Here is a 72,089-nt window from a genome sequence, read left to right as displayed (position 1 = left end):
CAATTGCTCGCCACCCTCTGACCAATGGCCAGCACGTCCCCAAGCAGTGATCAGCCCCTCTTGGACAGCTCCCCCAGTTTATATACTGGGCATGAGTTCTATGGTATGGAATATCCCTTTGGCTGGTTCGGGTCAGCTGTCCTGGCTGTGCTCCCTCCCAGCTTCTTGTGCCCCTTCTCGCTGGCAGAGCACGGGAAGCTGAAAAGTCCTTGACTTAGAGTAAGCACTGCTTAGCAACAACTAAAACATCAGTGTGTTTTCAACGTTTTTCTCACACTAAATCCAAAACACAGCCCTGCACCAGCTACCAGGACTTAGCAACAACTAAAACATCAGTGTGTTTTCAACGTTTTTCTCACACTAAATCCAAAACACAGCCCTGCACCAGCTACCAGGAAGAAAATTGACTCTATCCCAGCTGAAACCAGGACAGTCACCTTCGCTCAGGAGCATTGTGGGATGAATGTGATTACTCAAGTACTTAAAATTGTTGAAATTCAAACTGGATGACAGAAATCAGTTTATTATGGTAAATACTGTTATCTGTAGTGTTAGTGTGTTGTTGAGTGTCAATATATTTTGCCTTTCAGCTTTCAAAACTCAGAAATAAGACAAGGTAAAACTCTGGGAAAATTTTTCTTGAAGTCTTTAAAAGTAGTATCTTTCTGTAGGTATCCTGAGACTTAAGGAGAAGTTCTGGGCTAGCTATAGAAATCACATCAGTCCTGTGATATGCAGGAAGTTCATGTGTGCTCATAAGTAGTCTTGCTTGCAGAATTGGAGCTTTTTGTTTTCAGCAACTGTAACTCTTCTTCCAATAAGCATAATGTTTTTAATGGAAGTGAGTGTATAGTGACGTACATTTGAAACTAAGATGAAGTTATGTATGTATAGACAAGCAGGAAATAGTGACATAAATTTAAAATTCCATTTATCCTTTTCCTGAATGCCTGTGGTATTCTTTTCCTCGCACATGAAAATCTAATGTGATAAGAGTACATCTTCTAGACATACAAGGCATTTTAAATAAAGAATGTATATTTGTAATTGTTACAAATACCCAATATTAAGTGTGCTAATTTTGAAAACAGTCATTGAGAAAAATTATGTAAACAGTCTCTCAGTTCTGTGTATGGTCTGAAAGGTCAAAAATCTTATCTGCAGAAGGTGGAATTGGTTAAGTATTGGAAAAAAAGAAATGGAGCTCTATGTTGCCATTTCAGTTGCTGGAGCGAGGGTTTCCAGATTGCCATATTTGAATGCTATCTTAGTAACCAAACACCATCTCTGACAGCAAAGCTGGAGAAGTAGCTGACAGTGGCAGTTAAGTGTGTGGGATATTTGAAAGCCCCGAACTACAACTTAGCAAGTAGCATTTTTGAAGGTAAATCATTCTACTCTTACTCATTTCCACAAGGAATATCATTCCTTTCTCTTCACTGTAAGTTTTCTGTCTTGCTGACGAGCATTTTTTTTCAGATCTCCACTTTGCAGTGGCATGGTGTGACAATGGATTGAATTATCTTTTGAAGTTTTTGCTGTCATCTCCATGACTGACTTAACTTGTTTATGTATTTCTGTTTTTAAGTGAAAGCAGTTCTTAAAAAAAGAGAGTATGGACCAAAATACACACAGAATAACTTCATCACTGGAGTCAGAGCAATAAATGAGTTTTGTCTTAAATCCAGGTATGATGGGTTTGCGTTGAAATTTAATTTGCGAATGTTTGTTCGTGTGTGCCTCAAAAGTAATTGTGATTGTAGAGTGATTTTGCACAGCAACTCTTTCTAAATGCTTTTGTGGTATACATAATAAGTGGCTGAAGTTAGTTCTTGTTACGTAGTGTTACAGTGGATTAGGAACTTGCACTTAGTCTGCGTGTTTCCATAGTTACTTCTTAAACTAATTTATTTGTACTTACATGACCATAAATCTATTTGGGGGGAGTCCACCTCTAGAGCAGCTAGTTATAGGCAGGAATCACAAATAGCTCTTGTTTCAGTGTTTTTGGGTCACAGTGGTTTGAGGTGAAGATCTCTAAAAGATCACTGGAAACTTCATGTTATGTGAGGTCTGTAATTTGGAATAAAATATAATCTGGCTAATTGTAACCTAACTGGTTACTTGATTCATATTTACTGCCTTTTACTATGTGCTATGCCTGCCAGCAGGTCTTACTGAGTATCGCTATAGTTGAGGTGTCTGTCAGATTTCATGCATGTTATGTGAGTGAACCATATTAAATCTAAAGGCTTAGCAGCTTTGTTTATAACTTTTTATGCTGTCAGTGTTCCTCCACAGTTTTTACATATAGTGCATGTCACCAGACTTGGTCTTTGCTGAAAATCCAGTGACAAATTATGCTTAGTCCTCTGCTGTGTTTTTATCATAACTGGCTTGTTGTGCAGAGAAATAACTAGCTAAAGTTTTGCTGGGTTGACCAAAATGGAGTAGAAAAAAAAAAAAAAAAAAAAAAAAAAGAAAAAAGGACTAGATAATTGGTTGGGCTAAAAAAAAAAAAAGACAACAAAACAACACAGAACAAAACAGTCCATGATGCTTCTCAATGTGGATGCCCTAATGTGTAGCTCAGCACAAGAAATTTATCTGTTCCCCCAAGTGGCTTTGTTATCTCCAACCTTTTGCAGCTTGTGCTGGGTGTGTAGGCTTTGAGGTTAAATTTCTTAACTTTTCATGTCATGTGACTTCTGATTTCCATTTAGAGATGTTAAGCCATGAACTCTGTTGTTAGTACTTGTGCATGTTAACAATTACATGCTAATCATTCACTGGATGTTTTATTATTCAATGTTTTATTACTTTGTCTTCCATGTATAGTATTTCATAGTGTGAGGACATGATTTGGACTTCTGAGTGTGGAAAACACAGTGATTTTCAATAGCGTCCTAGAGATCACTTGCTTCATGTTGCGTATCTGTTCTATTTGGCCCAAGTAAACAAATTCATTTTTTTTGTACTGCAAATTAATAATATCAAAATTGTGGAAGATCATCCAGACATAAATGTAAAATTAGAATAATATGAACTTTCTCTTGCACTAAACTGTTTGTCTGCTTTCTTTAGTGATTTAGACCAGCTGAGGAAAATTAAACGACGAAGCCCCCATGATGACACTGAGACTTTCACTGTGTACCTGAGATCAGATGTAGAGGCAAAGTAAGAACATTTTTATGAAGGAAGATGTTTGGATCACTTAAAATGGATTATAAAAGAGAGAGAGAAAAAAAAAACTTTTAGAAGTCAGGTTTACAATGTGAAAGGGCAATAATGTTTTCCATTTTCTATCTGAATACATTTTATATCCTCATTATTGTAATAATTACATGGTATATATAAAAGTGGAGGGTATGTTTCATGTGTCCAAAGATTAAGTGCTTGTCCTCAGCCCCCTCTTGCCCAGCTTTTTATTCTGTAAGGTAGTCTGCATGGCTTCTTATCAGAAAGAAAGATGTGATGTTCTGCTTTTAGGAAAGGCATTTGTAATGTAGTCAGACTGAGAAGAAGTTGCATAAATAGAACCATTGTTAAGTTACTTTTACTCTATGCAGGTCTCTTGAAGTTTGGGGTAGTCCAGAGGCTCTTGCTAGAGAAAGAAAACGACGTAAAGAGGCAGAGATCAAGTACAGAGAAAGTGAGTATAGTGTTTTCAAATACCTTCAAATGAAAGCAACAAAGTATGATTGTTAGAAATCCACTAGATGGTGTGTTATTTCAGTGAGAACATACAAATTTGGAATTGACAATTGCCGATAACGTTTTATAGTAATGTGTTACTCTAACACTGCTACCTATGCAGATATAGTCTGTTACTATCTTACAGTTTATCATCTATGTGATATAACAAGAATATATGTTCCATTGAGATCTATAGTCATACTTTGTTTTTTGAGGGGCTTTCAATTTTTAGATTATAACTAACACCTTCAATGATTTGGGATTTTTTTATTGAGAATTTTGAAAAGACTTAAAACCAATCCAGGTCTTTATACCATGCCATTAGTCACTTATTTTTCCTCTGAAATGAATGCAACTTACCTTTTGTACTTCAGAAGGGAGGGAACCACTCCCAAATCATCTTGTTGCTTAAAATTATTGTAGTCATCCTTGCTGGTATTATCAATAACAGATACAGTCCAGTAAGTAGTTTGTAATGGATTTTGATCTGTCTGGTCAGTTAAAATGTCAGGAGAGGCAATATTACTTTGAGGTACTTGTTCCAAGTATGTGCCTTAAAGTGGGAGGTATTTTCACTTTTTTTTTTTTGAAACAGTTGTGCCACTGGAAGACCCTCCTAGTAAAAAGGCTAGAGCTGCAGGCACTTGCTAAGATGCCTATAAGTGTTTGTACTGAGATCGCTGTCAGTAGCTTCAAAATTCTTAGTGACCAGCAGAATAATTCTTGGACATAATCATAAAAATGAGATTTAAAAAAATACTACTCAGTCATAATAGCATACTGAAACATTGTATACTTTAAGTGGTAACTCACCTTTTTTTTTTTTTACAGACTATCCTTGTACTCCACTGACTGTTTTAATCTATTTAAATTATTGTGTACAATGTATTTTGTATAACTTTGTAGGGGAGACTCTAGCAGTAGAGCTTCTAAATACTGTAGAATACCAATGTTTATTTTGAAGTTACTGAACATCATTAGTGGATAGAAAAATACTGATGTTAAGAGACTTGCTTTGAAACATCCTTCCGCCTCTCTTTTGTGGTTAAGGGGCGAGAGACAGGCAGTAGAACGCCTGGATTTAGTGCAGTGTATTTTGAATTTTTCCCTCTGTGTATCATCCTTTGTTGGTAGAAATGGCAACGATGTATAGGATCATAACAGATTGTATTTGGCATTTTGCATGAGTGGTATAACAATGTGTGTTTCTAATTAACAATACAAGGAGAGGAGATTTTCACAAAGAAAGGTAGACCATATAGCTCTCACTAGAAGTTGTCTGCTGCATAAAAAAGTAGACTTCAATTCCTGAAACTACTGGTTACTAGTATCTATTCATGATAACACTTTTGTATTGCAGATCTGTTTAGAAACCAAAGGCTGTTGAGGGAATACAGGGAGTTCTTTGGAAATACTAAGGTAAGAGATGTTTTAAAGTTTTGGGCTAGAAAAATGCCACGAGATGTACTATGACACCTTTTGAAGGAAGAAATTGTGAAACGGTTGCATAAGCTTAACTATCTGAATATTATTGGAAGAGTTATTTGCACTGTGTTATACCAAGTCTCTCTCTGGTTGTAACATAGTAGTAAATGTTATGATGCCAGTTTAAATGGGTTCCTACATGGCAGTGTAATCCACAAGTAAGACTTTTTTTTTAAAATCAATTACTGCCTTATTAACAAAATTGCAGCTGTATTTGTGATTTCATGTGTAACCTATAAACAAGTATAGTAAATATATTGTTAATTTAAAAACAATGAAACAGGTTTTTTAGGTGGGAAACCCCCCCCCCAAACTAACATTGCTCTGTGCCCTAGTGGCCCATCCTCTTTGTTTAAGCAGACCCATTCCCTGGATCCAGGTGCTCTGCTATGGTAGAGTGATTTTTCTTAATCTTCTTCTGCACAGCTGGCTCCTGTCTTTATAGTTGCAGTGGCACCTGCTGGAGGCTTTGTTGGTGGTTTGTCATTTTTATAGCCAGCCATGTAGAAATGTGTAGGACCCAACTGCAGTTTGGGTGAGCATTCAGTAGTAGATTAGTAGACTTCGAGGACTGTAAGTTCACTTTTGCAACACAGGGCAATGCAAAGTTTTTATTTAATAGTTTGTGTGGTAGATCCTTCATGAGATCAAGATTTGGTTATTTTATTTTAATAATCTCTTATTTCTTTATGTAGCCACGCTCCAGTGCAGCAGCTATGTTTTTCAAGGGACCAGGAAAGGTGGTAATGGTAGCTATTTGCATGTAAGTTTAAAAAAATAAATGTTTTGTTGATGCAAGTATAAAACAATTTATTTTTATTATCCTGAAGATAAGAACAGTCTGTGTGTTCAAGCTAAAGATACCGGTGTCTTGGTAACTGAATTTAATAGATTTGTTTATTCATTGTTGATTGGAGAGAGTTTAGGTAAATACATTCATCAATATATAGAGATCAGGGGTAGAATATATCTCTGATCATGGAAAAGCAAATTTTTTGAAGTCGATCAGACTAAACAGCTTATTAAAGTAAAAACTAAAATTTTGAAGGATGTGGAGAGGCAGGCATTTAAAGTTTTCCTTTTTCTTTGCTCATTCTTGAGAGGAAGATTTTCCTATGTTTTAAACAATCTTCCGTATAACCACTTTTAAAGCAAATGAACACAGGGACTATCTGGCATGAAATACACAGAAGTGTGTTAGGTTTCTCTCAGGAAATGGTAGCTAAAATTTACTTGCTGTAAAACCTGTGAATTTTTAAAATAAATTTGATTTTATGAAATGTATTTATTTGCTAAGACAATATTGATAGTGTGGATAGAATTGCTAGTATGGATGTTTCTAATGGAATTAAAAAAAAAAAAAAAAAAGAAAAAGAAGGGGGGGAGATGTATGGTCACTTCCACCTCCTTCACTTTCTTACAATGATCTAGAGAAAAGAAACCTTTCCTCCTGCTTTGTAAACAGGGCATTACTATAAACATTGCACTCTCTTCATGTCATAAGTGCCTTTTGGATGATTAAGTACTTTTATAGATGAAGGCTTGGCAGCCAGGCCAGCAGAAGTTTGTAGGCCTGGTTGTATTGCTCAGTCATCTTTTTGTGGAGCTTTTTTAGAAGTTAAAGGATCTCGTAGCCCTCAAATACCTGATGACTTTTCAGAGACTTAATTCAAGGCCACTGTCAGTGCTCCTTTGTTTGTGGCCCTGATCTTCTTGACATCAGCATGATTTTTAATGGCTGCTGGTTTTGGGTCAAGAAAGGCCAATCTGTCTTAACTTCTCCAGTTGGAATGATTTGGTAGGCTTTTCACAAGCTTCAGGCTTCCCCAGTGAAGATGAAATGTGATTCAATCAAAAGCAGAGTTCTTCTTTACGGATCCACATGTGAGGGTATAGACCAGCTGCACTGGCACACTGTGTTGTTAATAGAATTCTGTGTGTGAGGAAAAACTTTGAAGCTCTGTTAGAGAAATAAAGAAAGGTAATGTGCTTTTTATCAAAAAGGGAATGATCTATTATTAGTAAAACATTCTTCAGAGTCTGGCATTGTTGAAGTGATTTCATTGTCATACTAATGCTTTAGCTTCTGAACAACACAAAGTTTGCACCGTATATAATATTTTTAAAAAAATACTAATGGCCAAGGACGCTAGTAATGTTACTCCTTCTTTGGAAACAGATATGATGAAATGTGTTTAGTTCTCAAATCTAGAGCCTAAATAGAAGACTTCTTCTGTAGATTCATAATGGATCTGAAATTTTTTATCAAATCTAGTCAGACAGGAAACACCAAATAGCCTTAATGGCTCTGTAGACTTACTATTTTTTTTTGTAATTATTTCCCATGTAGCACTCTTCGTCTTTCTATCCTATGTCTCCAACTTACTGGACATGATTAGCAGATTGATTTTGCTAGGCCTGACATTCGAAAATCTTAGTGTGGCTTGTTTTTAGATTTCTAGCATGTCAAATCCCCCCACAAATTCGGAATTTGTAGGAATGAAATAAAATACCAGCTGAGTACCTTTCATGTCATCAGAACAGGTGGGGGCCCCACAACTGAATTATACCTTCAGATAAGCTGTCAACTCCATTAATACAACGTTGAGAAGAGCAATACAAAAGACAAGAGACTGTGCTCATGAATCCCACTGTAATTTGTTTCATTTTCTTTCTGTGCTAAGGATGCACTATGCTGTGAGTTGGAAGAATTTGTAATTAACACAGGGAGTTGAAATTATGGTTTAGTGTTACAATTAGCCTTCCTTTCTTCTTGGGTTATCCACTAACGTATGCTTTTTTTTTTTTACTTCCCACCTATAAATTATGGTGATGCTTCACCATCTCATGAGGTAATGAGACTAAATTAAAAATTGTAAAGCGCGTTCAGGTCCTTAAACATAAGGACGTATAGAAAACAGTGCTACCTCTTCCTTGGAGAAGTGAATGTACTGTCACAGAAATTCTTTAAGCATGACCTTGGAAATGAATGTTGTTTAATCAACTATATAATTTAGTGTATGGCAAAGGGCTGGGCTTGTGCTTCCTCTAGCTTAAATATAGTTTCTTGACATGTGGTTGTTCAAAAATGCAGCCACCAGATATTGTTATTACTTACTTATAACATTTAATTTCATTTAAAAATTGCCAATAAGCTAAACTCAAATACATTAAAAAAGATAGAGGAGAATGTAATAATCCTCCAGTCTGATTTTCTTTGCAATATGATTGTAACAATTAACCAACTGACTCTAATGGGTGTTTGAAGTGAGAATGTAGACTTGGATTTTAGTGCTGATAGTTAGCTTTCCCTATACAACATAACAGAATGCTTACTCCAGTGAGCTCGTAACGTAAAAAGACTTGACTAGTCACACTGGACATCTTCATGGAAAAGTTTCATAAATAATTTTTACAGCATAATCTAATGACAGCCTTGTCTTCCTGTCTGTTGTCTTATGTTCATATCCTACTGGGAATTGCCCAAGCTGAGACTGAAGTGGGAAACCTTGCACTCCAGCATTAGGAGGGGATGTATAGGAGGCTAAGGATTGAAGAAAGATAGAAGGAAAGCGTTAAGGCTTATATTCTCCCACTGGTAGGCAATTACTTGTCCTGAGTAGTGAATGTGATGGTGGTTTTCAGGAAGTGTAACTTGTTCAGGACTGCTTAGAAGTTAACCATTTTTGAAAAATAAACTGTATATCTTTACATATCAAGTTTAGCTGAAAGGGCTTTTTAACAGTAATCATGCAGAAAATCTGTATGCCTTATCTGCCTGTACAGGTCTCTAGTGTTTAAACTGGTATTTGGTTTCACCACTTGCTGGCAGGTATGCATGATTATACAGCACTTGTGGTTTTGCTGGAAATACGAAGACCGAATATTCTGATGTTCTTTAGCTTATTTCTTCTCTTTGTTTTCAGAAATGGGTTGAATTTTTTCTTTAAGCTACTTGCTTGGGTTTACACGGGTTCTGCAAGTATGTTTTCAGAAGCCATACATTCTTTAGCAGACACATGTAACCAGGTGAGTAGTTTTTCCATTCTGCTTGAGTTAGCACTTGTAATAATTTTTCAGGAATAAAGGCAGATACTTACAGTAGTTGTATTACACTTGAAAGCAATAATTCAGTCTACTAGTGTTTGCCTATACTATCTAAATAGTAAACACCAGAGAAATGAAAACAGTATTTTATTTAGGAGGACTGGAGTGCATAGCAAAATTATTTGGTTTTATTTACAAAGTTTGCTCATAGATAACATCAGTATTGTAGAGAAACCTAGAAATTCCAAGTTTATTAGCCAAAACTCTTATTAAAAATGACTCTCAGATTCTGCTGTGGTCTATGTTTACAGTGCTCTTCCTGTTCAATACCTGTGATGGTTTTTGTACTGTTTTGTATGGTTTACATGCTTCCTAGAATTAATAGTAATATATTCTAGGAGGAAAAAAGCTAGTACTTAATCTATTGACTATTTAAATAATTTTGAGGCAGAACAGTCTTAAAGGTGTTTTTTAAATAAAGTTTCATCTGGGAGAGGGTGTTTTTGTGTTTTACTTTATTATTAAATAGTTTTTGGTTTCAGTCATTGAGATTACAATACCTGCCCAGAGTGTGACAAGTTCTGTGTGCATGCAGTGGGAGCAAGATGTACTCTTTTCTCTTTGTGTGTGTAGTATACATGTATATTTTTTAGCTTCCTAGAGACAAAAGTGAATCTCACTTGCAAAGTAGTATTATTGTTATATACAGATTTTTATCAACTGTAGGTGGATGAATTTCTGACAAAATATGCCTTCACATTACTTCAGAAATACTGTTGAAGCCAGAGCTTTCTGCTGTTCCTCAATCTGTGTGCAAAGCTGTTGTTACTCTCTTGCAAATTTACTTGCCGAAACTAGTGGTTTCTAGAGGTTTATCTAGCTGCTCTTTTTTTTTATACTGATGCCAGTAATTTGGTGGAGGGTTTGTAAGCTAACAGTAAGTTAACTGACCTAGTCTAGAAGCTTTAAATGCAGAAGGAATCTAGAGTCACGTGTAATTAGAAATAAAATCTATTTGAATAGTGTTTGGACTGATATTTGTGCTAATACTATTTGTAGTACATCCACATTATTTCAAACCGCCTGCCCCAATTACTTCTGTTCTTCTTTTCTAAACTATTGTTTTTTCATGTAATTGATTGTTCCGTACTTCGGTTGCAATTTATTTGCCCTATAACTGTCAAGTTGAAAGTGCACCAAAAAAGGTTAAACAGGTTATAATAGTAGTCAAATATACAAACATTAGGAAATAGGTCCCAGGACAGGCTTAATTTTGTGTATATCACAACGCATGTGCATAATGTCACCAGGCTTATCTTTACGAAGCAGTGTCAGAACAAAAACTCAGTCATTTGGGTTATGTGTTCGTTCCTCTCTGCATTGCTCCCTGCCCCTCCTGGACAAGAGTGATGTATCGGTCATCTTAAAGTAATATTGAGTGCCTGTCCAGATAGTAAAAAAATTAAAATCGAGTGGTTTTAAATTTGTATTAATGTAAGAATGAGACAAGTCAGAATGTAGATTCTGTAGTTTTTTTAGAAATTAGTTGAAAGAATGGAGTTGTAAGCAGAACTATACTCAGCTACTTCATGGATCATAAGCAGGACTTGAAACTAAGGGGATGTACAAAGTATATCTCTTTATTTTGGTTAAATGTTAACTTGAAATACTTCTGTCAGTTATTGTAATAGAATGACAGACCTTGTTGCTTAGTCGTCTCTTGGTAGAATTACGATGAGAATTTGAGCGTCTCGATTTCTTTTTCTATTCCTAGACTGCCTTAGCAGCCTCACAGCACGGGCAGCCACGTAACCTGGCACATCTACTTTGATAGGTGGCGTGGCAGACTCTGAGCTGGGCGTGTAATATTAGTGTGCAGGGATAAAATTAATCTGTGGATTTTTTTCCCCCACTATTTTCTTTAGTATGCTTCAGGCATACCTTACGAGACCTTGAAATTTCCTTTTCTCCCAGTGTAGAGAGAATCTTTCTTGTTGCAGTTTTGATATAGCAGGGCGTTGGAAACAAAGTATTTAAAGATGAGATGCTGAAACGCTCCTGCAGCTCAAGCAAGAGGAGTCCTTGCAAAGCTTGTGACTCATGTAAAATGCAACAGTCTTGTGCTCCTCCAAATGTGAGGAACGTATGGAACCTTAGAGAATATTTAATATTTTAAGGATTTAAACATAATTTTGGCTACCTTTTTGCTTCAGTTGTACCTAGAATACTTCTCTGTCCAGAAAGACTGAGTTGAGGATTCACATTTTGTTTGCTATTTTTTTGTAAATGGTTTTATGCAACCTTTCAGCTGTTCCAGCTGTAAAGTGAGGATAGGGGTGCTACTAACTCAGGTGGTAATACTTAAAGAAATTTATTGAGAGGCAGCCTTAAAGTGTGTGATTTTCATTTGACCAAGTCTGTCAATTTTATAGGTGAACCAAGTTTCACAGTGATATTAACTACCACTTATATGTGGAAGAGCTATTCTGGTTTTTAAATGTGAAAGTTAAATGTTCCACTGGAAATGCATTTTTTTTTTTTTCTCAAATATTTGAGTATGTGGTTTTGGGAAAAACACAGGAGAAACCTTGCTGTCTCAAAGCAGCTTGCTGCTGCGAAGACTGAAGTGTCTAAATTTTAATACTTGTTATTACGTTGCAGTAATTCATAATCTTAAAACAAAACACATGCTTTGCAAAATTGAGGTCTAGATTTATAACTTACTGCATCAGTAGTTTATTACATGCCTAATTAAATATATTCCAAATAGACCATTGAGATAGCAAGAGGTTTTTATTTCTTCCTTCAAAATAATTTTTTTCTTTTGTTTGGAGAATACGAAGTTCACTACTGAAAGAAACCGCAGTGTAAAATTACTGCTTTAAATGTAGTATGCCATCACCAAAATATCTGTATAATTTCTCAAGAGGAATTTATTTAAATAGCTTTGTTCCCTGAACAACTTCGTTCCTTCACGTTGAAGCAGATCAACAATGCTTGTGTTTGCATGTAATGTTCGCTTTTGGTTGTAACCCTAAAATTATAACAGTGTTTATATATATATACACACACACACTATAGAATTACCTCTATATTATATATAGAGGTATAATAGGTTTTGGGGGGTGGTAGATTTAGATGACAGATTTTGAGGATTATATTCCAGCTCTAATAAAATATCAGCAACAAAACATATGTGCAGATCAGCAAATTGCATCTGCCTTTATCTTTCAAGTTCAGCTGATAGAGAATGTTTCTGATTTCTGCCCCCCTGCCCCACCTTTCTTTTTTAACAAAGATTTTTTCCTTTTGTCCTAAATAGGCATTGCTAGCTTTGGGCATCAGTCAGTCTGCAAGGACACCTGACCCTAGTCATCCGTAAGCTTTTTGAGTAAATAATGATTTTGGTAATTACATATAGGAGTAAGATCAGTTCTTGTTTGTGCACCACCTTGTTATTTTTAATCTGCTGTTCATATAATTTCTGAAATGCATTGTTTCTGATTTTACAATAGATAAAATAAGAGATTTCTTCCACACTGCAGGAGTTGTAGCTTCAGTGGCTTCATGCATGTTATATTTCATGATTTTTTTTTTTTGTGGTATGCTTTTTGATGTGTATTATTTTAATTAACGTTATTTCTTCAAGTTATTCTGAGCTCTTCTACTTCTTCCAATGGATAGATTTACTTTGTCTTTAAACACTGTTCATGTGAATAACAAGGTTTTTTTAAAAATATCCTATTTTCAACAAAATGCTTTTCTGCAAGGCAGCTGCTTTAAGCTACTCTCTGTTTTTATCTGAGTAATAGGGGTATTACTGTTAAGTTCTTACAGCTTCACGGAAGTTAGAAGCTGTCTTCTCCATGATATTTTCTTGGTGTTAACCTGCTTTACACTTGACGTATTTGGGCAAGTCATTCACACTGTAAGCAGTAGTTCAAAATATGTCTAATTTACAGAATTAGTTAAGCTTTTCTTCATTAAGAGCATCAGGTAATTTGAAAAATATTTTAATCTTAAATTTGTCTTTGTTGTATCTCCTTCCCCCTCTCACTTTTTTCCCTTCTTCCTCGATACAGTCTTTTGAACGATTGGTTTTTAAATGTTGCTAAAGAAATGTAGTGTTTGTAGTAACAGTTAATACCAAAAAAAGGAATAAAGGTACATGTTTAGTATTGCTGTTCCCAATGCTCTTAAAAACTGCAAGCATTGAGTGTCTGCACTTAGCTGAACTACTTAAAGATGTCACAAATTTTATTCCATTTAAATTAGCATTATAAAATATGTAGACTGGCTGCCTGTAAGGCTAGAGTTTTTGTTTAGAAGTAGCATTTCAATAAAATGTAAAAGTGACATGAATGTTGGTTTTTTTTTTTTACTGTAGTAAAATCCTCAGTTTGCACAAGAGCTAATACAGCTATGTAAATAGCTCATTTAAAAATGATTTAGAAAAATATCTATGCTTGATGTCCTTGCATGTGCTAGATACTGTTTTCCAGGCGGCTTTTTTTTTTTTCCTTGCGTTACATTGGATTTAGCAACTGTGTCTTAAATAGATGCCTAGTCATATGATGATAATTTAAGACATGTAAAAATTAATGGAAAAAACTTGTAGATATGTTTGCAGAGATTTAGAATCTTATTTTCCTAAATCACTTTTTTTGTTTTCATCCAGGTATGGTTTCACAAACATGCGCTATATTGCCTCTCTCATTAGTGGAGTGGGCATTTTCATGATGGGTGCGGGACTTTCTTGGTATCATGGGATCATAGGTTTACTGCATCCTCATCCTATAGAATCTCTTCTCTGGGTAAGCTAATCTTGTTTGATGTTGTATCTTACACTGGTGACTTAGTAGAAAGTAATGGCACAGTCTGAAATTCACTTCCTGAGTCAGTTTAAATCCCAACATGATTAACTAAAACCATCCTTAATGAGAATGTGTTTTAAGGAAAAAACGTGTTTAACTATAGCTGATCTTAGAGCAAAAAGGAACTGTTCTTTAAACGTTGCATCTTCCCTTCATACCTCCCAAGAGATCCTCCTGTCCTATTTTGTAATGTGTTGCATAATTCAAATATTGTTGGTTGCCTTCTGTTTAGGGACAGCGACAGGGCACAGTGGGTAATGAGGTTCTGGAATGCTGCAATCTGTGGTGAAGTGATCTGTACAAATATGCTTATAACTTAATAATTGAGACTTTTTTTTCATACAGGCATACTGCATTTTAGCAGGGTCATTGGTATCTGAAGGAGGTATGCAGTTTTGAAAACTATTTCTATTTAAGTAATTGTAATCTCTAAGAGTAGAATGTGAGTAATTACAGTAATAATTGTCCTTGCTTTACACAGTAAAGTTTTGAGCTCTGTTGCAAATACTTGTGTTGTAAACAAACAAAAAAAAGAAGTGGGAAATTTTTTTTTTCTTATCTGTGTATATAATGAGAAGTTGAAGAACACATTTGGAAAGTTTACATAGTTTATTACCAAAAAGGCATTCTATCAGGGAATATAACTGTTCTGACTAGTATGGGAGAGACATGTGGAAAAGAAAGTAACTTTATGTTTTGTCATTATTCAAAGTATCAATAATCAGAGCTTTCTTGATGATCTGTTGCTATGATATAAAGTTCCCTCTTTTTCAAAATGGAAACAAGTCTTTTTACCTCTAACTATTTTCAGCAACTACTTTGGTGTTGTTTCAGCTACCCTTCTTGTTGCTATAAATGAAATTCGCAGGAGTGCTCGAGCCAAGGGGCTGTCATTTTATCAATATGGTATGTGTTGTTATAGCAATAAGGTATGTGGTTATTTAAAACAATCTATTTTACCAGTATTTGCATAATGATAGAAACAATTTTGTCTGTTTTCCCTTTCTCCTTGCTTTATTGATCTGTTTTCTATTTTATAACAAATACATTTTACAAATCAGGTGAAAACCTGTTGATTTAAGTGACACTACTTAGATACTTTTACTAAACTACTTGCATTTTTCAGGATAAATGCCCCTTTAAATTTTTCAGACTTTTTGGAGAAGGTTCCATAATTAGCACAGGGCTTGTTCTGTGTATTTATGAATGCTTTCAGAAGTGCGTGCATATGCAAAAACTCAGTTTAAACCTATATACTTACAGAAATTTTTCTTTTAAGTTGCTGGTGTTAGTATAGTTTAACTACTGTGCGTAATGTAGTAAAGCTAAGCTTTCCAAAGCAATGTAATTTTTTGTGTTGTATACACAGTCGTGCAGAGTCGTGATCCAAGTACAAATGTGGTGTTACTGGAGGATGCTGCAGCAGTTCTGAGTGTGGCCGTAGCTGCTACCTGTATGGGTCTGACTTCTTTAACAGGTAAAATTCTGCCTCAAACTGAGGCAAGCAAGATGTGAATTTCCTCTTATGCATGATATGAACACAGAGCATTTAGTTTATATTGGCTAACTTAAATACCTCTCTACTCTTTTTCTGATACTTGTACTGTGTAAGCTTCTGGAGGTTTATACTGTTCTCTGATCTGATTTCTAGTAGTTTGAGTTGAAAATATTTAAAATAAAAAGTTTGGTGTTTTTCAGATGTCTACTATTGATGGGGTTAAGCTTGAAAGAGTGCATGCAGATGGGTCTTCCTTTTGAGCTATTTTGTCATACAAGCTAAAGTATTTTTTACTAAAGATATATTTATTGTATTGTCAGTTATGTAAACAGTTTTGTGCAATGGTGGGATTACGTAATTCGGGTTTTGTTATTCTGTGGTGTGCAGCTCCATGTGCGTGTGGGGAGGATTTAAGGGAGCAGTTCTTTCCTTCCTTTTGATGCGTAGTGGTATTAGCGTTATCTTCAGATTACAATAGCTGCTCCTGAACAGTGTGGCGAACCTAACTCACGCAGGTAGGATGATCTGTGTGGCAACTGGTTTAAAGTCTATCTTTGCTGCACAGTTAAGTTTTCTAAAGAGGGAGGATTATTTATTTGTCCCTTTTTAAGTATTGGCTTTGGCTTTCTAATTGTTTAAAAAAAACCCAAACAGTAATTTTTGTTTCCTTGTGGCTTCTGATGCAAGTTTCATTCTTTTATATAGAAGTCAAGTTTTTATTCCATTTCTAGTTTCCTTCATAAAATTAAAAATGCGTTGCTATTTCTACAAATCTGACTATGAATGAATACGTGGTTAAAACTTATTATGTAAGTACTGTATTCCAGAAATGGTTAATACTTGCAAGTTTTTGAGTCACTGATAAAAGAACACAGACTTTTGTGCTATTACCTGTGTTTAGGTGTAGACAATTTTCTATTAAAGTTAAATCTGTACACAGAAATGCAAATAGCGGGACTAATGAGTAAACTCTTGTCAGCAGGAGACAATAGTGGCTGAGGGACTAGAGGGATGTGAGACTTTTATCTTAAGATAACTTATTTTCTTCCAGCTTCATCTTGTTCCTCATTAGGAAAGAATTGCCAGTGCGTTAAGAAAAAACAAACAAAACCCCCCAAAAAAACCCAAAAAATCCCACCAAAAAGCAAAACCCAAAAAACCTCCCCCGGCCCCCGTACTCTTTTTCAGTGTGAAATCTGAGTTACCTGGTATGTTTTAGAAATGCTCTGTGAAACTAATTTGACATGTCTTGTTTAGGAAACCCTTATTATGACAGTGTGGGGTCTCTAGGTGTTGGAACTTTGTTAGGAACTGTGTCCGCATTTCTAATCTACACTAACACTGAAGCCCTGCTGGGACGATCCATTCAACCTGAACAACTGCAGCGACTCACCGAGTTACTGGAAAGTGATCCTGTAGTAAGGTAAGATCTTTACAGCTCAGTATCTACTAAGAACAACAAAAAGCAAGAAAATAACATTTCGAAAAAATAGTTCAGGCACTTTAAATGAGAGAAACCTGGTGAGATTCATTATTTTTAGGGTGAATTCTTCTGTATTGAGATTTTAGAATCTTAATTATTACTAAATATTTCTGTGCTAAAAATTTCAGTGAGTACTTGTACCTCTCAGATGTTCCACAGCTGAAATAAAATTGCAAGTATGTTCTAACAGTTCCATTAATTGCAGGAGTTGACAATGACTTAATGAGAAAGCCATCACAAACTTAAAACTATTTTCAAATGCATGAAATACAAGGACTTAAATGATACTGTAATGTTACTTTTATAGCTTATTAGCACTTTAAATATTTAAATTCTGTTACTGTTAATATTCAGTGTCTGGAATTCTGTAGCAGTTGGCAGTGAAGTGCTGCAGTAGTATTAAGATGTAATAGATTTTGAATGTTAGATGCTTACAGAATGAACTCAATGCTAATTTCTCTTTCTTTGGAAATCTGCAATTTGTAGTGAAATAAACTTACAGTTTGTTGTGACTCTGAAGTCTTGTTTAAATGCTTTTTAAAGAGCTATTTTAGCTTTAACCCTATTAACCTTGATTTAGAAGCAAAACCGTTTTTGTCTTCTTAATCTTTATGCAGGAATATATTTCTGTGTAAATCAGCTGGAATATTTTACTGTTTTTTTTGTTTGTAGTTATTACTGAGCTCTGAAGGGAAAAAACCCAAGCCCATTAGTTAACACCAGAATACTTGAAAGAAACTAAGTGCTGCATTGTCTCAGTTGCAAGCAACAGGTCTGAATGACATGCCCTTCACTCCAGAAGCTAAACAAGATTCCTCTTTTGGAATAGAATCATATTAGTTACGAACATATGAAAATCCTAAACTCTGTAGTATTTGTGGTAGCCCTGGATTAGTCTGAATGGTAGAGCATATGTCAACAGTGCTTTGTTAGAGTAGGTGAGTTCGCATGGTTATTTGTACACAATTTCTGTAGTTCTTTTTTCCAAAGTGCACAGGTGGCTTTTGCTTGTCTCAGACTGGAATTATAAAATTTCTCCTATCCTAATCACGATTTTATATTGAATTCCATTTTGTAGATGACTGTAACTTCTCAACAGAGCAGACTTAGTTCATCTCCTTCTTGCTGTAGACTTTTTTTTTTTAAAACAAGAAGTAACTTAATTTTAAAAAAGCAGGAAGAATAAAAACAGTGAAGACTTGATAAGAAACTGCATGTTTCTTATAAGGTTAGAAGCTGAAACACGTTTAGATACTTCTCATAACACTGTTCACAAGACCTTCTGTATGCACTTTGTCTTGAGTGATCTCTTTTTTAGATCCATTATATTATCCACTTTGATTTCTTTTAGTGCACACTTTGTCTTTGACCAAGTTCTTGTAACAAGTCTAATATCTTGAACTTTGTTAACTTATGTCTTCTAATAAGACGCCTGGTCTTGATCTCAGAATTCTCTGAGATGTAAATGTATATTACCCTTGCTTGTAAATAGGCATAATTTGGGGGAAAAGCTACTCTAATTTTTTTCTTATTCCAACCTTTGGTTAGTTAAGTTTTTTGTTCGTTTGTTTTCAACTTTTTCCTCTGATATGACGAGGTCTCATGGCACGCATTTCTTTAAAAGGCTGCTTGTACATTTTCAGCAACATCTCTTTGGGCTTATAGAAGTTTCAACATTTTCTTGAACGTTCAGTGTCTCCCACTTTCTTAAATGGAGCTGTGTAGAAGTATGACCTACTCTTATGTGTGTGTGTGGTGTGTGTGTGGTTTTTTTTTTTTCCCGACACCAAATGTAAAAGAGAAAGCTCCTGAGTGCTAGTCTGCTTCTAAAACTGTGACTAATATTTGCTCTTTTTATTTCAGTCTTTCAGGATTTTCAACTATCAAACTGTATCTGAATTCTCAATGCAGATCTTTTTGCAGTTGCTGCTTCCCAGAACAGTCCTCCCTTGTTCTTTCAGGGAGGGTTTGCAATCTTTATTTTCAGATGTATTCTGCCATATATGAAGAGGATATATTAGGGACCCATTTAGTATTCATCGGAAGGTATTTTAGGTCCAAATTGACCAAAGGATCTGGAGGCTCTGATTTCTGCTCCCTGCTGCCCGAGTCAGCACCAGCACCACTTAACTTACTATTCCTGCAGTAGCTTGCCTGAACATCATGTTCTGCTGCTAATTATGAAGTATTTGATTTATCAGACAATACTAACTGCTGTACTACTAAAATAAATAATCTCGGTGTTGCTGATGGTTTTTTTTTTTCAGCTAAATCTTGATTTCTTCCTTCCCCCCCCCCCCCGGGTTCTTTGACAAGACCTACATTCCTGAAGACCTTAATGACTGGTATTAATGCTCTTAATATAGTTTTGCTCACCTTTTTCACTATTTTTCCTTGAGTTGTCAGGTGACTTTGTCTTTAGTTAAATGGATTGCCTCATTTACTGTTCTTAAATTTTGGCACAGTGTTGTTAATCTACTCTTTTTTTTAATTCTCATCAGTATTGCAGGATGAAAAATTAATTGACATTCACAGTTATTCTTAGCTCTTTTTAGTGTTGAATGCAAGTTATGGAGCCTGGTGAATTAGTAGCATTTTTTTTCTTTTTAAATATCCAGTATGCTTCTCTGCGACTAATAGGGAAATGCTTTGTTGTACTAATATATTGTTATGCTTTTTTTTAGATGAAGAAAACAATGATTATTGCGTATTTCTCCCTGTTCTGTGTCATCAGTAACAATTTTACCATTTCCATCTAGTAGCAGGCTCGTTTCCAGGTTATCCTTTGGTTTTGCTATACTTAAAAAATACTGATTTGTGTAACACACAATGCCTTGTTTTATGCTTTTCCTATCAGTTTGATGGACTTGATAATTTTTTTTTTAGGCTCATGGCTGTTTATTTCCCCTTTCTTTTAATTTTGCTTGGTAATTTCTAGTTGTGGCCCTTATTTCATTTGTGATCCTGAATGGGCTTTCAGAGTTATTTTGAACTGGAAAATGATTTGATTTTATTTTTTGCTATACAAACATTCCATTCTTAACTCTTATTCACACTTTAGGTGCCTAAATCTTTCTTGTGTTCAGCTTAACTGAAATGTAGGAGATCAGGCTTTCAGAACTGTGAAATAAAATATATGGTGTGGTACAGACTGTCCCGATTCTGTTCTTACGGGATGTAATCGTGGATCCCTAGGCATAAACTATTCTTAGTGACAGTTTCATCTTTAATTTTTACTTCATTGTAACAGATATGGGGCAATTGTGCTGCTGTTGTGCTGGAAAATCTGTCATTGTGGTTTGAAGGAAAAAAAAGTATTACAACTGATGGCTCAAACCCAGTAATTTGATGTCCTCTGATGAATTTATCTTTAATGTGAAGCTTGCTCTTTTCCCTGGTTTGAATTGATGGTGTCTACTAGCTGTCCAGAAGCTTCCATAAGCAAGCTTTGTAGCTTAAGTTTTAGCATACACATTTGTATTTTTGAATTATTAGTGATTTTTCTCCTCCTGACTGTCTGTCTTATCTTTCCTGGACAGACTATAAGCAGTGAGGTACACTTTTTTTTTTCCTTCACGTTTGCAGAATATGCATCATTCCACTGAATTTTATCAGGTTACTGCTTAATGAGAATCTCAAATATCTCTTGTTATCTTCTTGCTTAGCTCTGATAGGCACTTGATGTATCTTCAACATTTTTGAATCACATGGATTCAGATTCTCTTCACTAACCCTCACTGAACCACATCCATTATCTTAAATACCCTCTTGTATGAGGAGGTGGTTTGATGCCAGTTAGGTTACTCCAGTTAATACTGTTTTGATTTGGTAGCTTCCCACAGAATATCTGTATAAATTCGATTGGAGCTGGAGATTCTTTATTGCTACCAGTAAGCTGATAGTTCATTTAATATGCTTAAATGTTTACTAAGATGTATTTTTTGGTGTTTCTATATTTAGTTCATGTTCTGTTTCTTTTTTAATGTGCTTACCCCTCCTCCCCCCTGAGTATTACAAGTAACATTCCATAAACATTTCCTGTGAGTGTTCATCTTAAATTTCTGCCTCCTGTTCTTTGTTAGCTGTTCACTCTAGCAGGCTACTTCCTGCACCGCCTGTGAAGTTAGTTCTGATTTGCAAACATTCAGATGAGAAGAAACATTTCTTGTTGGGAAGAGTAAATTTGCTTAAGACAAAGGGCATGCTAAACTTAAAGATGCTGTGAAATTGCACAATTTAGTAAAATGAATGGGAAAAAAAAGCGTAGTACTTTCATCAAGTGAGCTTTATTTCTGAATCTAAATTTTGTAATAGAATTTTAAAAAATTATCAAGATTGCATTTTTTGTTAATAAAACCAGAGTCTTTGGAATATCTTATAGTTGACCTCAGATACTTGTTTTGCTTTGGAAATGCCAGAAGAAAGTATTTAAAAAATGTGAAGCTTCTTCATGTTTTATGTCCCATATTTTAGTCTCCACTTTTTTTTCTGGTCTTGATGGTAGAATGTGGAAACTTACTGTGCAGTGGCAATTTTAAATTCTACTTGGCTTTACAGATAAACTAAGTTTGTGTTCATCTAATTAGAAAAAAGCTAAGAGTATTTTATTTTATGATTTTATTTTATATTTATTCTACTTTGAAATGCACCATAATATGTCTAGGTCCCGAGTTTGCTTCATATCTTATTACCCCTGAAAAATAGAGAGCTTTTTGTTTATTACCTATATTCACACATCACGGAATTTATCTAACAAACTAAAACAAAACTATGCTATAGAAAAACAGTTTTCAAAGGACCAAAATATAAACATATTGCAACATTCATATTCTGGTGTCTGTTAGGAACCTTTAAATAAATATCCATTTCCAGCATTTACAGATGCTGATCGATAATTCAGTACAATAAAACACAAACACAATATCCATAACAAAGTGTAGTTATCTAGGAAAGGACACTTCTATAGTTGCAATGTCTGCTTTCAGTTACGGACAATAGTGTTGTTCCTTACATCAGAATTGAGGGTACTTAAAGATCGTTACATAGTGTCATGTATATGGATATGCACAAAAACTTTTGTGCAGTAGCAAATAAGTTGAACTTAAAAGTTTAACTCGGAATAGTGAAGTTCTCACTTTCTACTGTGGGATGGGGCTTTTTAATACTATTAATCTAGTCCTAAATCCGCGATGCTTCTTGTAGTCTGTCTTTTATTGCAGCGAGCTGTTTATAGATGTGTTAGTGTAGCAGATACCTGTGGAAGTGATATAACCAGTTAAATATAAATCAGTATTTAATGGAAGTGTATGATGGCAAAGTGAGGATATGTTAGTCAAAGACAGTGGCTTTTTAAAATTACGAGATCATTTTACTGGGATGATATTGTTAACATCAAGTCAAATTAGCTAGTTGTTTGTTTTATGTTGTTCTACATTTTCTTTAAAAATTATGTGTTTCAGAGCAATTCATGATGTTAAAGCCACAGACATGGGAATGAGCAAAGTGAGATTCAAGGCAGAAGTAGACTTTGATGGACGGGTTGTTACTCGTTCTTACCTGGAAAAACAAGACATTGAACAGCTGCTACAAGTATGTTTAAAAAAAATGATTTTGTAACCTCCAATATTTGATATTTACTTTCCAATTTCAAGTATGTCTAAACCCAAGATTTTTCAAGTAGATGAGGTATATTCCATCCACTTCTTCATTTTGAAGGATTGCAGATGTTTTTACTTTGTGTTAGTGTGTTAAATACCTGTACACAGAGTCATATTACGTGCCGTTGAGATAGAGCCACTTCTGGGCTGAGTAGGGCCTGGGTAGGAGGACAGGTTTTTTTGGGGTGTTTGTTTTGTTTGTTGTTTTTTTCTCATTTTCTGTTAGAAAATACAGATTTGTCCAGCATAATTTTGATGAGAACATAATTCTTCCAGTAAATTTTTATTGAATTACGAGATCTCTGGTTAAAACTGGAAGCCTGTCACCTGAGAATAAGCATTTGTTTTGGCAGAGCCACTTGTCTTGGGTGCTGAAGATGCAGTGTTACGGTTTAGATCCTGCCATTCAGACTAGGCTTGAATATGGATTGCTTGCATCACATGACTTAGCATTTTCACAGTGTTTAACAATTAACCACCCTTAAGTAAGTGTCTGTCTCTGATTTTTTTGTTGTTCAGAGTAGCTTTTCTTAATCTCTCTCTTCAATATAGAAATGCAAAACTCCCTTAAGCTGGATCCTGCATAGTAAAGCTATGAAGTAAAGAATAATTTATCTAAATTACAAGGAGAGTTTTAATTGGTCAAAATGTTTTGCTTGCTTACCCATTTTCACCAGTAACTTGGTTATGTACATTTGCTTGCATACCTACAAGATTTCTTTTTTTGCTACCCTTTCAAAATGAAAAGTAGATGTCAGATGTCTGCATTTTACATCAGTCTGTTAAATATGACTTAGAAGTTACCTAAGTTTACATTTAAATTACTGCAATTTTTTTAAACCATTAGTCAGTGTCCCAGTTTTTAAAAAGTTCTGCCCTTTAAAGTAAAAATAAGAATGTATGTATATTATATATTTAGTGCAATAAGCGATCTGTTCATGTATTGGATTTCAATTTAATACATTTTTCGAAAGGAAGAGTGCTATCAGCTTTGTACAACTGAGGCACTGCAGGTTTGTTTGCTTTTATATTACCAGATCTCAGTTGCTTTGCTGTTGCAGCTGTTTAGTGTGCTACTTTTGTTTTTGAAGGCTTTGTTAGCTTTTGTTCTTTACTCACTATTCCCTTTGGCAGTTGCATACAACCTTCACTGGTTCTTCCAACTAGTATTGTTGGGAAAGTTCTTCCTGATTGTTTCTAGGTTGGCAATTGTTTCTTGCACAGGTCATTGTAGTTTCATGTAGTAACCTCGTGTCAGCTATAAAACCATTGCTGAAGGATAGCCACTTTCAGCAAGGCTCAGCCACCCAAAGTCAAGGGCAGACATAGTACTTGCTTTTTGATCTATAGTTTTTCAAGTAACTAGCTCATTCAGTTAGCATTGCTATCAACATTACTCTTTCTAAAGTTGTGAAATATTTGTTGAAATGTTGTCATTCAGATTAATTTCATTTCTTTTTCTTGTTAGACTTGTCATGATCATAGTCATAGGTTATAGTGGTTGGGATATCTTGTAAGCTCACTCAATTACATTATTCCTCTTCAGTTTTAGAGTAATAGCGGGGGATGGAGAAATTGATGTTGTGTTGTAGTTGTATACACAAGAAGAATTAGCTATTCAGTAATTACTCTGTCTGTTAGCAATAACCTATTTGTTCGAAACATACTGCAGCTGTATTGCCTAAACTATGGCTGAGATACTACAGGGCAAATGGCTTGTGCCCAGGTGGTGTGAGACCTCTGAGGAAAGCTCATGACAATGCTGTAATTACTTGCTTTGGTGCTTCTGATGTCTGTGTTTTTTTGGAGGGAGGAGCATAGCATCCTGTCTTCCTTAACCTCATTCCTTCAGGCTCATGTACTATGGGTCTGCTAGTCTGAATTCCTATCAACTATCTTCGAGTTTTTTGATGTTATGGAGGAGCCATATTTACAGCAGCATTCATAATAATCCTTGTGGATTTTCAGATGATTTGGTAATGTGATGCCCGGAGTAAGCAATGTAATGGAATAACAAGAATGTATGAAAATGGGGAAGGCATACATAGGGGTACCCTGTTCTGCTTTGCTGTGAGCAAGGGATACCACAGAAACTTCTAGAAAATGAATGAAATTCTCTAAATTTACTTGGAAAATAAAGAAGGAAATCCATTACAGATAGAAGGTTTTATATCAAGTTCAGGTGTAATGGTAAGCTAGCTGTTTTCGTTGAATAGATGTTACTCTTCTGTGTCTTTGAGACATAAGAACAGATGACATTTTAAAGGAAATGGCAAAAGCTGAAAGATGTTTGGTTTTTTTTTTGTTTGGTGTGTCCTCCCCATCCCCCCCACCCCCCCCACCCCGCTCCATTTAAAATAAGCCATGACCTTCTGTAGTGTTACTCCTTTCCTTTCTGTCTCCTCCTCTCAACCTCTTGAATTTGATTTCTTCCTAGGAAATTCAACAAGTGAAAACTCTTGAAGAATTAGAAGCCTTCATGCTTAAGCATGGTGAGAATATAATTGACACACTGGGAGCAGAAGTAGACAGACTTGAGAAGGACCTAAAGGTAAAATTTAGCTGCTTAGACGGGGAGTGCTTATTCTCTGATATATTTTAAACAATATCACTGCATCTACTTTTTGGGATTTTGTTTGTAAATATGGGAGAGGGGAATAGGTTGATAATCCTAATGCAAATTTTCTTGCTATAGTATCATTAACTAAGTTCTAGCCAGCAGCAAAACCTTATTTTGGCATTGATCTGTTTGTTTTGTATTTCATTCAGTTTTATACCACTGTAGAACAATATTTTTGTGAAATGAGACCAAATTGTGTCTTTGTTACTGTATTCTCAGAATGTCACGTTATTTACAGGCTGTTGAATTCTGTTCTGGTTGTAAAGAAGTAAATTTCAGTTTTTGTTTTAAATCTGGTACTTAGCATTGTATCAAATATTATCAGCATATGATGAGGACTTTACTCAACATTTTTGCTCTTGTTGAAGCAGTACAGTGTTCACTTTTATAAGCCTGTCATAACTTTCTTACTACTTTTTTTTTTCATTCTGTGATTTAAATATCCTTTGGTTGATGCAACAAAGGATTGTTTCCATTTTAAATGTTATAATTATATTGTGGCTGCTAATCTTACCTTTTCTGACATGAATATAGAACTAGAAACATACTGACTGCCAGACAAATACAGTCCTATCGTGACTGCGTTTTCCAGTCATGAGACACTGCTCAAGAGCGTGTCTGTCCTTGCTTTATTATATTTGATAAATATTCTAGTTTTAGTTTCTGTCCCTAGAGTGGTGCTGTTTAAAAATAAAAATATTATTTTTGAGTTTAATTGCACCAGCAGATCCAGTTCTTCATGGTTTTTGAGGATTAGGATCATGACTAATTATTTTATAAACATGAATACTGTTTTTTGGTATAGGCAGGGATTTCAGTGATAGTGTTGCTGTTCAATATGCTTTCCTAAATATGCTAGTCAGATTCACATGCTGGATGACTTTGAAGTTGGTGACTTTCAGTAAACCTCTCATGGATTGTACAATCCATGTAATGATGATAACATATTTCTACAATATCAGAATATGCATATTCCTTAACAGAAACAGTATTTTGAATCTTTGTAAATAGCTTCAATGGCATAGAACAAATTATTTCAGCCATCTTATCCATTATTCAGGAAAGTATCTGTTAGAACTTTCTTAAAGTGAGAGAGATACATATGTTTATTTGGACAGTTTTATATAAAAATAACTGCCCTTTTAAAATCAAAGAGAGCTGCTTCATAGTTTATAAAGCATAAGAACTAATTTATTTGTGATGTTGAAAAGTATTTGTCAAATAAAAAGATGACTTAGCCTTCAAAAATTGCTTATTGTATGGGCAATGTTTGTTGAAGCTATTCCTCGTTTTAACATAGTCCCTGTGTTAAAATATTCCCTATGTTACCAGAAAAGCGGATTTGTTATCCAGTTGCCAGCACCATACTAGAACAACATTATTTGTATCCATGTGCAGAAATGTGTTTGAATATTTTTAATAAAAATGTATTTTTTAAATTTTATTTTGTTTCAGCAACGAAATCCTGATGTTCGTCATGTGGATTTGGAGATACTATAGACTTGGCAGAAGAAATCTTTAGGTTGCTACCATTTTGGAAAGAAGTTACGTAAAGGGCTGAAAAGCTTCTGAAATTGCAGTGACCTCAGCATCATACCTCGCTTACTTTTGCTGTAGGCTTCCTGGACTGTTAGCACTGCTTCTGTTTCTGGAAGAGCGCTAGACTCGCAGACAAAAATTTCCATGGCAAAATCGATTTAAAAAAGCTACTTGACTTAAATTCCACTGAAGAATCTGTCAAAGTATATTTACTGCAATTCAGAACTTAAGACTTGAGGTTTAGTTAGGCAAATATAGCTGCCTGAAAATATACAACAGACTTAGTTTTTCCGTTTGTGTCCCTTTGCAGTCAGTTTGCACTTCTTTAGTTTCTTTCAAGATATCATTAAAGGTTCTTGGGAGATATTAAGACTAGCTAGGAAGAGTTTGTTCCAGTGGAACCTGCCAACCTTAAACTAATTGTAATATTTCAACTGTGTGATTGTTTCACAGTTTTTATTTTCTATGAGATAAATTCTTTCAAAGAGGCGCTGGCCTTCTCTCAAGTATCATGACCTGGAAACCTGCTTTTTGCCACTGTTGTGATTACCAACCGCACTTCAGAAAAATAAGGCTTTTCTCCTCAGTGAAGTCAGCTGTGTGTGATTAGCCAGAGTATGTTAAGTTACTGTGAAGAAATTACTGTGTAGAGATTTCAGTGAACTTCCTCTGTTTAAATTTTGTTCTTTTTTTTTTCCTACTCTGACACTTGTTCTCTTATTGTAAGTATCTTCAGATGTAATCTGGGAGATACTTATGGTAATGCTTATTAAAAGTTACCTGGTATTTTTTGCTTTTTATACTTTTAATAGGCTGTATTGCCAGATAGAGCCTTTGCTAGAAGGTGTAAGAGAGGTAGTTGGAAGTGACAATAGTAAAAAATGTATTGAATTATTTATAATTAAACAAATGAATACATTGTATTGTTAATTTATTTACCTGTAGACATTATCTGTTACCTGAATTCTAAACCACTTAATTTGTTTTTTTAAGAATTCGCCTCACTTCTTTGGAAAAGTAAAATAATTCTATCAGTGGTCCTCAACAATCCTGACATAAGTGCTTTGAGTTCATCACTTTGAAATGTGCAATTCTAGCACTGTATATAATCAGCCTCAAGGCTTTCTGCAATAGGCACCCAAGTTGTACCAGAGTCTTTGAGACCCAATCTTTCTTAATAATGGCATGAGTACTGATCATGCAAGTTGAAATGTAAGTGAAATAACTGCATATAAATAACTGAGGAAAATCCTTTATGCACTTTAATGTATTTCAGAAAAAAGAGAATTGCTTATGGGTGAGAGGTGGTAATAAGACCCTCCTGGTGACTCAGTTGCTGAGTAATGACTGACTTGCTGAAAGAAGAAATGTTGATATGAAACACAAGTTTTCAAAAATCAATTTAAGATTAAATTATAAGCATTGCAGGAAATAATAATTGTGGAGACCAATATGTCCAGATTTGACTGAAAGCTTTTTAGAATAGTTTTTTCATAGTAATTGTCACTTACTGGTGAATTACCGGAGAATTTGAAATAGCACGCCTTTTGACAACTGCAAAGCACTTTGCATGCTGGTCATTTTAAGTAGAAAAACATTCCAGAGTTTAGTTACAGATGGGACTTGGCATACAGTAATTGTGGGTGCAGGGGTCTCTTTAGTACCCTTGTCCATAATCCCTGTTCACTGGTGGCTTCTTTATAGCATATTACCTTGTTACGGCTAATCCAAAAGAAGGCTTACTTTATGTGGTTTTCTCCTATTGTAGAATTAGTTAGTATATTTAAGCCTGATGATTTAAATGCAGTTTAAAGGTAATTTGGAAGTGTACTGTATCAAGTAAATAAGGCATATTTTAGCACATTGTAAATCATTTACCTTTTTCCTTGTCCTTCCATGTAAACTTTATCTCGTCTTAGTATGCACTCTGCTGATGTTAGTCTTATTTATGAAGAGCACTGGAATCTGATGATGCCCAACCTCTTTCCTTCTTCCTACACTATTTATATGGATTTTGAATTTGAATAAATAATAAACTCATTATTCCAGAAATCTTAAAAACCTGAAGAGAAGTAAAACTGGGAAAATGCTCTTACTGGGGAGGTTAGTGGAGACAGCCAACATGACCTAAGTGCTTTCTATGCTGGAGTTACTGATGAATGAGTGGTGTTAGTATGCACTTTGCACAGCAGAAGTTTCACTGAGAGGTTAGTAAACGTTATCTCAATACCGAAGTGTTCCCATATTAAGAGGAGGCATGAGTTTATATTCTTGCAGGATGTCTGCTCCAAAAGCCTGTAAAAATATTTTCTTCTTCATCAGAGGTGTAATTTGTATGAATTCTGATCTTAATTTCCTTGTCTGAGTCAGAAGCATACCCATGCACGCACCTTTTGTTTGTCTTCCAAGATAAAATTCAGATCCTTGTCTCCCAGTTACATGATTGATTATAACATCACAGTATGTTAAATTTAAGAAGCCAGAACTTGAATGTTTTTGCCTATGTAACAGTTGCATAGTTTGAGGACCCAGTTCCATTTCTAAAAACAACCTGGATAGTGATGTACCTCAAAAAGGCAGGCAGACTGGTTTTGGCAGTACCTTCTAAGTTTACATGTCTTGCAGTTGGATGAAAATCTCGATTCATTGAGCCTGCTAGATTGGAAAGGAAAAGTAATTCCAAGCTGTTACTTTTTAATATATATTATAATTTGTGGATTGTTTTTAACAGTTTTGACATTTTTACTGTTTTTTTTTTTTCTCTTAACTGTCTTTTGGGTCTAAAACTTGAGGTGATGTGGGTCCACTACTCAGTTTACTTTTGGTTTAGTGTTTTTGGGGAAAATGTTTAGCTAATACATTTACCTGATAGAATCCTCAGAATTAAAGAATACTTACAAAGTGTGCAGGAGTGGATTTTTTCTTTATCACAAACGCAATTACATAATGTTTCTTTTAGACTGATCTTAGGGAAAAGGATTTTAAGGAAAAGGAGTGTGGATTTAGCTAACAATAAAGTTATATTCTAGGATTTTTTCAATTAAGGTGTAGTCTTTTAAAAAAATTTATTTTTGTAGACTGGCCTTGCAGGTTCTATTTTTTCAAATTGTGTTCAAAGTACTGCTGCTCTCTGCTTCGTAAAAGGTTGTTTACGTGTTGCACAGTGTCTCATAATTCTGTAAAACTTGCGGTGTTTGAAAAAATTGTCTTAGTGTTCCAATATACTGAGTGATCTTTCTGTATTTTAAGTCAGAGTTGGCCGGATGCTAATAATACCTGTTTTCCTGTAGAATTTGTTTTTCTAGAAAAGATAAAATTCCAAAGTGATTATCTTACCTCCATGAATCAATTTCAAGTCTAAATTGTCTCCTTTATACTCTGTGGAATTCAGTATTTGATGTGGTCCCCCTCCAGCCCTCCATTTTCTGAAGTATTTATTAAGCTTATTGTAGTAGTAAATACTTTAGTGGACTACTGTATCACAGAGACTGTTTGTGGTGTGTGCTGGTCTAGAAGTAGCAGAGGCTCAGGGAATAGGAGAACATATTTTTTAAGGACAAATTGCATCCTTTATCCTCTGTGACTCATACTCAAGCTGAAGGTTTTTTAGCCTCTGCTTTTCTCCTTCCTTGAATTCCCACACAGATTTTATTATTTTTTTAATGACTCTTAGTGTTAGAGGAGGAAGCCATTATGAGCATCTTGCATTTTTAATAGCAGAGCTAGGTACTATGCTTGATCTCTGGATTTTGTACTGTACTACCTGTTCATCGATAGTGGACAATAGTAAATTGCTGTTTGGAAAGCTACAAGTCATGTTAGCTAAAATTACCAGAGTTTTCAGATTCTGGCAGGTGCAGTTTTTTCAGCTATATCCGGAGACTCGGTTTTTATTGAGAGATTTTTACTGGCCCCCCTTTGATAGGGGAGTACAGGGAAGAGTTTTAGGTATGTTTTGTCTAGGTAATACACTGGTTGCAATTCTGTGTTCTTATTTGTTATCATTTTAGCTGATTTATCTTTTTTCCATAACAAAGAAAAAATTACGCATTATGGAAGTACCTCTACTAATGATGAACGCATCGAATACAGGCTTCCTGCAAAGAGTTTTTAGGCTTTTGTGTGTTGAAAGTGTGGCAATTTTTGAAAATTCTCAATTAAGTAATCCTTTTTCCAAAGCTGATTTAGATATGTTCCTTACAAAAGAATCTACAGAAGCATATTGTTGAAGATTTGAAAGAAAAGTACAGTTTTGGTCATTATGTTCTTAAGGCATTTTGGCTTGGTAGAATAGAACAATTGATTAATATTGACTCCTGTACAAAAACTGAACTTCTGTGCGTGCCTAAAGGCTTACATTGCAGAAGTGAATATAAAATGACAATGTGCTTTTTTTCTGCTAGCTTAAGTATTGTGCTGCTTCTATTCTTATTGTTAATTCTGAATAGAGAGTGCAACTAACATCTCTTTTGCAGTTTACCTGCTTAATGTAAATGAGAAGTCAAGGTGTACCAAAAAGATTTTTTTGTAGAGGGGTTGCATAGCTTAAATAAGTAATTTTTCCTTTCTTGTTAGTGAGACACAAATAATTAAGATCAAAAGTAGGCTATATCTTTATTACATATAAAAAGAAATAGGAATCTAGGCTTTAAAGCACAATAGTCAGGTTTTTGAAATGCATGTCCTTTGAGGGAAATAAAATGTGCCAGGAGTTCTAAGTGGTTGTATGGACTATAGAAGCTGCAGTCAATCAGGCTTTGCTGAAGCAAAAGAAAAGAAACTATAACAAAGTGTGTGGTAAAAAGAAAAGAATACAAGGAAGGCAAAAAACTAAGGTGGTGGGCACCTGGGAATAGGAAAAGATCAACTCAGTCTAAAAAATGTGGCCAGAAATAAGAAATGTTGATTGGAGAGGAAAAGAACAGTAAGGAGTTATTTGATTAGAATGCATAAAATTATGTAGTATGACATTCTCTTTCTTTTAGCAATATTCAGATAGTTGGGTGATTCCTCCCTCCCACCTCTGGCAAAAACTCACCTTTTTTTTTCTGTAACGAAAATCAGTGCCTCTGTTTAACTGTTTCCTTACATGGTGTTCAGTCTTGCAGGCATAAACCTATTTGCTCTCTGAAAACTTAGTCTTCCTGCTAAGGGTGGTGGTGTAATCTCAGCCTGGAGCTTTGTTGGTGAGGTATGTATTTGGTGAGTGGAGGGTGAGTAATTTTAATTGTGGAAGCGGGAGCTGGAGTGAATTAAAGAGAAAATGAATTGGTTCTTTCAGCCAGAAAATGACTGAAGCACGATACTGAAGATGTTATGGAAAAAAAAAAAAGTGCAGTGTTCTAAGGTCTACAGAATTCTTGCAATGGACTGTGATCATTGGTGAATATGTTAGTCCGTATTTTTCAAGTTGCTTAAGTGTCTGTGGATAAGGAAGATTTCTAGTTAAATCATCACACTCTGAAAAGGAGTTAAAGAAAACACTCAAAACATAATGCAAAAAGGATGTACATTTTTAAAATACCACAGACAGGTATTATAACAGATTATAGTAGACAAGCAAAAAATGGTCATTCTGTCCTATGTTACACAAGGCTTTTGAGGACAATTTCATTTTTCTGTGTAAATCAAAGCCACCAATTAAAATAAAAGGTCTTGGTTACTTTTTATAAGTGTTACACTAACAGTAAACCTGGGCAAATTTTTGTATTGCCAGTGTTGATAGTGCTGTTATGGGGAGAAGGGGTCTGTTAAAATAGTGGGATACAGCTCCACATGCTAGGATATGTTTGATTTTTTTTTTTTTTGGAACCTAAATTTAGACAGTATTCAAAAGTGTTGAGATTTTGATCAGTTGCTTCAAATCTAAAAAAAAAATAAAAATGCAATGTATAAATGATGTAATATAAAGTTTTTTTTTTAAGTTTCCCTTCAAATGAAAGACGCTGAAGAACTACATGAGAAGAAGCGTTTGAAAAATGCCTAAAGCATTTGGAAAGCATTTCGGTTATTGCCAAAATTGTACTAAATCTGAAAGTCAACAGCGAGGATTTTCACTGGTGGTAGAAAGGGCAATCTAAAAGTTGAAACATGTTTTTCCTTGCGGCCTTTTAATGAAATGTATCACCACCCACCCCCCGCTTTTTGGTATATTGGCATTTTCATCCTGTGTCCTGGTTACTTCATACTAGTAAGGGGAAGTAATTCTGATGTGTGAGGTGTAGACATTTAAATATTTCTCTGCATATGTTCTTTCTCTTGTAATTATATTTGAATTCAGTACATCCTGTAAAATGTCTGGAAGTTGTAATTACTCAGTAAAATTTTACGTAGCTGGTAAAGGTTGTGTTCTGTTAATTCAAGCAATTTTATATATAGTAAAGGTAAGCAGTAACACTGGCTTTAGGCAGTTGATAATTTGCTACACTTCTGAATTCAAAAAACATGTAACAGTATTTTATGGATGCAAAACAAAGGTTATATCCATCTATTTGTACTAGTTACTCAGTTGCCTTTGTGATGTTGACAGTACACACTTGGTACATGATCAACCTGCCTAGGATAGCCAAGCTGTGTTTGTTAATACTCCGTACTCTGCTGGCAACCGTGCCTTTCCTCCTCTTCACTCCCACCCCCAGAGGCTGCGGGTCCTTCCCCAGTACAGACTAAGCTCTTTCTGCCTGGTTCAGAGCCCCCGCTGGCACTGTCTCCAGTTTGGACTATCAGTCCTGATCCAGATGTAAGGATAAGGTGAGGAAAGGTAGTAAGTCAGATGGGTTGCATGTCTGTGTTTAGTCAAGGGTATGGAGAATTTCTTGAAGAGGTTGGGTTCATGTGTTAGGCTTGTGTAATGACTGTAGTTTGACAATCTCAGCAAAGCTGTCCAAGTCTCAAAAAAAAAAAAAAAAAAAGGCCTAGGTATCATTCAATTGAAATTTGTCAGCTTAGAAAGGATTTAACATACTGTCTGGTTCATTAAAGTGTCACTTTTTGTCACTAATACTGATGAAAACTGGTGATTTATCAAGTTATGGAAAGAACTAATTGGGCTAAAAAAAATCTGTATGTGGTTGGAAAGAGACAAAAATGCAAGAAGTCTGGGCGATAAAGTGGAAAAACTTGAAAAACCAGAGTTTTTGTCTGTATGGTATTGGCTATCAGAAATAAGGTGGTCAAGCAACTAATTTCAGGAAAGACTTTGGATATGCAGGCTATGTCTTGATTCCTAAAGGTGTTTTGTTTTATAGTTAAGAGACTCCCTTTCTCAAGGGATTTTCTTGCAGGGACACTTGACCATGTGTGGTGGTCTGATTGCAGAAGGCCATGTGTCACACACTTATCTCCCACGTTCAGCAACATTATTTTCATTATTTTTGGGTGGTGATACCATTGCCAATAGTTGGTTTTCTTTCTTTTTTTAATGAACCAAATGGCACAAAATCCACCTGAGCAAGGAAGTGCCAGACATTAGGGCCTTGTCTGTTTGAGGTCAAGTCCAAATATTGGACTGTCTTTTGTGCTATCTGAATAACTGGGCAGATGATTTCAGTCACTTTGAAAGAGGAAGAGAGCTTCATCTTTTTGCATAATGTAACCTAGAATCTTCAAAATCCTTTCTTTGTCATTTGTTGAAGGGCTGTTCTTAAATAATGGTGTTAAATGGTTGGTAATGAGTTGAAGTGGGACCCTGCACTCAGCTGGTTGGAGGTGATCTTAACAGTTCTGCTCAAGAATCAATTTTGTTCTGTATTTCCTAATATTTTATGGAGGACTTCATTAAAAGATCATGGAAAGTAAACCTTCCTTTACCATTTGAATTAAACATTTTGAAAATCTTAGGAAAGGGACATAATTTCTGCCTTCACAGAAGCCGTGGTAGTTCAGCCTCTAGTAAATTACCTATACTGACTTGCCCAAACTGACCTTCTCAGGTTCTGTAGTGATTTTTTTTTTTTTTTCTTAATTTAGACTCCAGTTCTTCTGGTGCTGAATTGGGGCTTAGTAGGATCTTCTTCTAGGCTGCCTTTCCTACAAATGAGGTGACTTAAATGTTATTCACTGCTCTAGTGTAAACTGCTAATTTGGTATCTTAGATAAATTTTTTTTTTTTTCCCCAGAAATACTGATTGAACAGCAGTTTACCATTGAAATAAATCAGGCCATTCTGGATACACAAAGCATTAAGTTTAGGGTTGAAATGTTTTTTCTGAAGCAAGCTGCAGTCATAAAGAAAATCCATCTTGTATTTGATGCACATACATTCATATGTGAACTTGTCTCTGCATGTTGCAATTGTATGTAGGTATCTTTAGTTGTAGATTTGTACCTCACTGATTGTGTTTCGCATGAAAGAGAACAGATATCTTAGCAAAACCAAAAATTAAATACTGTGGAAGAAGATTCTAATGAATTTGGACAATTTGGAAACCTTGATGAAAGGAAGACATTTCAGTGAGGCTGTGGCTTTGAGACGACTGAACTTGTGGTGCTCTGTGTCCTGCCCTACGTTTCACCTGGCTGCTGTCAGAGGCAGCATAGAGAAGTTTAACAGAGCTGTGGTTGAACCCTGTGTTGAACACCTTCAGCCACTCAGACCGACTGACATTGGCGGAAGAAGGTAGGGAAAACTGAGCAATGAAACGGTTAACTTCACAAGTATATTAAGCAAGATGCCTTACAAGGGGATACCCGAGCTATACCATCATGTGTTACAGTGCAAGCTGAAGTGGAAGGGATGCTCTTCACAACAGGGAGAAGTTTGAATGGTTTTATGACGAGGTTTATTGCTTTGATATCCTCAATCTCCAATGTACATAAAAGAAACAATTTTCAAGTTACTTGCATAGAGATTTTTTTTTTTTAACATTCTTTGCTCACTTTTGTTTGCTAGGGATGCATAATTTTGGCCTCTATATGCTAAGGATAAATTAAAGGTATGTCAGTGCTAGTCCTTACCAAAAGCTGATGCTAAACAGGTCATCCAGGGCTGAACTCAGATGAATTCCTTGGTGGGAGAATACTTTTGGCAGCTCTCAGTTTCTCCTGAAAGCCCCACTGTGCCTGGAGAAAGGATTGCAATGATGTATCCCCAGCAGAACACAAGTGAGCAGAGAACAATGAAAGTCATATACCTCCCTCTTCCATGGTCTTATTTCAGCCCTAGCCTTAGCCTAAGGTTGAGGCACTGGCAAGGCACCCCAAGTCTAGACCTGGGGACAAGTTTCTCATGGGAGGAGTCTTTGCAGCCTTTAATTTCCTTCAGCAGGTATTGGTCTATTAAATACAAGAGATAAAGAGAAAAAGAGGAGAGGGATGAGAGAGGAGGAGCAACGTTTATCGTTTTGTTTCTTAATGTTGAATGAGATCTCTGCCTTCAAGATTTGGTCCCATGGCGACAGACATGAAATCATGTTTGATTTAGTAATTGTTGAATGTGAATGAGGAAATGTTCCTCTTGCAAGTTATGGTTGTGCAAAATTTCCATGATATGCCTGCTTATGACCCCAAACACTTGCGTCTATTGCTGGAGTGAAGCTCCTGAATAGATACGCTGTTAACATTTCTTTTTTCTTTCTAAGCATAAATATGAGGGCATTAGTTCATTTTGCTGCCTTTGAAGGAAGCCAAGCTTTCTTAGAACCTAATTGTCTCCAGCTTCTCTAAACAGCGCAGATCTGTTGCTTCCACTAATAGCTTAGGTTTTGATCAAAGGAAATGGGTAAATACTTACCTCATCACAGAGAACTTAGCAGACAACACAACTGCTACTCTTAGCTAGGCCTATGCGAAGCTTGTGGACTTTGACCCATTCTGCTCCTTCCCCTTTATGCCTTGCACTGATTTCCTTGGTTCTGACCTTCAATATATAGTTTCAGCCTCCAGGTGGTTCAAAACAAGGGGTTTGGGTGAAGACCAATTCCAAAGTCAAGGTTGCAAAAGCTCCATCTGCTCAGTAGGCAATTGGACGCCTCTGGATCATCGAGGGAGGTGTGCAGCAATGCTCTGGCTAGTGTTTGGTGGGTTTATGAATGTGCCAAGGTTAATTTTTTTCTTGGAGATTAGTCTTGCCCTGGAACTGTTGTCCTGATGCTGTGGATGGGAAAGGTAGCCTGGGTGTTTCCTTCACATTCCTTTTGTCAAGGAACTGTTAGAACTGCTTGCTGCTCTGCTTCTCATTTTGGATTGTCCTTTAGAAAAAAAAAATACATAAAAAAAATCCCTCTTTCCATCAGTTCAGTAAGTAGTTCAGTTGTTGGCTCTTTCAGGTTCACATCCTTTTGCAAGAAGACTTTTCAGTTTTTTCACTCCCATTACTACAAGATGTTTTTGAAAGGTTTAATTAAACTTTTTCTGCTGTACTACTGACCCTGTTCCTAAATGGGAACTAAATTTAATATTAACTTCTCTAATGGGAAACTACTTTGAGTCATTAGCAAACCTATTTCTTTCCATTTTCCTACAAAGACTGCCTTGGTTATGGCAATTATATCTACCAGATGAGTGGGAGAGTTTAAAGTGTTTTTAAGGACAAAAGGTTTTTTTTTTAACTTTTTCCCAACACTGTTACCTAAGCTCATGTCAGATTTTTTTTTTCTTTTGACTCAGGTAATTAATCTGTTCGTGTGTTTCTTTTTTTTTCCTGAACGCCATACATCTGCAGTAGAAGCTACTTTTATACTTCAGATGCTGAAGTGTCTTTGGAGGAGGGTTTTTGTATTCACAGGGCAAGGTCATATAGAGAGATCTGCCAAGTATTCCAAAGGACTCCAAGCTGCAGCAGGGAGGATTTATCGCTCGACAGCTGTTCATGTATGAACTTGCTAAGAAAGAACCAAGACAGAGCCTTTGATTTAAACAGGCCCCACTCAAGGAGTGTTCAAGTCACATCAGTGGTATTGGTTTGCTGCATCAGTAACTAAGATTTATAGGGTTGTCACCTGGAGCTGGATGCTCTGAAGCACCTGGGGACCATTTGTAGTCACCCATGGCACAGATGAACATAAGGAAGTGCCACGTAAGGAAAGATGAGTTCTTTCTTCCCTGTTCTTTTTGAGATATCATCCACATGCATGTTTACAAACCAAAGTTAAACTTTGCAAGTCAAGTACTCACCTTGCGTTGTTGTCCATGCTGTGTGAGCCAGTTGATTGCAAAGCCATGAGAACAGAACATTGCGAAGGCAGTATCTTAAGGACTCTGATGTTAGGAGAGAGCAAAATTAATGCTGCTGTGCAAATGTATCGCAGTGTCCTTGTACCTGGGAGTCCTTATGTCTACTCTACAATGGTGCTGTTGCCCAGCAGCCCAGCCTCCTGCAGGAGGATGCTGCTCCTTCAGCAGTCACTTGGTACTTTGCTTTATCCTCATCATTTGATCTGTGGCCTGGTTTTATGTGCTGCGTGCACTCAAATTAGTCTGCGGACAGGCTTGTTACCATCCTCAAGGGCTTTCTGTCGTCCTTAGCACTATAGCTCTGGTTCTTCAGTAGCACTCATCTTCACAAAACCCCTGTGAAAGAAGAGGTAGAACCATCCCAGTTTTGGGCACAGTGGGCTGAGTAGTCTTGCTAAAATAGGATTACAAAGACTTTTATAATGTGAGCTTGCACATGAGCTTGTTCTAAGAAAATGACACAAAAACGAAATTCCTTCATACGCATGAGATTCAATGGCTGACTTTGACCTTAAAGGTTCTCTTCAGGGACATCTTAGTACTTGAGCAAAGGTGTAACTGCCAGCAGTGGTGGGCTGTGCTTCTGAACAGACCAGCACTGTGGCAGAGCAGGAGCATGATTTAACTATCGCCTTGCCAGTATATTTAACAAGTATTTTGTGGAAGAGTGATAAAATGTGACATTACCGAATTACACTGCCCAGCTGTGCTGCCTGTTCCCCTTCAGTTATTTCCCAGGCCTGGTTCTCCCCCATCCCAGGGACCTCTTCCTTATCCCTTCTCTCTGCCTGTCCAGTCCCAGTCGCTACCTCTCACGCTTACCAGCTTCTTACAGACTCTGCTATTAGACTGAATCTCTCTGGGGATCCTTCCAAGCTTCAAAAACCCAACCGCTGCTTGTGGTTCCTTACCCCACAGGTTGTCCTTCCCTGCCAGCTTTCCCCGCTGGTTTCCTGCCTGTACTGCCCCACCATCCCATCCATCTCCCCACAACCCATCCAACCCTCTTCACTCCTGCCTCTGGATCTACCCTCTGGCATTTCTAGTCACTGTCCAAAGTCTGGGAAGTCAGAGCTTTCCAAAGAGAAATTAATTGTCATTTTTTTCAGAGGGATTAACGCACATTGCCTGCATTTCTCAGAATCACCTGAAATTATTTTGGTGAGAGTTTCAGTAATAAGGGTTTTCACCAATGAGGATTTTCACAAAAAATACAGTAGGCTGAAGCCCCTGATCTAGAAAATACCAGCCCAAGCCCAGTTAGTTTTGCAACATTACAGGCACCCGAAAGCATTGTTTTATAATGGAAATATTTGGCAACCGATTCTAATGGATGACGCCAACCTGTGGTCTGGCCCGTCTTGCTTCACAGCCCAGCAGAAAGGGTTTGCCGTGGTGAATGTTTGTCACCGTAATTCCTCTACAAATTACTTGGAGTTGGGATTTTCTAAAGCGTTTAAGAGAACAGGAGACATTCAGCCATCACTGAATTTTGAATTAAAATGGGATTTAAACTTCACCGCTTGAAAATCCAGGTCTTAAGACTGCAGATGGGTACTTTCTCCGAGCGGTCTTTCTGTCTAACCAGTACATAAATACATGTGGTTATATTTTGAGCTGAAAATGATTTATATTATATTAATACTAGACTTCTTCATAATCTTTCACTGTGCTTGCCAGTGCTTCATACCAAACAAGCACTTAATGTAAAAGACAACCCTCTGGCCTTTTACATAAATCTAAGTCTAAAACTTTTAATATGTATTTATAGTGAGAACCAGTTGTGATGGCTGTCACACTGACACAACAACACTTACAGAGAGACAGACAAATTAACCAGAGACTAACTTTTATTGTGCATTTTTATGCAACAGAACAAATGGAACTGGAGGTATGTAGTAATAAAACCAATATTCAAATTAGAATTAACACCTGAAATAGTAAACTGTAGGTAACAAATGTCTTTATAATTAAAAAATATTGACTGTTTAAAAAATTCTCTAAGATCTTATATTCTTTAAAAGAAATGTGTGTTGCCACATAGAAAACATTTCACACATCCTATAGAAATTGTCACAAAACCCCTTACTAGTCTATATTACACTATGCACTTTTTTTGTACAATATCTGGTAAAGGTCTATCCCTAACCTGTACTTAACTCTACACAGTACAATCATCATTAGAAAGTATTCATAGAATTAACTACACCATAACAATAAAAATATCAGGATTAATGGTTTTTTAATCACAGTTTCTCCACAAATATTTGTCATAGAAAATATAGCGAAGGCATGTCGGCACAGATGGGCGTGCGGTACTGCTACACAAAGTTTGAGAGAAGGCAGATACATAAATGACAGTAAGATTAAAGAGTATGGGAGGATAAGACAAGAATCTCTATCCTCCTGGGACTTTCTGGAGTGACATGATAGATAGCGGTTTCCTTCTGTCACAAGCCTGCTGTCTACATCCAGAGCTGGGAAGGGATGTGCTGACTTACAAAGCTCCCTGCTTAAATGTGGATATCTTGCTCCGCAAGGGCTTATGTGCTATCTATTATTTCAGGTCCCAGACTATTATACCTAACATCTTGCAGATATTTAGACACTTCAATGTGTATGAATTTATAATGCCTCATGAACAAATTAATGGGAATAGGCTGTGGTGAAAGGTCTGGGTTTTGAGCAAGTGGCCATGATGGCAATTAAAAACAAAGGCAGACACCTGAAAATTGTTGTTGTATTCTGTTATTTTAAAACTAAACATGGACAAAAAAAAAAAATGAGCTGGTGTCTGCTAATGTCTGTCTGTGACTATGATTCACATCATTGGCCAGTGCACACAAGTAGCTGAGGGCAAAACTTTGTAAAGAAAGGTCCAAACCTGCAAAGCCATTTCTAGTGCCAAAGTGGCTTTCAGGATGAAACTATACATTTGGTTATTTTGCACAATATGAAAGCAGGGGATTGCGAGTGGTTCCGGGACTCTGGCTACACTTTTAACACTAAAAATAAAGCTAGGCTTACTACTTATTTCAGAAAATCTTTAGGTTATTAAGTGAGAGAGGTCTGTCCAGTCCAGTAATTCTGTTCTGTGACTGTTAAAAATGAAGCATTTGTATTTTTAACCTCATACGATTAAACATTTTGAAAGGAAACCATCACAATGTTTACAAAAATACAGCATGATACATATCGCTGTGGACAAATTTACAGTATAATGTTGACTCACACGTTCTGACATGTTTTACCAAGTAGTTCTGGCAAGTGTCACCACATTAAACATAGACCAGCAAGACTTACACCATCTGAGCAATGTAACATCTTCTATTATAGTTCTTTTAAAAAAAGTGTAAGTTCAACACTGAAAAGCTACTATAGGATATCTGTACCGTGACATTTCTATACACTGAGTTTCTCCTCTAGATGCCACCATGCACCGTTGACCGCTCAAAGAAAGTCACCTCCTGCCTGTAGCCAAGGCTGCTGTCCCAAACATCTTGGCCTGGTGAGGTCCAGTGTGACTAAACTGCTCATTCACTTTTAGAAAATAAATGAGTTATTCTGGGGGAACTGAGTGCCTTTCAGCCCCCTTTTAAAAATCACCAGAAATAAAATTAATCAAGAGGTATTGGACGCTTAAGGGCCTAAAGCATATCCTGGCTGAGTGAGGTCCCCCTACGGCGGTGCATGGTGGGACCCATGTCCCAAGAGGCCCTGTGGGCCGGCTGTGAGAGACCGGTCACAACCGCAGGCAAAGAGTAGGCAGATGGCGGGAAGAAACCATCATGTGGGTGAGCTGACCTTTGAGAGACTGCCTCGGTCCTCCACCTGCCGTCAGGTTGGAGCCAGAGGAGTGCTTCACCCCAGAGGGCCCTTCCTCATCTTTGAAGGAAGGGGCTAGGTGCCTCCTGCCCTGCCCGGTGTGCGGGGAGAAGGTTGGGAAGGAGAGGAGAAGGGTAAAAGGAACAATTAGTAGCTTCTCTCGTGGCTTGCACAAGGCAGTTAGGAAAGCTGGGGAGTATGAGATAACGCGTTCAGGAGAGTCAACGCTGATGAGGTAGCACTAAGGATGGTCAAAAGCAAAGTGAACTTTCTTTCCGAAAAATAGTTCCTTCTACCTGCCAGTGGGGAAATGTTGCCTTAAGGAGAGCTGGTTCAGGCTGTGAAGGATGCAAGCACTGGCCTGAGTGACTGGACAAGGGTATGGAGATGGAAACACCCTGACGTGGAAAGGAAAGGGCATCGTTTCTTTGGCATTGTGTATTTCTGGAGTGCATCAATTTGGAGGGACAATGGACTCCTAAGCCTTTAAAAATAAAGATTTTCAGTGGACTGATTTTTTTTTTTTTTTTAATACAGTTGGTATCTGCTTCCAATGTTGTGCACCATTGTGAATTCTGCTCTAGCGCTGCTCTTTTTTACAGCTCTTAGTTAGTCTGGACCCCGTGTTTACTTACAACAGAAGGTTAAACTAGGCTCTTCTTAAATCAACCCCTCCCTGAACGCAACACTGAGCATCTGACTGTTAAGACCAGCACATTGCCTCATCTATTTCAAGGAATGGATATAAAACACGAATGAAAGCAAAACCAAGAAATGGCGATTTAAAACCTCTAAAGCTACATAATATGGCTGCAGAATAGGAACAGACAAAGCAAAACCTGTCTTCTGAAATGGCAATTTGTTTTTAGCAATCTTGTTTTAATGAAAACTGTCATGATCAACTCTAATCCCCTAGAAATCTAGATAAATATAGTGTCTATCTGATATACAAAGCAATTTTTATCTATTAGAAATGCCTGTTATTGTTCTGGGTCTTTGAAGGATTCTGCTGTTGACGAGTGCTGCTGTTTTACCCGGGAAGCTTAATTTCCTGGCAGAGTTGGCTAAAGGAAGTCCCTGAATTTTCCATCTTGTGTGGTATTTTAAGGTAGCATTTATAATTATGTTATTTTCTGTTAGGAAATGGGAGACCACTTCTTTTTTTGTTATATGCTTGCAGAATTGTTCTTACATCGCCTACTCAGGGAAAGCAAATAGTACCCAGCTGTTCTGGGTCCAGACCTGGGCTTGTTATCAATAGGCAGACGAGAAAGTAGCTGCTATTTCTTTTGGCATTTTTATAGTTTTTAAATGACCTTTCCTCTAGAACTAGATTAAATGAACTGCAATTTCCCTTTGAGGGTGCTATGAAGGATTTGCAAATAATAGGCACTGCGAAGTCTCATAGAGTAGGTCTTGAAATGGATTTTGTTCTGTTAACTGGGACACGGTAGGATGGAGAAGCTGAAATGTATGCAGTGTGTGTTCAAACATGCTTTGGACTCTTAAATGACAGCAGGGTAAGTATGTTTAACAAATAGTCTCTCCTAAATTAAGTGGTTGCTACTGTTGTATGAGGTTCTTCTCACTGCCATCAATCGCCAGATCCGTCCTGCATACCTCTATTGAAGACTTCGTCTTGTGATCCTGGATGGTCAGTCCCTTCATAATACGAGTTCCCATTGTGCAGGAAAGTCCCCACCGCACGCCCTTGACGAGCGTGTCCTACTGCGTCGCTGAATACCTTGTTTATTTGCTCTTCAGATGGCATCCACCAGTCCGGGTTGGAAGTACAATGCATCCTAATGAACTCTGCAGGAGAACATGCAAGGATAAAAAAACAACTTGTCTTTGCAGCATCCGTTATTGCCCAGGTGTCAAAAGCTCATGGGAAATAAGAAAGGGGGCATTACTGCTCTACTTAAGCAGAAGTAAAGCTTATGGGGGATGCCATGATAATGCCACTTGGACCTATCTTATTTCTGTACAAGTGCGTTTCTCCACATGCAGTGTATGTTGTTATACCTGAGCTAATTACATGACGTGTGGGACCTGGAGATAAAAATCCCTTCTTGTGGAAATAAAAAGAACTAATTTGACGGGACGGTTGTGATTCAGTGTGTGCAATACACGTGAAAGTTAACGTAAACCGGGCTGTATTTCATTTGAAACCTGCTGTGTGTTTATCCCTGAAGGTGATTACTCCCGGATCTTTAGGATCTCCCTCTGCTGGCTGCTTCAACATCTGTAGGCTGCAGTAGCCCACAACCTGCTTGAAAATGTCACTATGATTATTTCAGTTTGGTACTCCTTTCTGTTTGGAATATCTTTCATTTTAAGTCCTGCTCTTTCCATCTTCCTGAATCTGACACCTATTCTTCAGAGACTAAATTGGCCTTAGAAATAGCTAAACGAGATGAGAGGGCTAATTTGGGGAGCCTTGCAATAGTTTTCAATACAGAAGAAAATGAATTGTACTGCATGTAATTTGGCTCTTTACGTAGCTGCTGCTTCCACATACAGCTATTTGTATGTGATGATTACATTTTTTTATAATTTCTTTTTCAGATTCTTTGCCGTGCAATATGCTAAACTTGCAGAAGGTGCCTTACCAATTCTGGAGTTGTAAGTCCTAGACATAGCTCAAATAGGGGTATTTGGACTTTTTGAAAGGTCCAAATACAATTTTAAATGTGAGGGCGCCTGATTAGATACATTGCATACACTGTACCTCAAACGGAAACTGAGCTTCTTATTTATTCTGTAACATTAGTTATTCCCTCATGCAGTATTGTGTGTCCCAGAGTATTTTTAAATTCTATTTTCTACTGTTGACAAGCCAACAGCACAATAAGTGGCATAACGTAACTTCATTACTGTCACCACATCTCAAGACCAGGCAATGCTGTGCTTTTACGTGAGTTCCTGTGCCTGCAAGGTATCTCATCTGTTGGACAATTAGGACGTGATTTTTGCATAGCTCCTCCAGCAGTGTGTCTGCAAAAGTGATAGCTAGCTCAGTTTTAAATTCATTTCCCTGGAAATCCACACAGGCAACAGTAATTCCTACCTACTAATGTTCACGTGGGGCTCCACAGACTGGTGTTTTTCTCTGAGAAATGGTTACCATGCAGAGGAGTAATGCTATAATTTAAGCATGCCAGGCTGTTTTAAAGCTGGTTCCAGACATCAGTCAGTTGTAGGAGTATATTAAAAATGTTTATAGATGTTTAAACTACGCTGAGTACAGACAGAGAAGCAGTTTGTACTCCCTGCTATGGTGGGAAGGCATAACTGGATGTGCTGAGAATTAGTCAGATGCTTGTTACCTTGGCTTGCAAATGGGTAGGAGCCAGTGGCCAACTCTTAGCACTGGAGAAAGTTGTCATGTTCCCACCCACACATGAAAGCCCAGAGGAAGAACTGTCTACTCTGCTTTCTTAACTGGTCCTTAGATACTGAATATTTTGGCTTCCTCTTCAAGCTTCTGAAAATTAAGGAAATTGGCCTTTCCCTTTCTCCCAAGGAGCACTCCACACATTCTGTATGTCCAGGACCCCAGAGAGTGGCCATAAACAAAAGTCCATCTACAGGTGGATTTACTGTTAGTCTTGGTGGGAGGCAGGGGGAAGAAAAGGGTATTAACACTCTGTCTGTGCATAAATTATTAGGTGAAATTTAAAGTCATTTAGTAAATGGTTAATGCACTTGTATTCAGCCTTTAGTTTCCAGGAGAACTTCTGGTACCCTGAATCTCGCTCCAGACCTCTGTGCAGCATGGTGTGCAACAGACTTGCCCTTCTATTAAGCGCTGATATAGTATAAGGTCTGGTTGAGTATCATATAACAGGTTAACAGGTTTCTTTGTAGTAAAACAAGAGCCTCTTTGCCTAATCTGGCTGGATGTAAAATCTGAGTTCATTACCTGGTTACATCAATGTACCCTAACTACAAGTCTTAATCTACTCAGCCTTGTTGAATTCTTCTACCCTAAACAGGAAGAGGCTCTGTCTGATATATATCACCACTTTGGGCTCTAGTTGGATGACTAAAGATATTTTTGTCACTGACTGACCAAAATATAGCTTTTTACATTGCATTGATTAGTAAAACATTCCTGAAGTCAGTTCAACCAAAATTTCATGTATGTGCTCACAAAATACTATAAAGTTAACTATGAGTTAATTAACAAAATTATAAGCATATGCATTTATAAAATGCAGACACTGATACTACAAACATATTTTTAAATCGCCTTTAAAAAATCCTGTTTTGTAAGTTTCGTATAAAGCCCAGTACCAGGTCTTTCAGACAATTTTAGGAAACCACAGTATGGACTGCCACAAGAGATTAATTCTTCTCAATCTGGACCCTTTCTCTGTATTGTCCAACATCCTCACTCTCTGACACTGTGAAATGCTTGCAAAACACCTCCTCCCTCCTTTTCAGGCTAAACATGAGGGAAAGTTCTTCCCTAAGTTTTTCAGTCAACGTTGTATCAGTACTCCAAAAGAGAAGTTAAATCCTTGACAACGCATTTGTATACACTTTGTCTGTAATTAACCTGTAGATGTTCTTGGCCCTACAAAATGTTCAAACCTATTCTGAAACTCGGTTAGCTTTTAACTCCAATGATGCACTGTGGCCTTGAGCGCCATATGCTTACTACACATTAGGCTATAAATATTCCTTTGGTTAATTTTGCTTTATATCAGTGTTAAAGAATGCCCTATTAGTTTATTATAAATGAGTGTAATCAGGATTTTCTGATTTTCCCTCTTTGTTGTTTCAAGTATATCAGTGTCGTGTACTCTTGCATTTGCCTCCTCTCTTAAATAACGAGCCCTGTTTTTTCCCATTTAAAAAAATCCCTAAAACCCACATATATAATACATACATACATACATATATAAATATATATGTATGTAGAAAAAAAAAAAAAAAGCCGAGGGTTACTGGCTGCTTGTCACCTGCCTGTGAAACCCCTTCTAGTTCTGCAACTGTCAGCCAAATGCTTCTACTGAGGCAGAGCCAATGTGGTGAAATGAGATCACATATGGTGGACACTGAGCGAAAAGATGCAGTACCTCTGAGACATGTTACTTTTACTGGATCCAGAGGACGTCTTTCAGGACCTGTCTCTCCTGACTGCACTGACCTTTTCCTTTTTCCAAGGCCGCATGAGTACTTAAGCTCATCGGTTGTGAAAACAAATCTGATGAGATAGCGAAGGAGCCGTCGTCCATCTTTCTTGGAAGAATTTACAGCCTCATCCCACTGTTTACTAGTGATGTAGACAGGGTAGTTGTTCAGCAACTGCTTGCTCCCCTGAAAAAGTGAAATATTTCTGTTGCTGATTTTACAAGGCAAATAAGTAAAGATGTCAGTTGCAATAAAAAATACGCTTTTTAACTAGCCACGATACTGACAGCGAAACACATCCTGAAGTGAACACGTAATTGCTCTTACTGAGAATGAGTACTTTTAAAATTACATTTCCATTTTCTAGAACTCAAATTTGGTACGTTTTGAGAGGTGGCTATTGATAATTTCCACTCTAACAAGCAGGTTAAAAAGAGTTAAGAATCAGTGACTGAGTATACTATTTAAGTATAACCTTTCTTCTTAATCTGTTAAAATGCATAAAAAGGGTCTTTGAAGAGCGTGATCAAATGGATCACTTCATCGCAGCTGACAGTTGACTTCAGAGGTGACTCTTTTGGTCTATTTTTATAATAAATTTATTACTTCTGTAGAACACACCTGAAACTTGACAGCAGTTATGTTACTGTGAAAAATGTAAAGAAAATAAATAAAGGAACTATGAAAACTAAAAGCTTCATTATTATTAATGAATGCCGTGTTAACTCAAATTATAGCTTTACAGAAATGCCACCATGTCAGCTGGAAAGAAATTTTACTTTTAACCTTCGCAATTTGTGTGCTTCAATATTCCAACATTAAATGAATGCTGTGGGACTAATGATGGGGATTCCTGTAATCCACACACATCTGTAAGTCCTCTTTAGTCAATTGTACCTAAATTGTATTTAATTCTTGTTGCTCATAAAATGCTATAGTTCAGGATTACCCAGTTAAGGTAAGGTGGTACTGTTAACATACTTGAAATAACTGAAGTACACAAAAAACCCAAACCACATCCTCCTAGAGACTTATTCACTTCTACAGCTACACCTCTTTATTAAAACACATAAATCTGCAGGCCAAATTAGTAAAATCTTTGTACAGCCCCTAGCTTAGACAGGAGCTCACAGTGAACCAGAGAATCACGGGTCTGACGCTCGACAGAGGCAATCATCAGCCGCATGATGCGCTTGTAGGCAACTGTTGCAACGTTCTCCTTCTCACTTCCAGATCTTTGAGATCTGAAAAAAATTTTAAGGACTACCCTTGTTTCCTTTCTTATAACTATTATAGCACCCTGGGAGATAGCTTGGGAGCATCTTTGAAGTTTTTCTTCAGGTATTTGCTTTTCATTTTTTCCCAAGTTTGATAAATATATGGAAGGTTGAATTTAGTAAAGACTGTGATGAGGGGATCATTAGAGAATCTGTATGATTTAGGGTACCACCACCTCTCGGGGGGTAGCATCACTGGGAGCTGAGCCTATGTGACTGTCTACTTGTTCGCCTCAGTGCAAACTGCTGGCAAAGATAGCTACAAGCAAATCCAAAGTCTGCAAAGGACGCCAAAATATAAAGGAAGAGATGGACTTTGTCTGTCTGAGGGGCACCTCCCCCCAAAACATCTCAACTCTTCATTCCGTCTGTGGCTGGTAAATCCAAGCTTGTAATGCCTAAGAGAAAGACCCTTCACCTACAGCCGAACTCTGTTAGCATTCGAGACTTTGTCTTTGGACTTCACTTGTCTCCTCCCACCACTACCGAAGGGCCAGGGTCAATTCCTCCCCCTCCACTCATGATACAAGCAGCTGCTTTAAATTTTGCCAGGTACACATGCCCCTGGGAAGCTCTGCCGTGGCAAGAACATTGCCCTCCAGCCAGTCCAGCTCCTCGTCCTCTGCCAACATGGTGAAGGGGCTGGGGAAGGAGGAAGAGCAGGGGGCAGCATGGAAAGCTCTTTGTGGGTATTATACTCTTATGCTGATGCAACTGTGCCCACTCCATCTCAGGGGGAGCCGACACTAGGATTTCCTTGGCTTGTTCCACCACAGAGGTAATACACAGGACCATCTGATCCCCATGTCAGTACTTATTTTTTTTTTCAGCAGCTAGCCCCACATCCCTTTTATATAAAGAGAACTATTTTCCTACCTTAAATTTCTGAAACTTTTTTTTTCCTATTAAAAAACCTGTAGCGAACCAAGGACCTTTCTTACTGATACCAGTGCAAAGTACAAGCTGCAGCTAACTCTGCAGGCACTGCCTTGCTTTCAAGCCCTGGCAGGCAGGAGCAATGCAATGCAAGCCCGTAACGGCATGGGGTAAGGCTCCAGCCTTGCTCACGGGCATTAGGGATGGATGCTCACATGTGGCTTTGCTAAGTAAAGTAGCAAGCTCTCCTAGAAGCTACCACTGTGTTTAAATGTATTGCATTGATGGAAATAGGGTGCAGAAAGGCCCAATATCTAAATTTCATGAGAGCTCACGTTACTATTAACTGAGGAGATGGTAATAAATTTTGTGTAATTTCCTCAGCCCCAAGTTTATTACACTTCTCTCTCATTTCCCCTGAAATTCAGGCTATTTTTCCTCATTCTTCTCCAAAGGCATGATATAGTGTTATGCTACTCTGTTAAACAATTACTGGGTTCCTGCTACAGATACACTTTCATTACCTCCTCTGAAAGTAAAGCACTTCTAGGCAAAAGATTCTCGGTAAATATATGATGCAGATTGGCATGTCCAGCAGTCATTAAACGAAAACAAACAGAAAACCTTCCAGAAATGAAATAAGCAGACCCTGAAGGAAGAACCAAAGTACAAGTGTGTTCATGCTTGTATTTGTACATGATTAAGCTTATGAATAAAAGATTAGCATCTATGTGTTTAATTGAATAAAAAATTCTGTCACATCATGACAAACTATTCCATCTGGGATGTTACAGAACAGCCTCGGTTTTTACAGTGCTTGAAAATTTTAGTTAACCAAAAGAGCATTAAAAAAAAGGAAAATGAATCCGTGGAATATATTTGAGTGACAACAGCTAATGATATATATATGTAAATATAAATATATATATGTATATGTGTATATCAATTTGCACAGGACAAAACTGAATAGAGGAGCAAAGTGATGGACACCCTGACCTGCTGCAAAGCATTTTCAGTGCAACTATGGTAAGTTGGACTACATGAGGCTTGGACTACACATCATTTATGTGCAAAGGGAGGTCATACTGGACCTAAGTCTTCCCTCTTCTGATTTTGTTTGCATTAATAATGGGTAGTGACACATATACAAAAACATGCATAGCAAGAGCCTCAAATGCAGTCTAAACTAGAAAAGTCTCAACAAAACCACTTCATTTGTGGCATTTTTACAGGCTGGATAGGAACACACCAGAGAGAAATTAACGTGAGTTACACTGGAACTGATAGATAAATCTATACATCTACTTTCTAGAGAAGGGAGGACTTAAATTTCCTGCTTTTTCACTGCAGCACTTTTAAGCAGATCATAATTACAAAAATCCCCAAACTCCGTATCAAGTATAAAATTGTCAACACTCTACATTTTGTTTGGGACGCTTGTGGAAAAGCAAGAGCACTCCAAAAACTTGCAGAAGTCTATATTTGGGTTTGTCTGCAAACTGAAGGAAACTTGTATTTTAGTGTTAACCATCTCAGGGCTGCATTAGAGCTATATATATATATATACACACACACACACACACACATATACTGTATACATATATAACTGTATACACATGCGTGTCTGTGTCACGTACACGACAGGTTGGTACCTCCCACGCATGGGCTGCAGCCCCTGTGCACTGGCAGCCACTGTGTGCAGCCACTGTCAATCACCCAGCTATAGTTTTCACCAGGCTAGCCCTAGCCTAAACTCTACCCACAAAAGTGATGTTTCTGAGCAAAGGTCAGAGAAAAACTACCCAAAGCAAGGCAAGTGCAGCTGGTGCCGATGGAGGGAGTTACGCGCTGCTCAGCAAAGTCATCCTAGATTATAGCAGTGATGAGTCTCCTCCATTTGGGGGATTACTGTACCTAAGAATGACAGTTTAATAATAGATTTTACATATTTTTACTACTAAATATATTCTTCCAGCACCTACTGATTTATTCGCCTACATGTTTTCAATGAATTGTCAAACATAAAGAGACGTAGCTTGTCTTCACTGTATACTACCTCAGTCGGATGGTCTGTTGGCTGTGGCACCATAAGCTGGTTGTGATGCTGAAGTACAGTCTTCAAATAATCTAAAACAGTCTGGCAGGGCACTGCATGAAACAAATTGCAATTACTGTATATTAGCTATCTAGCACAAAATAGAACAACAATATTAAATCAAGCAGTGTTCAGGATCTGTTTTGTTCATCTGTGAGATTTATTTCAAATAGGAAATACTTCTCCTTTTGATTTGTGCAGACATTTCATTCAATAAATATACAATGGATGTTGTATTTCCTATGTTGAGATCTCTGACATTGCTTTTATTTTATGCCCACTAGTTTCCAAAGGTTTTTTTTTTCTAGTTTGAAGTTATAATTATTACAAATGCAAATTAGGTCAGCAGTAATGATAATAAGAAAAAATCTGTAAATACTGTGAACAGCCCAAACCATACAAAGGGGAAACATGTCTCGGACCTAAATCATGCACTGATTAACATGTAGATATGCTCAAATGTTTTTGAAACTACAGTCTGATTAACTATACTGAACAGATTTAATGATTCATATACTTTAATTTCTTTTCCCTCCCTCCTCCCAAATCTGTTATAAAACTAGGTGTTAGGCAAATTGCTTTATTTCTCTTCCCCTCATCCTCCCCCCTTTCCATTCCCATCACTCTCATCCATTTCAGTAGTGGTACCAACATCCTATTCCCTTCTGCTGAGGTGATAGGTTAATTAGGGATGATTCAATTACGGGTCTCTCTTAAGCAGATGCTGCCACATCCCTGATTAACTCTGGAGTATTTCTGAGATACAGTGCTCTTCTCCGGAGCCTGAAACACCGCAGGAGAATTAAACAGATATTAACCCAACATTATGACTGACTCGTGCAAGATGAAATAAGCATCATTTTCAAGGCACCTTATCATTCTTACATTTCCTATGAGTTGTTTTTGTAAAATATTCAGAGATAATCTTAGCTTCAGCTAAAAATCCAGGAAAAGTATTTCAGTGTTCCTTCTTTTTTATTTCATTATTTCTTGGCATTCAGCCTTTACACCTGGAAAAATGTGGTGTTTCAGGCTTTGGCTTAAGCTGGCAATCTGAAAGCAAGCACTGAAATCACTGAGAATGTCTCAAGGTAGGATTTACAGGTATTTTCTACTCTTTCCTGGACATCCACACTGCACAGCAACTATGCCCCTGTCTAGGCAGACAGGGTGCAAAACACCTTTACGCCATGCAAAACAGACTCTTTACTGAGGGCTAAGCTGTGTTACATCCAGCAGTCCGCATACAGAAGTCATGCAAAATACCCAATATGAGTAATAAATTCCTATCATTTCACCCCACGCTGACCTCTCCATAAAGACAACCCACCAGTGTGATTACTCCTGTTTCATTTGATGTATCGCACTTTGCCATAGGAGGTTAGGAGATTATACGTTAGGCAAAAGTTAGCGTTTCAAGTAACTTGTACCTCTTTTATTTCTCCAGTGACTTCACTGCTTATTGCTAGACCAGGGCAGTGTCTCGGTAGCATAGCTGCTACACAGCGACACTGCTGTACCAGCAGGAGAGCCTGGATGCTTTTTTTTTTTTGTAAGAAAAGAAGCACTTTTAAGTGTCATCCAATAGTTTCAGAAAATGTTTCAATTCTGAAAAAGGCAGAAGGGCAGTCAAGCTTAACAGTCCCACCAACATGTTCAGTGGCCTTCCTGTAATGAGAACTGTGTATTTAGCATGTAGCAGCAATCAAAAAATTCAATACAAGTTCTTACATGGAATCAAGGAGAAAAATAACCACAGGTAACATTTTACTACACTGGATACTAGTAAGAAGGTGTGACAAAAAGGATTTGTCTTTTTTCCCCCCCGTTTTTATATACAGGAATGCATATGTGGGAAAAAGAAAAGTTTGGTTTTTTTTTTTTTTTTTTTCCATGTGGATGGGCTGAAGGCTAAGATTGTATTTTGAGATCCTTTTCTTACACTCTGTGTGTGTTTGCCGTCTAGCATGTCCAAAATGAAGATTAAACTAGGAACGCCCATACACAGGTTACTCTCTGATGAAGAAGGCGTTCAAGAAAGAGACACAAGGATGACGAAGGCTTGCTGTCCTGGGCATCGTCAGAAACCCTGTGACAAGGTCAGCAAAACCTCCCACCTCGGTGGAAGCTACCATGGGCAACTGCATCTCCTGTGAGATCCTGGCATCTCCTGCGAGGAAGGAAAAGGCTATGATGGGTGATTGTACTGCTGCCTGAAAGATGCCTGATGCTTGGGCTTGGAGGAGAGTTGAATGACACTTCGGAAATCAGAGATACTTGCAAAGTATCCTTTTCGTGCCCTGTCTAAATGTGTTGGGTTTTGTTTAGCAAGCTCACTGAGGACGCAGTTGCCAAAGCATCAGCAGTATCTGGAAGCTTTAGACTTCTTTGGTCCCCATGAAGCTGTGCTCAAAACAGTCTGTGAAGTTTGCACTTGCTTTTCTGGTTATCTCTCTGTCCCTGGTGATGACCTGACGGCTCTCAGCCATACTTGGTACTATTACCTGTAATTATGTGGAACAACGTGAGGCCTGAAAGGGAACAGAATATAATGCATTAAAAATGTCTAATTTTTAGGAGCTGATCTCACAGCAGGATGGTATTTTACCCACAGTAATTTCACCACAGGCTATCCAAAGATGTATTTACTTATGTTCTTCCAAAGGGATGGGACACAAGCGAGAAGCAAACACGAAACTATTTAACCTGTTGTGTCCCCAGCAGAGGAAGTACAGCTCTACTTTAACTGTATTCTGCTGATAAAATGCTTTCTCATTATCGGTGAGAAATATGAAGGTACTAAAATCTGGCTGAAGCTTATAAAAACTTCTATCTTCATAAAAGCAGTAATGTTTCGAGCACAAAATTGTATGATTTTATTATTATTCTAGTGTCTGGAGGACTCGGAGCACTTTTGACTTGTAAAGCCATCACAGTTTGCTGTTGGTACAAATAACCTCAGCCTTTCAAACACCAGATGCTACTCGCAAAGCCAGGCTTCTCGGGCTGCCGTATTAACCGAAGCCTAAAGGAAGCCACAAAGACGGCAGCACGAGGCTAAGAGTCAAAGCTTCGATTTTGCTTCTGTGTCCCTCTTACGGCTCTGCAAATATTCGTTGCTGAGAGATAAGAGGAACTGTTTCCTCCAAACCCTGCAGCAAATGTAACCTTCTAAGAGCCTGCGGCTTGCAGCTGTGAGGATGAATAATCATTTAAACCTACTAGCTTATTTATTTTGTATTTCTTTGACTTTGATGTGGTCTCTAGAGAGTTAACAAGATCATAACCCCGAGAGCTGATACTCTGCATGCTTATGCACGTATCCACTATCACCGACATCACCAACAGGGATCTGTGCCTACTGTAACCAATGGGAAAAACGCTAATGTCAAAATAACACTTGCTTGTTACGATCTAGTAGAAAGCCTGCAGGGAGGCAGTAATTTTCCTGCCCATTAGGAAGAAGTTTCCACAGCCTTTACTTTCTGAAAGTGCCAGTGTCTCAGAAAAGACACTGAAAGTGGCAAAGCAACCTGGCCTGCAGCGAGTGAAAGAAGAGCGAGATCTTTGCTAAAGGGCGAGGAGGGGTTGCTACAGCCGACTTTGTGTGATGGGGAAGGCTGGTCTTGCTAAGATGCTAAACAGGACACGTGCAAGAGGTGGCCGGTCTTTGTTGCTTATTGATCCAAGTTTTAAGACTTCGTTGTTATTCTAGGCAGCTGTACATTTTAACAAGTGGTTCTTCAGCATAGCTTGTCACAGCTTTCTCTGCAGAGTACCCCAATTTCTAATAAATAGTTGAACAGTGTGGTGGCCACCGACCATGTCAATGACAAAAGTCGGGCAGCAATCTCTCAGTCTGACCTGCCATACAGCACAGCAACTCCCCAGATTAAATCCTCTTTGCACCAGACAGCATCAGCAGGTAAAACACAGTACAACTCAAGTCGTCATCGCCCAGCAACACAGTCTCTACCCTAGGCTCGTTGTTACAGCATCTGCTATTTCACCCTCAGAAACATACACCTTATTTCAAGTTTGCATTTTGTTTTCCTCTGATTGGGTTTTATAAAATCTTTGGAAAAGAAATGGAAAATGTCTGTCACCTGTTATGTACTTATAGTTAGTGGTGAAGTAATTTCTCCACCTTGTATTCGCTAAGCTCAACGTTGACCTTCCTGAGACGCTGGGCTCACGCTAAAAGCAGAGTCCCTACGCCTACTCACGTGTCTGTACATCCGAAGACCACATCAGCCCTTTTGGTCATGCTGTGCATCAATACTTGGCCAGAAAGCCACCACATCCTCCGAAAGCCTTTCTCTGTGTCCATTTCCCAGGGGCTGAAATCGAGTAGAGCAATGTTCTCTGTGCCTCAACACAAGGTAATGCTGCACCGTGTTTGGCCAAGTCTGTCACCTCTCACCTTCCGCACTCACTGCTACTTCTGCACTGCTTGCAAGCTGTGAGCAATGGTCATATGCTTTCTTTCACTGATGAAAGTATAAAAACATGGGCTGTGAACAGTTTCACAAAGAATCCCTCCAGAAATTCACCTGCATCACGGCAATTTCCTGAATACAAAGGTATTTATATTTTTTTAAACCACTTTTTGTAATATGATCTTATGTAACATCCTGAATATCTGCAGTACCCTCATCAACCAAACTTTTAATCTCATCAAAACCGTAATTTGGCAAGGTGTTGTTGGGTACTAACTCCATTATTCTCTTTTAGTACTCTATTAATTGAAGCTGGCATCAGCTGTGCAATTAGTTTGTCTGGGCTCAGTATCAGGCCAACGAACCTAGAATCATCCAGGACATCTTGTGTGTCCTTTTAAAAAAAATAAAAAATCATACAGTATTTGCATCCTTCAGTCTTCTGGAGCATCCCAAATATTCCAAAACATAAACAAAATCATAGTCAGAGTCTTCTTTGTCCACTTTCATTTTTGTTTTAGCTCTTGAAGTGAGTTGTCGAAATCTCAGAGTTTTGAAAACATCACACTTTGGTAGCAGCTGCCTAATGCTTTTGGCAATAAGTTGATGTGCACTTAGGGAAGAAAAGCCGGTGTGCCCAAGCAGTTACTGCTCCCGGCCACCTGTACTGCAGCTCTCCTGGCGATGCCAGTCTCTGAAGGAGGGACTTCTGACTCCACTCTTGAACCACTCTGTCTCACAACCTGGGCTGGAATCAGCACCTCTTCATCTTTAGTAAAAAGGCTGGCAATTCTGGCACTGCCTAACAAGCTCTTCATTGGGAGAGAGCTGTGGCAGACAGCTGAGGTTGCAGTTCCACCAGAAGCTCCTGTTGAATGTGTGCTAACACCCAGAGTCACAGTGGAAATGGAAAATATTTCTACCTGCTTACCATCATCATCATATTGGTGTGACTGCATTATTTCACTCTTCACAAGTACCAGAACAGAAATACTCAATGCACAATTCTGTATTATTGACAAAACCTACCACTTCCACCTGATAATGGCCCGATTCTGTTATTAGGATGCCATCTTTTTCCTTTAATTTGCCAGGGAAAGAATGCCTCCTCGACAGAGTGCTCCAGGTTTAATTATTAATTTTTCACTGATCCTAACCTCTGCTTTTTACTCATCACCATCAACTTCCCTTCTACTCCATTTGTTATGTTTCTAACTGTTCCTTTGCTTTCCAAGTTGGTTGTTTTTGTAACCAGCATGAAACTTTTCCTCCTAGATAGTCTTTTGGGGCCTTCAACAACATGCTTTTAATGTTTCCCAAATATCACCCACTCTTTCTTTTTTTTAGTCTTCGGCTCTAATAATTTTTTCCAACTTTTTATGAAGTGCCAAGAACATCTCTACTACTGGTTTGGGCTGGGTTTTTGCTCATTATAAATGTTACTGCGCCACAATCACTTGTACTGGTATCTGTCAATATGGGGGCTCTCATTTAGCCTCCCCAAAATGTGACCTCCAGTGTTAACACACTCTGGTGCTATTTATATCGCCAAAGCACAGTGCTATGAAGAGATACTTGGGCTTGCTGTAAATAAGGCATATCTCCAATGTAAATACGGTATATCTCCAACCTCTCCTGCGGCATCAGACAGCCCGAGAAAGAAGGGACGGCTCACCTCCGGCTCGGATGCGTGTCTCCCCATGGTGGCCTCAGCCCCATAAGCAGACAGTAAGAAATCTGGTTATTTTGTTCATTAATGAGATTTGCTCTGTAGCCAGCACTGCCTAGTATTCCTCCTGGTGTTTTGCACAGCAGAAGACAAATCCCTTAGCACTCGAGACCATTTACTTCTTACTTGCAAGTGAGGAGGAGGATTGGGAAGGGCGTACATCTACATCCACCCTGCTCAGACCGGCAGCTGTTAGTTAAGACTGGCTCAGTATTGCAATGTGTCCTCCTTTGCTTGACCTTGAGCGATGCTTCACTCTGAGTTCATTGCAGGGCATTTCTGAATTGATGCTCGACTGTCAAAAAGATGTAACAAATGATAGGGAACCTGCTGACGAACTACACAGCGGTGTGAATTTCTTATAACATTAATGGAGATGCCTTCTCTGCCTGAGATTTGGACAAGTGGGCAGTATAACATGGCTTGGATTATTTTAACTCATATGCTCATTTATTTCAATAGTCAGCTGAAAGCCAGCGAAAGCTGCATGAACAGGCCATGAAGACAAGTTGTTGGGGTGCGATGAGCTGGAATAAGAGCAAGAGGCAAGGAGAGATGGGGGTTAGTAAAGAAGAACTGATCTCAGTACTCAAGACCCTACAAATGTGGACGTTTGTAACCGAATGGTAAAACAAAACCAGCACCCATGTGTAGTGACAGCAGCCAGCAGAAGTCAGAAAAAGCGACGCTACACGCAGAAGGGTGTTAAAGATTGGCTAAACTGACCTACGTGCCTGCCAAAAGCAGGGAAGGGAGAAAAAATTACAGCAAATATCCCGTTACTTTTAAAATCCCTCTCAGTTGTGTTTTCCAGGCGGAGTGGAAAACCGTTTAACTTCTCTTAATCTGCATCTGAAAAGCCATTGTACTTCTTTTAATTTTCTTTTCCAAAAATGTTTCTTCCAGAAAGAAGAAAGAATGTGCCCCTTCCATACTCTGCTGGGACATACACCTCTGCCTAAGCAACAGAAGAAAAGAGACAGAACAAGGCAGTTGTGCATCTCTCATTTAAGCGATGCTGCCACATGCTCCTGTGGCTTTTATTTTGTCTGTGCTCCCTCACTTTCCTTCTACTGAATAGAAGGTACCTCTTTTTGTCCTCCCTTTCACCCAGGAAGTCCTCAGGGCAGGGACCTCCTCTGTAAACCCCTCTAAACATTTACACTGCTGATATCTAACAGGGAAACCAAGGAGCCCCCAGTGAGTGGGGACAGCAGTTTGTGTCACTAAAATGCCAAATGTTGACCTGCAAAATGCAAATCAAAGTTGAGACCGGGGAGTTCAGCCTCCCCAGGCTGAACCACAGCTCCCCCCAGAACTCCCCCCAGCTCTTGCTCCCCAAGGTAGGCTAAGAAACCTGACCCCCCAAATTTTCATGGGTTTTCACCCAGAAGTGTGGAGGAAACAGATTAATAAAGCCCCAGCCTGCTGCAGTTATGTGTTTCAGTAAGTTTTTGTACTCAGGCTGGTTTAGCAAACTAAGCCAGCACCCCCAAGCTGCAAGCAAAGCTGTGCTGCAAATTCAAAGGGGTTCTCGTGCCAAATACTGGGCGACCGTGCTCGAGGGTCTCTCTTCCCAAAGTAACTTCATGCTTTGAAGCTGAAGAGCAGAAAGAGGCCAGAGATCAGACCAAAACATCCAGATCATCAAGGGAAACCAAAGAATTGGTTAAATGTGAACATCAAGAAAAAGGACAAAAAAAAAAAAAAAAGACATGAAAAAGTGTTCATCATAACCCTTGATGTCTGCTTTATCTACGCTGCGGCTGCGGTAGGCTCTTTGGAAACGCGATGTTCTGAAAGTATAAAGGAGACAGGATTTTTGTAGGGAAAAGTAGTATCTTTTATTAGATCATCCGATATAGTCAGGAAAAAGAGTCAAGCCTTGGGCACACAAAACCGCCTGGAAAACTTGTCTGACTTTTTCAATTACAGTGATATTAACTCTACCTGCAAATGCCTCTCTGCTTTGGCCACTTCCAGCCATCATGAACGCTGTCTCCATAGGTGATCACCTCTCTACATCTGAGGGGTTTTTCCGCCCCCATCCTTCTGCTGTTTGCTGGAGTATTTTTTGCTGCCAGGCTAATGATGTAAGAAGAATTACTGCATTTATCACACACAATCTTACTTATTTATACCTTTTCACTACTTTCAGGCTGGTTTGCCCGAAACCATACAGCATAGCTGGAAGCACCAGGAGGCAAACCCTCACTCATGTGTCCCAGCCTTTGCTTTAACCACCTGGAAATATTTTCTTCCTTTCAGGCCAAAAACCATGAGAAAATCATGCTGACAACAGCAAAGGAGAACTGCTTAGTATCCTTACATATTAGACGGTCTAAATCCAGGTCTTACATGCAGTTTCACAAATAAGTTCTTAATTTTACTACTGGGAATGTATCACAGTCCCAGTAATTTTCATACAGAGGAAAGAGATTAGGAGACACTTTCCTCCTCGTATCGCTGGATTACTTTGCTCTGTTCTTGACGGTCTCAAAACCTTGAAGAGCCAATGATAAGTTTGCTGATCTCCTTCCAGGCGTTATCTAATCTTTAATTATTTTCCAAAACAAGACAAAAGAACACACTGAATGAAAATGTTCTCTTCAGTTTGAACTGAAAACTGAAAATATTTGATTAATGTTTTTGCCTAAAAAAAAATATTGGAGAAAACTGCACAAGTTGCAAGAAGTTGCATTGCTCCAAAACCAAAGCACTGAAATATGAAGTTTTCTTCATTTATTCCACAGCTGAAACAATTAAGATTTCACACGAATTTAAGCACTGGTTCAGTCAAATGAAATTAGTATTTTTTGAGAAAAAAAACAAACAAAAACAACCAAAACATACGCAATCTTTCACCCACATAATTGTTTTTCTCCAGTGGTGATCTGCCAAAGAGTGATGCTAGGCTATGGGCAAAAAGATCCTACAGGACTGGAGGGCTTCTACAGCAACAAGGCACAGTCCTGAAACCTGAAAAATCTTCCTTTCTGTGTCCAAAAGCTGCAGGAGGATATGTCTTCTGTAATATTTGTTAAAAAAAAAGACGTTGCCTTTACATCTGCTAAGAAAACACTCTTCTTCCCAGTAGTCTCTTTGTGAGCCATGCAAATGGTACTTTGCAGAGCTAGAGGCAGAGATGTACAGCGGTAACTATTTTTAGATCGCAAACTCTCATGGATTTTAAAAGGGTTTTTGCATATGGAAAGTAAAAAAAAAAAAAAAAAAGAAATGCAAAGTATTTCAGGAAAAGGATAAAATGATTCATAGACGGTTATAGAGCAGAAAGGAGGGGTTGGTGCTTTTATCTTCTGTTGACAGGGCTGCCAGTGGGAGCCGCAGTGCCCGCGGGGAGGGCACGGTGCATGCCTCCCACCGCACCATCGGGTCCCCTGCCAGCCTCACCCAGCAGCTCCAGCCCAGCTCCCTCAAGGATGAGAAGGAAAACCACTACGTCAAAGAAACCTGCTCTTTCAGTGGCTTGATGGGACAGTATGGCAGCCTCCATGCTCATCTAGCCGCCTCCACAGTTGCTTCGCTGCTGCACTAATCACCTTGCGGAAGGTGTATGAATGCACAGGGAAGAAAATTTGTGCTCTGAGATGACTCTGATGTGATGGATGGTGGCAAACACCACCGAAACCTTCTGCAGAAGGCTTTCTGGCTCCCTCCTGAGGCATGCAATGTCTTGATGGGCAAAAAAAAAAATGCTCAGAGAACGAGCGTTGCAGCCGTTTACATACAGAGTTGGGTGTTTCAAGTCACAGAAAAATTTCTGCTGGCTTCTTTGGTAGCAGAAGCTCACTGGAGCCAAATCAGCACTGGAGACAAAAATAATTAGATACCACCTTTAGTTGATTTTTGATTAACCTTGCTCAGTGGTGGCTGTGGGACTGCCTTGGGGAGCTCAAATCTCTGTCCTACCACGTAGTAAAACCTGAGGGCACCTTCTGTGGCTCTTAACGCTTCCCCAAACACATGGGGCACTTTAGATGGACCTGTATACATCACTCAGGCAGCAGCAGATGCATCTGATGATGGTTTTGTGTTGGCTGATGAAGTCATATGTCCTTGCACATTTATTTTATGTTTGTCTGCTTCCTTTGACACACTGTTAACAAGGTGTTTCATTACTCCTGGGGGGTGGAAAATGACTATGCTTATTTATGTTTATCTCTCTTTTAAAGGGAGATGAAAGGTAACTGTGATGACCGAGCTAAAGACTGGTTGCTTAGCCCGGCATTAAACCTAGCAAAACACAGGGAATCGCAACGCGATTCAATTCACTAAGAACTAAAGAATATGAATATAATTAATGCCACTCAAAATGGTCTTATAGAAAGTGTATCTTGTCAGACTAACCTGATTGTCATTCTTCGATAAGATTATAGGTTCGCTTGAAAAAGTTGGGTTGAACAGATGTAATATACCTAGACTCCTGAAGGGTATTTCACTTACTACCAGGAGTTATCTGATTGCAAAAGCAGCAACACACAACAGCAGTAGACTAGAGCATACATGGATTAAGGACCTGTTACTGACACCTCAAGCATTTGTCGCTGGGGGAATCATCATGACTAGATGCGTTTCTAGCAAGGCTCCACAGGGACTGACAGCAGCCTCAATACCGTTCAATATTTCTAACCAGGACGACAAAGTTCTGGATGATACAGAAATCAGTGCACCAGCAAACAGTGGGCAAACAGGGCAGCCAAAGCAATCCAGATCACTTAGTACACAAACACAGCCAAAGACAGAGTACGTACGTCTAGGAAGAAACGCACACAGAATGAGAAACTCAGCTACACGACCGGTGGCCAAATGACCAGGGCAACCGTGGGTGGGAACAGAGAGACTATTCACCTTTGCTCAGGCAGATACGAACACATTGCACATATTTCCAGTGCCCAAATTTTAACGAAATGAGCAGAAGGAGAGAAAAGAACTGCAAAAGAGGATTCAACTCATTTGAGGAGTTTTAAACAGCTCTGTTTGCTTACTTTATCTAAGATGGTAATTAAGTCAGCTTTCAATCTGTAAGAAGTACCTTCAACCAGAAAAAGTACCAAGTCCTATACAGCACCTCATTCAGTGGAGCAAAGCACAAAAGTCAACAGCTGGAAGCTGATTTCAGATAGTCAGGCTGGGAATAAGGCACACATTTTCACCAGTGTAATTAACCACTGGAGTCAAGTGTCAGGGTAAGAGGTGCAGCCATGGCTCACCAGAGTCTCCAACTCAGCACTGGAGGCCTTCTGAGATATTACTTGAGTCAAACGTAAGTTATGCTTTAGTTAAAGTCAAAAAGATTACTGGGTTCAATACAGGCGATTCAACAAAAGCTGTAGGTCAGATTATAGACCCTAATGATCATTTTTGGTATTACACACCTGAAGCTAGGACCCAACAGGAGTTGAAGTCCACACGATTCCCTTTGTCACACAGTGTTTCCACATGATGTACAAACCACTACTGAATTCAGTGAGAGTGCACGAGTAATAGCGACTCCAGATTTTGGGAGGGGTGGGGGAAGTATTCTAAATTTTGAGTTTTCTCTGCACTGAACAATGTTGCTTATGGGATTCGCTGGTACCCCCGGGGACCAATGCACAAAAGAAAACCACAATGCAATACAAATAATGCATAATACATCACTGACAGGTGTGGAGAAGAATTATGAAGACTGCTGCTTGCTTTTTGTTCAGATTTTGCAACTGCACCAACATACTGCGGACGTAGTTGATTACTGCCTTCTTCCTTTCTGCATAGTTAGCAGTTTTGAAGTATTTTCTGTCTTGCAGGCCCATGCTATATTACCTGTGCTTTTCTGCTATTTAGGGATTAGTTCAATTAACTTTGCATGGACCTACCCTAAGCAACTCAAACTTTAGCTAGCAAAGGTGCAGCTCCCTAGCGTTTATACGTCAGAAGTGTGCTTATTTTCTTTGCTAAATTCCAATTTGCTTTCAGTATTATTATTTGAGATTTATTTTTGCCTGTGCTTAAAGTTTAGAGGATATGGCTCCAAGATACCTTGTTCCTATCTGATACTACTCTTCAAGTATCTCAGCGCATGTTAGCAGTGAGAAGTCCTATGTCTAAAGGGGCAAGAGAAGTTTTTCACAGAGGAGATTTCTATTAGATGGGGTTTTTCTGTCTGCTTTCTCTCTCCCAGTGGCTTCTAAGTATTGCTGAACTGGAGTTGTTGTCAAGTTTTTTTTTCAGGTTTTATTTGAAGATGAATGGGAGGAGATGAATTGCTTCTCACTGAGCTAACAGCAATTTAAGAGATACTGTTCTAGGCAAAAGCCAAATATATTTCAGTTAAAAGTATGGATGTAACTTTGAATAGTTTCTTTAAGTAACCAAAAAAGGAGCCCCAAAAGGGAATTAGGTTTATAAGAACAAGATACATAATTAAGTATAACAGCATACATTTGAAACTACTGCGACAAACCACTTGATGTTTGGAATTTAGGATTACAAGTACATCCCATCCTGAACACAGCTCACTAGTCTAGGACTCAAGATTCACATGGATGAGTACCAGCAGATGATTTTCCAGTGGGCACAGCTATAGGAATTTTGGCTGGAGACAAATTCCAGGGTTTGATTACTATGATCGCTGCAACCTTAAAAAACAACTAGAACTTAAAACAAACTATTACCCAAATTACTTTTATCACTGACTGACAATATTATACAGCAGCGGATTATTTACCTGGAATGCTCTCCAGTTTCCTACGAAGTTCCTCATTTTCTTGTTGCAATGAAATTACCTCCTGCTCTAGCTCTTGACACCGAGGGCAATAACCTTCTTCATCTTCCTCCTCTTCCTCCTCTGGAAGTGTAGAAGATGATGGGTGACCATGAGATTCAGATGTTGCTGGAGATGTCCATCCACCTAAAGTGTGTACTGGAGAGGTTGAAAGTGGATCCACATCTGCCAAATGGCTAAAATCATTTACTGATGAGGTGTTCTGAGAAGGGAAGCTCCCAGAAAGCAAATAGTTCTGAAGGGAATCAGTAAAAACTCTCAGAAAGGCTGAGGTTTGTTGTTTCTTTTGCATATACTGCATCTCTATGTCTAAAATGTCTGATGTCTGACTATGGACCATTTTCCCAAGCTGACATTGCTCTTGTCTTTCACTATAATTTGGGTTTTCCTGCTTTATACAAGAAATCATGGACTGAGAGTGATTGTTGTCCAGTAGTTTTCCACCACAATTTAAGAGACTTAGAACCCGGCTGCATTGTTGGGCAAAGGCATCCAGAATCATTCGACTCTCTGCAACAGAAGAAAAGATGAATCACAGAAACCTAATGCAAAAGGTTATGCCAGGCAATAGCAGCTAGATGAATGTACATAACCGTTTACAGTAGCATGCATTTTATTTCTAAACACATTAAAATTATGGCTTCTGCTTTAATACTTCTGCAACACTGCGATTTAAAACAATCCCGACTTTGCTTCTATTTTGAGAGTGCCCTTGTGCCCTTGCTGTTAATCACAAATGCATTGTGATGATAGTCACTGCTTACTGCCATCTTCTTTCAGAGGGATTAAGACAGGAAAATGGGGAAGAAAATACAAATTCCATCCAATTTGCTACAAGTAAAAGTTCAAGTAAGGACTCCTCTAGAAGCCTATTTCAAGCTGCTGGTGGCCATCGCCCGTACATATTTGCAGGACTTTGCACTACACCTTCATCCTACGCCTTCTTTCTCTCCAACAAGGCTTCCAAGCTTTGTTTTTTTCTCCCTTTCATTTTTGCTGCACTTCCTTGACACTGGGCGTGGGACACTTCACATGAACCGCCCTCAATTCTATGGACTTTGCTTTTGTTCCTTCTGCTTTGGGTTCCAGATAGGTCCAAGCACAACTCAAAAGTGATAAGCACAAAACCCTCTTCTTACACCGAAGAAAGGCATCAAATGTACAACATAAAGCTCCTCCGGTCAGAGGAATTTTCCTGCCCTGATGACCTCTGATGAATTTGTGGGTAGGTCAGTATCAACGCAGTGGAGAGCAGTGCAGAGTTCTCCAAGCTGCTCTGGACGTAATCAGGAAACTCTACGTGGGGCTGTGCAGCGGTTTCGGGAGGCAGCAGCTCGGCCCTGGAAGCAGGATAAGGATGCCATGCCACATGTCAGCCTTGCCTCTAATGACAGGAGGTGTCACATCTCAGGGAGCAATAGCAGCTACAACCTAAACCTGCATAGTGAGATGGTTCATTTCTGCAGTGTCTATGTACATAGCTCATGCTGCTGTAACAGTTCTTGGAACCAGATGGAAAATGACCAAGACATACATGATGTGACCTGTTGGGTTCCCCAATAAAAATAAATGTAAAAGATTTTTTAGCTTATTCATAGCTGAGTTCCTCTAGGTGTCTAAAAATATGTAACTAACATTTTGCAGGAGATTAAATAAAAAAAAAAAAGACTGGTAGTTTTAAGCGCTGCCAATTTTGGAGAGCTCTTCTCAGGCAGGCTTGACTTTTAGAAAGTGACAAACGCATTTACTTCTGAAAAGGCAACCTGCTACAGATGCATGACAGTAAGCACCCCAGACCTTCACTTATCTTAACTTCATCACTAGAGATGCAAACATAGACTCATCACACTCATAATACATAAAGAACAGAAACATTCAGAATTCAGGCCTTAAGAGGTGGCACTTCTCACGGTACTTCTCCAGGATCCAGAAGATACATCTTCTGGTGGAAGATCTACTTCACACTGAGGTTAGTACAGCTGGCCTGAAGAATATTTGAAACAACACTAATTTGCATTTTTACCATCCTCCAGATCTCTGCAAAGAGGGCAGAGCTGAAGCAGCATACAAATGCTTTCGGTCACAAACGCAGCCCGAGGAGACCTCCCCAGCACAAAGCCTGAGGATGTCACCTCCCGAGGACTTAACCGTAGGAACAGGGATGAGAGGCGGACAGAGTAAGCACAGCCACAGTGCTGGGCTATGGGGCTGCCCAGGGCCAAGCAGCGAAACCCCACTGGCATCTGAAGGATTGGGGTGTCCCTAAGACCACTTAAAGCATCCTCGCAATCAGCCTCCTGCGCTAATGAGTCGTACCACACCCTTGGTAGATGGGTTCAGACGAACCAGGGGAGATTTCTCCAACACACCTTTGATCCCAAACGTTAAGCGATGCCCTCTGTCCACACTACAAACTCCAAAGGGCAGCAATGCGCAGGCACTGCTGCCCCTTTGCAAGGGGGTGCTGATGAGGTGCCAGGTGCTCTGCAGACTCCATACCTGCTGTCCCTCCTGCCCTTCTACTGCATTAACCTCAGGCCAGCTGTCTTTAACCCTTACAATGCAAATGCGAAATCACACAGCACAGCAGCTGTAATATAAATTAAAAGAACGGAACCTCGGTGACATTGCAGCTTTCTGGCTGGGACCTACTGCTAAACCAAAAGAAAATTAAGAAACTCAAGCATCGCTAACAACCTCAAGTCCTGCTTTCTTTGCCTTATTTCTTTACTTCCCACATTTTCCCTTTAAAATTATTACAGGATGATATTGATTGGAACTTTGCAATCCTACTACAGTGCAGTTTTTTTCATTCATTTTAATCCTATAATCCGATTCCAGACCTGAAGTCATATTTACTGTTTGTATTTTAATCATTATGGTCCCTGTTGACAAAACAGTTACTCATTCTTTGCATATCCTTGTTGCAAGGGGACAAAATATGAATGAAACAACTGAAAAGGGATTAGGTTAGTATAAGGGACGTTATTCTAATATTATGGTTTCTCCTAAAATACAGCAAAAAGTAACCTCACGTTTCAAATACCAGCTTTGGAGAATGCTATAATACACACTAACATCAGTAAAGATAAAATTAATGATTAGTTTTGTTGTTAAATTGAATGCATTAGGCACATTCACTGTGATAATGGCTTAAAATGTAACTGAAATTTTATACAGAAATGACAGTATTGATTTAATCTTCAGTTCAGTATCAGATCTACTACAAAGACACAATAACAGCAATTATTGTTTTTTTTCTTAACTTTAACCCATACTCAAAGATAAAAAAAATGAAAGTCAAGGCAAGGCAGGACTATTTTGAAATGCTAGAACAAAGATTTGCAAATGCTTTTTTTGTGGGTATGGCTGGGCCGCAATGGCGAGGGATGCTCTCATTCTGGAAACCTCTGGCTCTGTGCTGAAGCGGGTACCACTTTGAAGTGACTTTTACACCAGTAACAGTACACGTACTCACAGTCTGAACAACCCTAAATGAGAATGATAACTGCGGTTATTTCTTGTGATGGAGAAAAAATAAAAACAAATGCTGCCCATTTAGCATATATCGTAGAAACTGGGATTTCAGCTTTTACGGACTGACTGTAATTAGAAACGCAAGCACTGTGCAATGTCTAATCACTAAGAAATGACAAAAAGTTGTTTTTATGTGATTACTACTGAATAATCACTGATCTATGATTCTTAATGGATTTAATGTAACGCATGTATTTTCTAGGAAAGGAGGATTCTATTGAAATGACTGCACTGGACTAAAACAGTGTAAACAGTTTATTAAAGTCTTATTGTGATATTCCTTTTCCTTATTACGATGCTCACCAACCATGCAACCCTAATGTCTCAGACCCTGCAGTCTTCAGTCTTACAGAACTTCTATCGACTTTAACTAGACTTTTGCCTGAAGGTGGACTTGCTGGATCAGGCTCATAAAGTGCTAATAGAGCAGGATTAAATCGCTAAAAGTATAAGTATTCCTAATTAGGTTATTTGAGAGCGCAAGCAACCAGAAGATACTGTCATACGGCCAATCAGGTACATACAGCATTCATATTTACATCTTTTTCTCATTGATGCTGAACTATGGGGCTTCTTAGCTATCCAACTGCCAGTCTAAAACCAGGGTTTTAGTAAGAGCAAACTTCTGAAACTCAACCTGACAACTTAAACTGATGCATCAGAAAAGATGTCTGGAAAGACTGGCAGGTACAACATCAATTTTTCCTATCCCTGAGGATCTTTTCAATACTTAGTCCAGACAGCTTTATTAATAAGGCATTGTGTCGGGTCTCCATGGCTCTGGATTCAGGTCCTGCCTTTTCCACAGTTTCCTTTGTAATCTTGGGCAGCCGGTTTAAAAAGTCATCTTTCTAACTATTGAGTGGGTCCAAATGCCATACCTTCTCCCCTGCAGGGAATGTATTCATTGGTATTTAATTTTCAGCAAGATTCCAAAGTCCAGGTTCCTTAGCAATTTCAATCATCTCACTCTTCACCTTGCAGTATTTCAGTCCTCTCACCTAATGACTTGCATTTCTTGATTTGTTCAATTATTATCATATTATTATTAATTTAGATCCTGAGGCAGTAGCTGTGTAACCCCCAAATGGTTTTGTCCAAGCATACAGACTTTGCCATTATATTTTTAGGTATGAACACTGCTGTAAATATCCACGCTTTGGTCACAAAATCGAGAGCATTTGACACCTCTCATGACTAAGCAATGCTTTCTTGGGCATTGTGCAAGAAGATTACTGAGACAGTCCAGTGGATGAAGACTACAAGCGTTTGGCCATTTCAGTACGGATCTCATAAATCTACTTCCAGATGAGAGTTCTCAGTTTCTCGGTTAAGGCCAAAATAATGATCTTCACCTTCTCTGTTCACTTAAACTTTTTTCTGTCCGGGCATGATAGAGCTTTATTAACCAGTCATGTTAAACATGTCAGGTTGTTGGCACTGGAGTAATACCTCCAAGGCAGCTCTGCTCTTCTTTCTCTGCTTTCCATGAGAGCTCACCTTAAATTTTAAGGCACACTGTAAGGTCTACATCATGCTTTCCTAAGGAAAAAGAGTTTCTTTGGTGGACTATGATACTGTTTAATGTACATACTACCAAAGATACACATTGTTTTCATACCAGGAAAATAATTTGGATAGACTAATAAAGAATTAATATTTTATAGGAGAAAATGGGTATCTGCTGGTGCTCTGAATGCATCCATTTGTGTGGCATACTCTGCAGCAGCAGTGGCCAGAGTAACCACTATTCATCGCATTGCGGTGCAGTTCCACATTTCTCGTCTTGAGTTAACGCTTCTCATACAGGATCTTCCCCTACAAGATGGGATCTCAAGCTAGATCTTCCCTTACCGTGGCACAGGGTGGAGAACACCTACTTCTCCTCCTGCCCCTAAGCCCTCTTCCTGCAATCATTCTGGAGTCTGGAGGACAGGGTGGTCTCTTAGAAAGGGACTGAGGAAGAAACCATTCACTCCTGGCAAGAGCTCTAACCATTAGGAAAAGCTTCAAAAACATGGAAGCATCCTTACTTGTGGCTGCGTTTGAGATGCCCACTCTCAAAAGCAAACTTGGTGCTCTGAATCCCACGGGGCGAGAAACATGACACGCCTGAAGATTAAGAACCAACTGTATTAAGTGTTTTACTAGCCAGTTTGCTCACAGTTGCCTGCACAAGTGAAGAGGCATCAGCAAAAAGAGGAGAATCTCTGAAACTGAACTTACAAAGTGAGTGTCCCTACAAAACTGTGATCTACAGCCCTCCACCCCTTCATTCAGACAAGCACCCACCAAGTGCTACAGGTAAGCTAAGTGGGAAAACTGTGCAAGTCATGGATGGTGACTGCCTGCCTTGTGGAGAACAATCAGAGGACCTGCAGCTGGATACCCGCTAAGGGAAGGATCCTTCCCTCCTTACAACACTCACCACTCAGAAGATGAACCTCTGGCTAAGAGGTGTTTTGGAAAGGGCCCAGCCCGTGCCCCTTGCTGCTGTGGGGAACGGGTGGGCAGAGACTGTGTGGGCACAGGGCAAAGCGCAGAGCGACCCTGCATGGAGCACAAGCAAATGCTCCCATTCCCCAGGGGTAAAACCCCAGCTCTGCTTCCCCAGCGGTAGCCTGAGCTACTGAATTGGCTCACACACTCGTCAGGGGGATTTCAAGGCTCTGAACGACAGGATGGAAGTACTTCACATACAGAGAGCCCTGAGGTCCCAGCTAGCTCACCCTCAACAGCTCCCTGCTCGGGCGTAACGGTGCTCCGGCCCCTCCAACGCAAGGCACCTGGTGTTTCTCCATCACCGAGCGCGAAGGACAGGGCCATAGCTCAGCAAAGCACCTGTACCTCAGGAATCACAATACCCAGGCGGTCTAAACTGCTAAGGCCTATTGCTTTATCAGTCTCTGGTAACAACTTGTACAAAATCCCACTTTGGCACACCATAGCAAGTTTTTGGTTTGTTTTCTCCTGTTCTGTTTTGCTCAGTACTTAAAAGTCTTAGCTGAGAGAACGGTATGTTGGGACCCATAAAGGGACCTAAAGTAAAAGTAAAGCCTGGATGTGCAGGTGATGGGACAGGGACTTCACAGAACTTCAGTGCATAAACAGCAGTTCCTTAACTATCTTTTATAGCACAGGACTGAAATCAGTGACAAACTTTGAAGCCTGCTCTAGCTCCTGGTTAGTACAGTCCACAGGGGCAGGAGAAAGTCCAAACCTCTGCTCATCAAAGCCCAGAGGGCTTTGCTGTGAATATTGCCCTGTATACCATCTACCACACAGCTGAATGTTTTCCATGGTGTAATCTGCTTCCGTAAAGAAATGCAGGTGTCACATTTATCAGCAGCGCTTTGACTGTGGGCCACACAAAATACTGAAATACCACCATTCGAGCATTTAAAATAAGTAGTTTCAAGAAAAAAGAAAAGATGACCTTCTGCAACGGATCATGGGACTACGCGTCAGAGCCACAAATTTTCAGGCTAATCTATTCAAGTATTAAACTTTTTTGGCAAAGTACTTGAATTATTTCTAACAAGACATGATAAATTCATCCAGTATGCGGTTGCTTCTGAGTGAAAACAGGCATTAAAACATAGCCATATATCCTATTAACTAGCATATCTCCCTGTTTAGTAAGGAAATGTCATCACATTTGTTACAAAGGCAAACAGCAACATACCAAAACAGGATCCAATTTTTCTAAATAAATAAATCAATGATGTGTCAAAAATTAACAGATGAGTTAATATACCCGATGTTATCAAAACCAGATGGTGCTTCATAATATTCATCCTGTTCAGTCAAACCCTGAATATATTCTGGACCATCAGTATATAAAATAGGATGCTGCTATTTGTGATGGCAAACAAAAGCAATCATGCCTGCCAAGCACATACTATAACAGGCAGCATTTCAGCTCTGCTAGACAGAAAGTAATTAGAATGCTTTTAATGTCCAAAAGAATGATGCTGATAGGCTGCCACAGATGTGTAGATTTATGAATATTTATATGGTGGTTTATAGCTGACACTTTTATCAGTTGAAGAAGATAAAATATCTGCCTGACTCAAAAGCTTGACAGTCAGGTTAATAAAATCTCATTAAAGAGAATGACCTATGCAATTATATAGGATTTATTGTAATTCATTTTTGATTGTACTCTGCTTAAAGATGCAATTTCCCATTTCCTGATGCCAAATTTAGGTTGCATAGCAAGATCTACGTGGTTTTTAACTCCAAGCCATCACTAGAAGAAAGATATGCATTCGGCATCTCGGTATCTTACACCTTTAAAGAAAAAAAAAAAAA

At 38.4% G+C, this 72,089-nt stretch overlaps 2 protein-coding genes across 2 annotated transcripts; one reads left to right on the top strand and one right to left on the bottom strand.

Annotated features, from left to right (window-relative positions):
• Positions 1-1,591: 1,591 nt before the first annotated feature.
• SLC30A9 (solute carrier family 30 (zinc transporter), member 9) lies at positions 1,592-27,805 on the top strand (the record flags this gene model as incomplete). The annotated part of the gene is made up of 15 exons (XM_009709615.1): positions 1,592-1,688; positions 3,085-3,177; positions 3,570-3,652; positions 5,057-5,115; positions 5,877-5,944; positions 9,108-9,210; positions 12,551-12,606; positions 13,907-14,042; positions 14,448-14,487; positions 14,937-15,008; positions 15,472-15,579; positions 16,858-17,023; positions 22,543-22,672; positions 25,178-25,291; positions 26,816-27,805. Coding segments are annotated over 15 exons (1,370 nt in total), but the record flags the coding sequence as incomplete, so codon positions are not given.
• A 15,188-nt stretch (positions 27,806-42,993) lies between these two features.
• BEND4 (BEN domain containing 4) lies at positions 42,994-70,601 on the bottom strand. Its single transcript, XM_009709616.1, has 7 exons — positions 70,505-70,601; positions 69,809-69,887; positions 66,262-66,560; positions 64,182-64,748; positions 51,248-51,339; positions 46,984-47,224; positions 42,994-43,708 (listed from the first exon to the last, which is right to left on the bottom strand). The coding sequence occupies exons 1-7, from the start codon at positions 70,599-70,601 to the stop codon at positions 43,491-43,493; spliced, it is 1,593 nt and encodes a 530-aa protein (XP_009707918.1). The 3' UTR covers positions 42,994-43,490.
• Positions 70,602-72,089: the final 1,488 nt, after the last annotated feature.

The sequence above is a fragment of the Cariama cristata genome, unplaced genomic scaffold (assembly GCF_000690535.1).
Source record: "Cariama cristata isolate BGI_N322 unplaced genomic scaffold, ASM69053v1 scaffold32611, whole genome shotgun sequence".
Taxonomy (NCBI): domain Eukaryota; kingdom Metazoa; phylum Chordata; class Aves; order Cariamiformes; family Cariamidae; genus Cariama; species Cariama cristata.
Note: the sequence above shows the minus strand (reverse complement) of the source record. Positions and strands in the feature narration are given on the sequence as shown.

What these genes read in the sequence shown, in the direction of transcription:
- BEND4 (XM_009709616.1), bottom strand. Translation starts at nt 70,601, where the DNA reads ATGGCCCTGTCCTTCGCGCTCGGTGATGGAGAAACACCAGGTGCCTTG. An exon ending in GAAACTGGAGAGCATTCCAG is followed by an intron (nt 51,340 to 64,181) that starts GTAAATAATCCG and finishes TGTTTCATGCAG; the next exon opens with TGCCCTGCCAGACTGTTTTA. An exon ending in AAAAGTAACATGTCTCAGAG is followed by an intron (nt 43,709 to 46,983) that starts GTACTGCATCTT and finishes GTTCTCCTGCAG; the next exon opens with AGTTCATTAGGATGCATTGT.